A 60,948-nucleotide genomic window follows, 5' to 3' on the forward strand; every position below is an offset into this window, starting at 1 on the left:
GTTGGCACGGCAGAAACCTATAATGGTGGGTTCGAACCCCGGTTCGCCCGGAATCATACCCGTGGGTTTCACCGAAGTGGTAAACGTCTGAGACCTGCATCACTTCGGGCTTTCCTCCCACATTTAGCTGTCACGCCGTGATATACCTGGAATTATGTCTCTACACTCAACATACCATATGATTGGGTGTCGTGTGGTGTGTGGGGGTGTCAAAGGGCGTTGGTGGCCAAATGGTTTATGACGCCAGAACTAACAACTTAAGGCAATCGGGATATCTGTCTTCTCCTCTCACGTCACAACTGACCGTCACGTACACACGTATCCGGGAGGCACGGGTGGCCCAGTCGTCTAAGGCGCCGCGATTCGCTGTGGAGAGTTGCGTCCCTTGGGCACGCCAGAAACCTATGATTGTGGGTTCGAATCCCGGTTCGCCCCAATTATGTTTCTAGGTTTGTCAGCACCATACCCGTGCTCGTGGGTTTCACCGAAGTGGTAAACGTCTTAGACCTGAGTCACTTCGGGCTTTCCTCCCACATTAAGCTGACACGCCGTGATATGACTGGAATAACGCGGCGTTAAACCAAACTCACTCACTCACTACACACGTATCTTTGTGGTGTGTGTTATTCTGATGCACATACATGTTAGTACTGACTTTGAACGACCATGGACCAGTTGACCCCGACCAAGCCCCCTTTTACCATGTTTCATATATGTAAGAAACACTACAATTTGGATAAAGATTGAGTGAGTGTGTTTGGTTTAACGCCGCCTTGAACAGTGAATCAAATAAACATTTGCCTTTTGTATTTCTGGTTGATCGTCACACTAACACGAGCGCAACATAAAAACACAGCAATAAATAGTTGCCTCAACAGTTGCCATTGTTTAATACATTCATTGTTTACTTTATGCGAATCATGCGAATAGAAAACTGCCTAGCATTATTTGCTAAACACAATAATCCAGTTTAATTAAATGTGCATGATCTATCGATTATCGCTGTTAAATTAACAGTTTCTGACCAGGTGCGCTAAAAAGAAGTGATGTTTCAAGCGTAATGTTCCATTATCATACAAGCATAAAAGCCTCATCATTTTCAGGTTTTTATTGCTGTGTGGTCCTGCGCCATCAGTGTTTGTAGGTTGTTGGAAGACACGACATTAAGCAAGGTACGTATATAGAGGATTATTTTTTATCTGATTAATTAAAAATAATCACTTAGTAATAATGAAGGCTTACCTGTTGTCAGCGATTCCATCATACAATTGTATGTATGGAGATAGGTACGATGTATGTAAACGTGCTATGAAAAGGAGGATGGTATTGATTCTGAACTACATGATGCAAAATTTCAGACTAACCATGCAGAATTATTGCAATTCCCAAGAGAAAAAATACCTCAAGTCACATCATTTTCCAGTGAAGTTGTAATCAGTCAAGTATTTTTCTGCAAACCCATATCCATGATATCTATGTATATGCTGCCATATAACCATATATTTAATGTTATTGTTATTGCAACCATATAACTATTTATCCATACATAGAATGATGTGTGGATATCCCTGCAGATAACAATCAGGAGAGCAGTTCAGTGATTATTTTACATATGTGTGCGACAGAACACTAGTGAATTTCACCTCTTTATTCATATATGCTGATGTGCGTCGGCTATGACTACGATGAAGTTGAGTGTGTGAGTTGGGTTTAACGCCGCTTTTAACAGTATTCCAGTTATATCACGGCGTGTCAGCTTAATGTGGGAGGAAAGCCCGAAGTGATGCAGGTCTCCGACGTTTACCACTTCTGTGAAACCCACGAGCAGAGTATGGTGCTGACAAACTTAGAAACATATTCGGGGCGAACCGAGATTGGAACCCACAATCGGATATTTACAGAACGTCGTCATATAGCTGGAATATTGCTGAGTGCGGCGTTAAACAACAAACCAAACCAAACCAACAATTATGTGCCGATGTGTGCTTACTTACTCATGACATATTCCTCAAAAACACTAAAATGTACGAAGTGTGAAACCACCAAAACACCTTTTACAAATATGCAATTCAAAATAGTTTGGAACACTATTCTAAAAGCATTGTGTGAAATTGCTATTGTAAAACAAACGCCAGAAAGCTCAGCCTGCAAACAACGAGGCGTTTCAAGTCCCCAAACTAACAAGGCTTTTTTTCCGTTAAAGATAAGCATCATTTATGTCAATCAACTGATCATCCTTAAAGTCTTTACATCGTAACAAGATATTACGAATGCTCTTAAAAACAAACATCCGGCTAGTTATCAAAAATGGCTTGTAGCCACTGTTCGCGATGCGTCCTCAAATGTTTTATTATGGGTGTTGTTCCTGCCACAGTCCGCACCATTACAGCGGAATGTCATGTCCAACTGACCCGTGAACATCCGGGTTAGAACAGGTCTTCAGCAAACAATGCTTGCCGTAACAGGCGACTATGATTGCCACAAAAGGCGGCTATGGTAGCTGAAACAGGCGATTATGCTTGTTGTACGAGGCGACTAACGGGATCGGGTGGTCAGGCTCGCTGACCTGGTTGATGCATGTCATTGTATCGCAAGTGCGTAGATCGATGGTCGTGATATCAATCACTTGATTGTCTGGTCCATACTCAATTATTTACAGACCACTGTCATATAAACAACAAACAAACAAACAAATCATGCCCAAGTATACTAGTAGCTGAATAAGAGCAGACTTTATCTTTGATTTATGTTGTCACACCAGCAGAAAGGTCACTGACCTCTAGACCACCTGTGATTTTGTGTGAACATTACAATCGCACCGTTTGAATTCCAAGGCAGAATTGAACAACAGTGATTCTGTATAACTTCATCTTGTTAATAATCCATGAAGATTTATGAATTTGTTTCTAGGCGCAGTGTACGATATTAAGCAAACAATCGCTGCTCAACCATTCGAACACTGGTTTAACTTTCCTAAACTCGTACATGACCTAGTCGAGATAATGTTGACAGCGTCGTAAAACAGCATTCTCTTCTCTTCATTCCGCAAACTTTTGGTGTTGTATCAGTTTTATATAAGACAGTCCACGCAGGAAGATGGACGTTGAACAACAGGCTGTTGAAGGAAATGGTCTTCTTGGTATGAACACGGTGCGGGAGAGTACAGGGGATTCTACAAAGAAGGTGCCAACTAGCACGGAGACGGAAATTGGCAAGATGAAAACACGGCACGCCAAAAGGATGATCTTCAGTGTCAGTGACGTTCCGCCCATCCCTGCTACGCTGACACTGGCCTTCCAGGTACGCTATTACCTATTAATAATATAATTATAAATAATCAAGTCTGGACCAGACATCATGAGCATCGATCTACGCCATTGGGAACGAAGGCGTGCATCAGCGATGTCAGCAAGCCTGATCATGGCTACCCGACTATGCTCGTCGCCTCTTACGACAAGCATAGTCGCCTGCTATGGCAAGCGCGGGTTGCTGAAGACCTATTCTAACCCGGATCTTCACGGGTATAATGTGTTATTGAATAATGGGGAAAGACACCCTTCGGCGGTATCTAAAGGGCGAAAAAAACCAGTTGAGATAAGATGGTATGTCCAATTCAATGGAAGGTTCTCCTCGATTCACATGCCGATTCAGGAAATATCAAAGACACTAAGATATTGGCGTCTACTCCCAATTGAGAAGCCCGAGGGTATTCCAGGTAAATATAGAACCCCAAAAGGTTTCTCTGGTCGTAAGAGGCGACAGGTGGTCGGGCTCGGTGACTCGGTTGATTGTGTGTCATCGTGTCATCGGATTGTCTTGTCCAGACTCGATTTTTACAGATCGCTGCCATACAGCTTGAATAGTGATGATCGCGGCGTTAAAGAAAAAACCCAAACAAATCAACAAGTATTTCAGAAAGTAGGTTCTCTCATCTGTTCCCAACATCGTTAAACCTCTCACGCTCAAATCAAGACCCGTGAAGGTCCGGCGTAGAAGAGGTCTTCAGCAACCCATACTTGCCGTAAAAGGCGACTATGCTTGTCGTAAGAGGCGACTAACGGGATCGGGTGGTCTGGCTCGCTGACTTGGCTCATGCATGTCATAGATCCCAATCTCTGGTCCAGATTCGATTATTTACTGACCGCCATATTGCTGAGTGCAGCGTTAAACAACAAACAAACAAATCAATCTCGACTGACCTTCGTTGTCCAATAGAATTCTCCAATTACACTAGTTTCACTAGTTCACATCACATCGGGCACCACAATCAGTCGACAGTCGCCTTTATATCAATGTTCCTCCATAACAAATTGAATACGTAATTTCTTTTGATCATAATCACTTTTGTTGCACGGACTATATACCGAGAGATCGGTTGATATAAGGTTTTCATTGACATCATGCCCTTTCACTCTTTCACTGATATTTAGCTAACGTAATATGATGAATGGATCCGAAAGCAAAATGTACACACAGATTATTCCCATACTTAATTGATAACCCGGAGACTCGAGGTCTCGTGGTAGAGCGTCCGCCCCGAGAGCAAAAGGTCCGGGATTCGATCCCCGGTCGCGTCATACCAAAAGACGTTTCGGCTTGCAGTCAATATGCTGTCGGAGTCGGGTATTCATATTCAACTGTGGCATGTGCATGAACGTCGCTATATAAGTGCAATAATCTTGAACGTGACGTTAAATCCCATTTCACCTCACCTAATTACCCGGACAGCCATGGAGAAGTGATGTTCACAAAAGTTTGCGCAACAGAAATCACGTACAGTTTGAATTAAAGACGCAAAGCAAACGGAAGCCAATTGAACGATTCGCAAGGTTGTGTTTTATCATGTGATAGTCATGTGCACGATAGTGAATCAAATACGGACCTCATACATACTGGCCAGGTTCTATTGGACTGAAATGATCCTCCTTGCGTACTGTTGTCCACCATGTCTCTCTCAACAGCATGTCCTCCCTGCGTACTGTTGTCCACCATGCCTCTCTCAACAGCATGTCCTCCCTGCGTGCTGTTGTCCACCATGCCTCTCTCTACAGCATGTCCTCCCTGCGTACTGTTGTCCACCATGTCTTTCTCTACAGCATGCCCTCCTTGCGTACTGTTGTCAACCATGTCTCTCTCAACAGCATGTCCTCCCTGCGTACTGTTGTCCACCATGCCTCTCTCTACAGCATGTCCTCCCTGCGTACTGTTGTCCACCCTGTCTCTCTCTACAGCATGCCCTCCTTGCGTACTGTTGTCCACCATGCCTCTCTCTACAGCATGCCCTCCTTGCGTACTGTTGTCCACCATGCCTCTCTCTACAGCATGTCCTCCCTGCGTACTGTTGTCCACCATGCCTCTCTCTACAGCATGTCCTCCCTGCATACTGTTGTCCACCATGTCTCTCTCTACAGCATGTCCTCCCTGCGTACTGTTGTCCACCATGCCTCTCTCTACAGCATGTCCTCCCTGCATACTGTTGTCCACCATGTCTCTCTCTACAGCATGTCCTCCCTGCGTACTGTTGTCCACCATGTCATTCTCTACAGCATGTCCTCCCTGTGTACTGCTGTCCACCAAGTCTCTCTCTATAGAATGTCCTCCCTGCGTACTGCTGTCCACCAAGTCTCTCTCTACAGCATGTCCATCCTGCGTACTGTTGTCCACCATGTCTCTCTCCACAGCATGTCCTTCAGTCCATGGCAAAACTGTTATCGGGAGCCATTATATTCTCGGACCTCGTATGTGCCTCAGATCAAGAGGACATCAAGACGAAGATTCTGTCCTCAACCATGTTATCGACAGGGCTGGCTACATTCTTCGTGACGACAGTTGGTTGCAGGTGCTGCTAATTCTTAGACGGGGTAGCGTGAGTTTGGGCTGACGCCACTTTGAACAATGTTCCAGTTATATCACGGTGTTACAAAGTTGTGTCTGTTAAATTTAATATTTCGCTGTTGTAAGCATTTGGAGAATAATGTGATGAAACGTCATTCGAAAAGGGTTAGAGTGAGTTGGGCCTAACACCGCTTTTAACAGTATTCCAGTTATATCACGGTTTGTCAGCTTAAAGTGGGAGGAAAGCCCCAAGTGATGCAGGTCTGGCGTTTACCACTTTGGTGAAACCCACGAGCACGGGTATGCTGCTGACAGACATAGAAACATAATCGGGGCGAATATGGATTCGAGCCAACGATCATAGGTTTCTGGCGTACCCAAGGGGCGCAACCCTGCACAGCGATGTGCGGCGCATTAAACGACTGGGCCACCCGTGCGCCCGAGTAGCAAGAGACCCGGCCTTTAATCATTACAAGTCTACGAGTAACTCATCTTTTACAGCATAGGTGTCGAAACAGGTTTAACTTAACGACCTCTGGAATCATTTAAGAGTATTTTCTTCGGTTTGAACATATAGAATCTCATCCGAGTCTTTTGATATCAAATAGATAAATCAGCACGAGTCGATTAAGTAACAAAGCTCCGAGGAAGAAATGATTTATTTATATTTTCATACGTTGACATCGTTAGTTTGCTCCAAGATGAAGGTGGTGGCGTACATCTAAATGCGGCGTCAAACAACTATTTCACAATAATGGTCGAACTCTATACAATAGATATATGTTTTAGTGGTGTAGTTGCAAGCGACTAACTTTTTTTTCTTTTGTTTATACAAAAAAGGTTACCAATATTTCAAGGTCCATCCTTTACGTATATCATACCTTTGGTCACCATGGCAACTATGTCTGAGTGGAAGTGCCCAAGTCAAGAAGACCTTAGTGAGTATATAATGCTTTACGTGTATTCCGCGTTTAGCCTGATGACATTCTATGAAAAATAATAATCTCATTCCAGATGTACATGTATGTGATAGTTATTTAAGGATGTGCGTTGCTTTGTCTTTCTTTGCAACTTGTAGCTAAGACATATGTACGGCAAAACCATGCAGTGTCCATTCATACGATACTGAGCAAGTGTTTATTAATAAACATACGTCTTTGAAAAGTAAACTAACAACAATTATACAACAAGGTGAATGCATTGTGTATCTTAAATGCCTACACTCCTGAGTTAATGGCCCTTACCAGCTAGGTCACCTTACCTGCCGGGCAAAAGAAAGTATACGTGTGAAAGTTAGATTTGAACAAACAAATGCACTAGGCTGAAAACAATCGCCGAAAGCCATTCGCCCCTCAGTGTGGATCAATATTATGAGCAGAAACTGCTTCTTAACGATCAGGTATGTCTGTATTCAAGGAGGGAGCATCAACGCCAATACGTACCTGCTTCTAAACGATCAGGTATGTCTTTGTTCAAGGGAGCATCTACGCTAATACATTACTATTTCTTAATACAGAAGTGCTTCTTAACGATCAGGTACTCGTATGTCTGTATTCAAAGGAGCATCTACGCCAATACATAAGTGCTTCTTAACGATCAGGTATGTCTGTATTCAAGGAGGCATCTACGCCAATACATAACTGCTTCTTAACGATCAGGTATGTCTGTATTCAAGGGGGCATCTACGCCAATACATAACTGCTTCTTAACTATCAGGTATGTCTGTATTCAAGGGGGCATCTACGCCATTACATTACTGCTTCTTAACGATCAGGTATGTCTGTATTCAAGGGAGCATCTACGGCAATACATAAGTGCTTCTTAACGATCAGGTATGTATATATACAAGGGGGCATCTACGCCATTACATAAGTGCTTCTTAACGATCAGGTATGTCTGTATTTAAGGGAGCATCTACGCCAATACATAAGTGCTTCTTAACCAGCAGGTATGTCTGTATTCAAGGGAGCATCTACGCCAATACATAACTGCTTCTTAACGATCAGGTATGTCTGTATTCAAGGGGGCATCTACGCGAATACATAACTGCTTCTTAACGATCAGGTATGTCTGTATTCAAGGGGGCATCTACGCCATTACATAAGTGCTTCTTAACGATCAGGTATGTCTGTATTCAAGGGAGCATCTACGCCAATACATAACTGCTCCTTAACGATCAGGTATGTCTGTATTCAAGGGGGCATCTACGCGAATACATAACTGCTTCTCGATCTGGTATGTCTATTCAAGGGAGCATCTACGCCAATGCATAACTGCTTCTTAACGATCAGGTATGTCTGTATTCAAGGGGGCATCTACGCAAATACATAACTGCTTCTTAATCTGGTATGTCTATTCAAGGGGGCATCTACGCCAATACATAAGTGCTTCTTAACGATCAGGTAGTCTGAATTCAAGGGAGCATCTACGCCAATACATAACTGCTTCTTAACGATCAGGTATGTCTGTATTCAAGGGGGCATCTACGCCAATACATAACTGCTTCTTAACGATCAGGTATGCCTGTATTCAAGGGGGGCATCTACGCCAATACATAACTGCTTCTTAACGATCAGGTATGTCTGTATACAAGTAGGCATTTACGCCAATACTTAACTGCTTCTTTACGATCAGGTTTGTCTGTATTCAAGGGGGCATCCACGCCAATACATAAGTGCTTCTTTACGATCAGGTATGTCTGTATTCAAGGGGGCATCCACGCCAATACATAAGTGCTGCTTAACGATCAGGTATGTCTGTATTCAAGGAGGGAGCATCAACGCCAATACGTACCTGCTTCTAAACGATCAGGTATGTCTGTATTCAAGGGAGCATCTTTGCCAATACATAACTGCTTCTTAACGATCAGGTATGTCTGTATTCAAGGGAGCATCTACGCCAATACATAACTGCTTCTTAACGATCAGGTATGTCTGTATTCAAGGGAGCATCTACGCCAATACATAACTGCTTCTTAACGATCAGGTATGTATATTAGAAAGGGGGCATCTACGCCAATACGCACCTGCTTCTTAACGATAAGGTATATATGTCTGTATTCAAGGGAGCATCTACGCCAATGCATAACTGCTTCTTAACGATCAGGTATGTATATTTTCAAGAGGGCATCTACGGCAATACATAAGTGCTTCTTAACGATCAGGTATGTATATATTCAAGGGGTCATCTACGCCAATACATAAGTGCTTCTTAACTATCAGGTATGTATATATTCAAGGGGGCATCTACGCCAATACATCACTGCTTCTTAACGATCAGGTATGTCTGTATTCAAGGGAGCATCTACGCCAATACATAACTGCTCCTTAACGATCAGGTATGTATATATTCAAGGGGTCATCTACGCCAATACATAACTGCTTCTTAACGATCAGGTATGTCTGTATTCAAGGGGGCATCTACGCCAATACATCACTGCTTCTTAACGATCAGGTATGTCTGTATTCAAGGGGGCATCTACGCCAATACATCACTGCTTCTTAACGATCAGGTATGTCTGTATTCAAGGGGGCATCTATGCCAATACATCAACGAACTACACTCTCAACCATCGCGGGATGATCCCTGTTCCTGATGACGTCATCCTGTCCCGAATACACACGGTAATTTGAATGAAACTTGTGTGGGTGGTGGGTGTTACCTGTAAATATAAACATCAGAGTCAGAGAATAACTAGTCTTAATTATACTCTGATTTCTTTGGCGTAAAAGGCAAAATAGAGGTGAATATTACATATTTGGATCACTGAAAATCCGCAAAGCAGGACAGGCTTAATTAGCTTTTCCGTGAACACCGTGTGTCCTCAATCATTTTCGGTGATTTATTTACAGAATTGTTATTATTGTTTGGCCTTTTACGCCATTGAAAACTATATCAGCAGGCATTCGAGATTTTATTATTTCTCGCGTTGATGTTTTGAATTGATGGAAAAAAAACATTAAGGATAAAGCACCAGGTATATCAGGTTAATTCCTACAAATATACCAATCCGCGGGTCTGATCAAGGTAGTTAAAAGCAATACTTCCCCAAACCGGAAGTGACATGAATAAACCGGAAATACATATTGATCACTGCTGCAACTGGTTAATGGCATTGGTGAGTCGTTGAGCGAGAGTGAGTTCAACGCCGCTTTGAACTGTATTTCAGTTATACCATGACATAAAGTGATGCAGGTGTTAGACCATTTACCACTTTGCAGACACCCACAAGCACGGTATGATACTTACAAACCCAGAAACATAATCAGGGGAATCTGGGATTCGAACCCACGAACATAGTTCTGGCACGCCTGAGTCTGAGGCGCACACGGCGAATTGTGGCGCATTAGACGATGTTTGACGTTAATATATTGGTGCTGGAAAAATCAGTAATTGGGGTTGCTATTGTGTTTCGAATTTACTACTTTTCTGGTTGCAATATGTTTCAGGTAATGGGCAGTCTGATGCTAGCTGAAGTTATTCACGCACTAATTGGAGCTACGGGATGTGCTGGTTTTCTGTTACGTTTCATAGGACCCGTGACAATCGTTCCCGCTATCTCATTGGCAGCGTTGTTTTTGTTTAAAGTGTCTCTGAAGTATTCACAAATGCATTGGGGAGTTGCATTTTTGTAAGTTATTTTGGTGATTTCCAAAAAATTGCTAGTTATCATTAGTGGTGTAACGATACGGGAGGGTCGCGATACGATACGTATCGCGATACAGGGGTCGCGATACGATACGTATCACGATACAGTGTTTACTGGTACAAGCTAAGCCAAGTTGATGTCTTTCTGCTCTCTAAAAGATGTGACAAGTACAGTTGAAGAAGATTTAATGTGTTTATTTACTGTTATAGCAAATTGTCAGCAAAACAGTATCTTTTACTGAAACAACAAACTGGCTTTGAAACTGTTAAACGTATTTCATGTATTTTCTTGAGTATAGTGCGCACCAATGTATAATGCACACACCCCTACAAGCGGGTTCAATATTTTGGAAAAAAAAAAATGAATATTATGCGCAGAAGAAAATTACACTGTACTCCTTCAGCGAAGTCCGGCAAACGAACGGGTGATGAGAAACTTCGTCAGTACAAATTCGAAATTTGAGATAAAAAATCATCAGACACGTTGATTTACCGTTTAAATTGTATTTTTTGTTCAGCTAGGCATTGTTTTATATCCAGGGATTAAGATTACCTTGTGTATTTTCTCGCAAACTAAGCCGGACACAGCAATCAGCTGTACACACGTTTTCTTTGAATCTACCGGTGATTCGGTCAAGACACACCCAATGATATCACTTTACAGGATTTTTATGCAAGGATCGGCAAAAGTTGTATCTGAAACTATTTTTTTTATCAGGAATAATATATTCCAATATCTTGTTAACTTAGATGAAGCTTTTACTGAACATATTTAAAATAATAATAACCCTAAGCGAAGCAGCTAATCGCTATTGCCGGGTATTATTTTTTACATGCAACTAGTCTGACCAGTCACCGTCAAGGCTCCCGTGCACGTGATCGCTTCATCGCGAGAATTAAGTGTTGACATAGAATCGTCCAACAAAAACAAATATGACTTTTAACGAATCAAAGTATGGCATTTAGGATATATGTATCCATATCTGTCAACTAAAGTTCGTTTCAAGGCGTCAATGGCGGTAATCTGACTGTGGTTATTGTTAATAACGGTGAGTTGTGCGATCTTCCGATCGCTTCACACACGATTTCGCCGAAATTAATTAAAACAATATTAAAAGGAATTTTGAATAAAATTAATGAAATAAGTTACAAACAAAAGTCCAGATATACAAAGAACACTTTTTATAGCCAGACAGTGTAATTACGTGAATAATTTGCGAACTTCAGTATGGATTTGTTGACATGGTATTTCCGGTGTTACGTGCTCACGGTAATGTCTTTCCATGGGGGAAAAAACATCAAAACTCATTAATTCGTGTATAATGCGCACCCCCTTCTACACAGCTGTGTTTTTGGGAAAAAAGTGCGAACTATACTCAAGAAAATACGGTAAGTAAAACTGTGTTATGAAAATATCGTATGTATCGCGATACATGCTTTCCAAATCGATGCATCGTATCGTGGGCTGTGCATCGGGATACAATACTGTATCGCCGTATCGTTACACCACTAGTTATCATGTTATGATGTCCTTTGCCCGTGCCATTACACCCCTACAATTTATATATACAGGACAATGTTGTCTTATATACATATTGCTTATGTTGTTGATATCTGTTGTGATAAACATTGTTGACGATTAAGATGTGTGGTTATCCTATAAAGTAACTATGTTATAAGCTATCTATTTATTGTTCCAGTGTTAATTTTCCATTTACGAATACCTGTTTTACTATAACCCGGTGGAGCAGGATACGCACATCTTCCCGAGAACACCTGGTATCATCGCTATCTGATAGTGATTTATGAACAGGTGGTCATGATATAGTCGGAATCGTACTCTGCTTTTAGCAGTAATTGTTTTTTCTGCTTTTTTTCACAGAACTATGGCGATTGGCGTTACACTGTCTCTCTACCTCAGACATGTGACGATCCCATGTCCGTTTTGGACTCCAAACCGAGGCTTCCATATTATTAGGTCCAAGTTCCACACTGTCTATGCTGTGAGTAAAAACGAACATTGAATTTAAAAAGCATGCGAGTCCATATTGTCTGAGGCACATTTTTTCCATGTGAACAACATTATTATATATTTTTTTAATTTATATGGCTTTTCAATTGGACGAGAGGTCGGTCACCTGGCAGCGAAATTAACGTTCATAAGTGCATGAACGACACCATTTGACGTTCGTACGTTTTTCACGAGCCTGTGTTCTTGAAATGACGTAAACACTGACGGACTACTTCCACATTCCCGGGAATTCCCTAGCACGAATACATACAGAAGCGTTCTTGTTGATCATTTGGATCCTTTAATCTTGAACTCAGCGTTTCAGTATACAGAGTGTTTGACTGCACGATCGTTCACGAATATCCTCGCTACGACCCATCTTAGTGAAAAAAACCCCGAAGAAATGCACATCCAAACTATCGTAGTATCGACTTGTCTTGGCTGACAGTGACTGTCTACAGCAATCTATGAGTTCACCTTAGTGTCTACTTGACATATCTTTAATCACCTTTCAATGATCGTCCAAGTCATCAATGATGACTAAAACATTCAAGCTCCGATGTTCATACAGTTTGACCCTCACTCTTTGAAGGTTCATTCTCAAATGAACCCACACAAAGTGAAAGTCAATTCTTAATTGTACTCTACGCGAGAAAATGGCGTTGTAAATAGGTCTATATTGGTTTAAGTAGAATTCAACTAGGCCTCACACCTGGACAATTTAACATCTCTTAATAGTTATGAACGACGTAGTTCATGTTCGCAAACACCTGGTGTTATCCCTATTTGACAGAGATTCATAAACACATGCTAATTATATAGTCGGAATTGTACAACGGCCTCTGCTTTAATCAGAGGTTTCTTATGAATATGGAAAGAATTTGTCTCTTTTATTTATTTGAGATTTTATTGGACAGTACAGGTATCTCCTTTCGTAGGTCCTAATATCCATCTTAATTGGATGGGGTACATCAGCCATCTTGACCTTGAGTGGTGCTTTGTCATCGGAACCTGAAAGTCCCCAGTACTACGCTCGCACAGACTCACGGACATACGTCATCAGAGACAGTGGATGGTTTTATGTTCCTTATCCTGGTGAGTTCAGAACGATTCATTTCGATTATGAAATAAGGATCCTTGGTTTGTCAGCGCCATAAGTCAGTCCTCGTGGGTTTGAAGTGGTAGCAATACAACAAGCCCCATGTTAGTCCTCGTTGGTTTCTAGTGGTAGCAAAACGATCTGCGAAATGTTAGTCCTCGTTGGTTTCTAGTGGTAGCAAAACGATCAGCGCCATGCCATTCCTCGTTGGTTTCAAGAAGTAACAAAACGACCAGCGCCATGTCATTCCTCGTTGGTTTCTAGTGGTAACAAAAACGACCAGCGCCATGTCATTCCTCGTTGGTTACAAGAAGTAACAAAACGACCAGCGCCATGTTAGTCCTCGTTGGTTTCAAGACGTAACAAAACGACCAGCGCCATGTCATTCCTCGTTGGTTTCAAGACGTAACAAAACGACCAGCGCCATGTTAGTCCTCGTTAGTTTCAAGACGTAACAAAACGACCAGCGCCATGTCATTCCTCGTTGGTTTCAAGACGTAACAAAACGACCAGCGCCATGTCATTCCTCGTTGGTTTCAAGACGTAACAAAACGACCAGCGCCATGTTAGTCCTCGTTGGTTTCAAGACGTAACAAAACGACCAGCGCCATGTCATTCCTCGTTGGTTTCAAGAAGTAACAAAACGACCAGCGCAATGTTAGTGCTCGTTGGTTTCAAGACGTAACAAAACGACCAGCGCCATGTCATTCCTCGTTAGTTTCTAGTGGTAACAAAAACGACCAGCGCCATTTCATTCCTCGTTGGTTACAAGAAGTAACAAAACGACCAGCGCCATGTCATTATTGTTGGTTTCTAGTGGTAACAAAAACGACCAGCGCCATTTCATTCCTCGTTGGTTACAAGAAGTAACAAAACGACCAGCGCCATTTCATTCCTCGTTGGTTACAAGAAGTAACAAAACGACCAGCGCCATGTTAGTCCTCGTTGGTTTCAAGACGTAACAAAACGACCAGCGCCATGTCATTCCTCGTTGGTTTCAAGACGTAACAAAACGACCAGCGCCATGTTAGTCCTCGTTGGTTTCAAGACGTAACAAAACGACCAGCGCCATGTCATTCCTCGTTGGTTTCAAGACGTAACAAAACGACCAACGCCATGTCATTCCTCGTTGGTTTCTAGTGGTAACAAAAACGACCAGCGCCATTTCATTCCTCGTTGGTTACAAGAAGTAACAAAACGACCAGCGCCATGTCATTATTGTTGGTTTCTAGTGGTAACAAAAACGACCAGCGCCATTTCATTCCTCGTTGGTTACAAGAAGTAACAAAACGACCAGCGCCATGTCATTCCTCGTTGGTTACAAGAAGTAACAAAACGACCAGCGCCATGTTAGTCCTCGTTGGTTTCAAGACATAACAAAACGACCAGCGCCATGTCATTCCTCGTTGGTTTCAAGACGTAACAAAACGACCAGCGCCATGTTAGTCCTCGTTGGTTTCAAGACGTAACAAAACGACCAGCGCCATGTCATTCCTCGTTGGTTTCAAGACGTAACAAAACGACCAGCGCCATGTCATTCCTCGTTGGTTTCAAGACGTAACAAAACGACCAGCGCCATGTTAGTCCTCGTTGGTTTCAAGACGTAACAAAACGACCAGCGCCATGTTAGTCCTCGTTGGTTACAAGAAGTAACAAAACGACCAGCGCCATGTCATTCCTTGTTGGTTTCAAGACGTAACAAAACGACCAGCGCCATGTTAGTCCTCGTTAGTTTCAAGACGTAACAAAACGACCAGCGCCATTTCATTCCTCGTTGGTTTCAAGACGTAACAAAACGACCAGCGCCATGTCATTCCTCGTTGGTTTCAAGACGTAACAAAACGACCAGCGCCATGTTAGTCCTCGTTGGTTTCAAGACGTAACAAAACGACCAGCGCCATGTTAGTCCTCGTTGGTTACAAGAAGTAACAAAACGACCAGCGCCACGTCATTCCTCGTTGGTTTCAAGACGTAACAAAACGACCAGCGCCATGTTAGTCCTCGTTGGTTTCAAGACGTAACAAAACGACCAGCGCCATGTCATTCCTCGTTGGTTTCAAGACGTAACAAAACGACCAGCGCAATGTTAGTGCTCGTTGGTTTCAAGACGTAACAAAACGACCAGCGCCATGTCATTCCTCGTTAGTTTCTAGTGGTAACAAAAACGACCAGCGCCATTTCATTCCTCGTTGGTTACAAGAAGTAACAAAACGACCAGCGCCATGTCATTATTGTTGGTTTCTAGTGGTAACAAAAACGACCAGCGCCATTTCATTCCTCGTTGGTTACAAGAAGTAACAAAACGACCAGCGCCATGTTAGTCCTCGTTGGTTTCAAGACGTAACAAAACGACCAGCGCCATGTCATTCCTCGTTGGTTTCAAGACGTAACAAAACGACCAGCGCCATGTTAGTCCTCGTTGGTTTCAAGACGTAACAAAACGACCAGCGCCATGTCATTCCTCGTTGGTTTCAAGACGTAACAAAACGACCAACGCCATGTCATTCCTCGTTGGTTTCTAGTGGTAACAAAAACGACCAGCGCCATTTCATTCCTCGTTGGTTACAAGAAGTAACAAAACGACCAGCGCCATGTCATTATTGTTGGTTTCTAGTGGTAACAAAAACGACCAGCGCCATTTCATTCCTCGTTGGTTACAAGAAGTAACAAAACGACCAGCGCCATGTCATTCCTCGTTGGTTACAAGAAGTAACAAAACGACCAGCGCCATGTTAGTCCTCGTTGGTTTCAAGACATAACAAAACGACCAGCGCCATGTCATTCCTCGTTGGTTTCAAGACGTAACAAAACGACCAGCGCCATGTTAGTCCTCGTTGGTTTCAAGACGTAACAAAACGACCAGCGCCATGTCATTCCTCGTTGGTTTCAAGACGTAACAAAACGACCAGCGCCATGTCATTCCTCGTTGGTTTCAAGACGTAACAAAACGACCAGCGCCATGTTAGTCCTCGTTGGTTTCAAGACGTAACAAAACGACCAGCGCCATGTTAGTCCTCGTTGGTTACAAGAAGTAACAAAACGACCAGCGCCATGTCATTCCTTGTTGGTTTCAAGACGTAACAAAACGACCAGCGCCATGTTAGTCCTCGTTAGTTTCAAGACGTAACAAAACGACCAGCGCCATGTCATTCCTCGTTGGTTTCAAGACGTAACAAAACGACCAGCGCCATGTCATTCCTCGTTGGTTTCAAGACGTAACAAAACGACCAGCGCCATGTTAGTCCTCGTTGGTTTCAAGACGTAACAAAACGACCAGCGCCATGTTAGTCCTCGTTGGTTACAAGAAGTAACAAAACGACCAGCGCCACGTCATTCCTCGTTGGTTTCAAGACGTAACAAAACGACCAGCGCCATGTTAGTCCTCGTTGGTTTCAAGACGTAACAAAACGACCAGCGCCATGTCATTCCTCGTTGGTTTCAAGACGTAACAAAACGACCAGCGCAATGTTAGTGCTCGTTGGTTTCAAGACGTAACAAAACGACCAGCGCCATGTCATTCCTCGTTAGTTTCTAGTGGTAACAAAAACGACCAGCGCCATTTCATTCCTCGTTGGTTACAAGAAGTAACAAAACGACCAGCGCCATGTCATTATTGTTGGTTTCTAGTGGTAACAAAAACGACCAGCGCCATTTCATTCCTCGTTGGTTACAAGAAGTAACAAAACGACCAGCGCCATTTCATTCCTCGTTGGTTACAAGAAGTAACAAAACGACCAGCGCCATGTTAGTCCTCGTTGGTTTCAAGACGTAACAAAACGACCAGCGCCATGTCATTCCTCGTTGGTTTCAAGACGTAACAAAACGACCAGCGCCATGTTAGTCCTCGTTGGTTTCAAGACGTAACAAAACGACCAGCGCCATGTCATTCCTCGTTGGTTTCAAGACGTAACAAAACGACCAACGCCATGTCATTCCTCGTTAGTTTCTAGTGGTAACAAAAACGACCAGCGCCATTTCATTCCTCGTTGGTTACAAGAAGTAACAAAACGACCAGCGCCATGTCATTATTGTTGGTTTCTAGTGGTAACAAAAACGTTCAGCGCCATTTCATTCCTCGTTGGTTACAAGAAGTAACAAAACGACCAGCGCCATGTCATTCCTCGTTGGTTACAAGAAGTAACAAAACGACCAGCGCCATGTTAGTCCTCGTTGGTTTCAAGACGTAACAAAACGACCAGCGCCATGTCATTCCTCGTTGGTTTCAAGACGTAACAAAACGACCAACGCCATGTCATTCCTCGTTAGTTTCTAGTGGTAACAAAAACGACCAGCGCCATTTCATTCCTCGTTGGTTACAAGAAGTAACAAAACGACCAGCGCCATGTCATTATTGTTGGTTTCTAGTGGTAACAAAAACGTTCAGCGCCATTTCATTCCTCGTTGGTTACAAGAAGTAACAAAACGACCAGCGCCATGTTAGTCCTCGTTAGTTTCAAGACGTAACAAAACGACCAGCGCCATGTCATTCCTCGTTGGTTTCAAGACGTAACAAAACGACCAGCGCCATGTCATTCCTCGTTGGTTTCAAGACGTAACAAAACGACCAGCGCCATGTTAGTCCTCGTTGGTTTCAAGACGTAACAAAACGACCAGCGCCATGTTAGTCCTCGTTGGTTACAAGAAGTAACAAAACGACCAGCGCCACGTCATTCCTCGTTGGTTTCAAGACGTAACAAAACGACCAGCGCCATGTTAGTCCTCGTTGGTTTCAAGACGTAACAAAACGACCAGCGCCATGTCATTCCTCGTTGGTTTCAAGACGTAACAAAACGACCAGCGCAATGTTAGTGCTCGTTGGTTTCAAGACGTAACAAAACGACCAGCGCCATGTCATTCCTCGTTAGTTTCTAGTGGTAACAAAAACGACCAGCGCCATTTCATTCCTCGTTGGTTACAAGAAGTAACAAAACGACCAGCGCCATGTCATTATTGTTGGTTTCTAGTGGTAACAAAAACGACCAGCGCCATTTCATTCCTCGTTGGTTACAAGAAGTAACAAAACGACCAGCGCCATTTCATTCCTCGTTGGTTACAAGAAGTAACAAAACGACCAGCGCCATGTTAGTCCTCGTTGGTTTCAAGACGTAACAAAACGACCAGCGCCATGTCATTCCTCGTTGGTTTCAAGACGTAACAAAACGACCAGCGCCATGTTAGTCCTCGTTGGTTTCAAGACGTAACAAAACGACCAGCGCCATGTCATTCCTCGTTGGTTTCAAGACGTAACAAAACGACCAACGCCATGTCATTCCTCGTTAGTTTCTAGTGGTAACAAAAACGACCAGCGCCATTTCATTCCTCGTTGGTTACAAGAAGTAACAAAACGACCAGCGCCATGTCATTATTGTTGGTTTCTAGTGGTAACAAAAACGTTCAGCGCCATTTCATTCCTCGTTGGTTACAAGAAGTAACAAAACGACCAGCGCCATGTCATTCCTCGTTGGTTACAAGAAGTAACAAAACGACCAGCGCCATGTTAGTCCTCGTTGGTTTCAAGACATAACAAAACGACCAGCGCCATGTCATTCCTCGTTGGTTTCAAGAAGTAACAAAACGACCAGCGCCATGTAAGTCCTCGTTGGTTTCAAGACGTAACAAAACGACCAGCGCCATGTCATTCCTCGTTGGTTTCAAGACGTAACAAAACGACCAGCGCCATGTCATTCCTCGTTGGTTTCAAGACGTAACAAAACGACCAGCGCCATGTTAGTCCTCGTTGGTTTCAAGACGTAACAAAACGACCAGCGCCATGTTAGTCCTCGTTGGTTACAAGAAGTAACAAAACGACCAGCGCCATGTCATTCCTCGTTGGTTTCAAGACGTAACAAAACGACCAGCGCCATGTTAGTCCTCGTTGATTTCAAGACGTAACAAAACGACCAGCGCAATGTCATTCCTCGTTAGTTTCTAGTGGTAACAAAAACGACCAGCGCCATTTCATTCCTCGTTGGTTACAAGAAGTAACAAAACGACCAGCGCCATGTCATTATTGTTGGTTTCTAGTGGTAACAAAAACGACCAGCGCCATTTCATTCCTCGTTGGTTACAAGAAGTAACAAAACGACCAGCGCCATGTCATTCCTCGTTGGTTACAAGAAGTAACAAAACGACCAGCGCCATGTTAGTCCTCGTTGGTTTCAAGACGTAACAAAACGACCAGCGCCATGTCATTCCTCGTTGGTTTCAAGACGTAACAAAACGACCAGCGCCATGTTAGTCCTCGTTGGTTTCAAGACGTAACAAAACGACCAGCGCCATGTTAGTCCTCGTTGGTTTCAAGACGTAACAAAACGACCAGCGCCATGTCATTCCTCGTTGGTTTCAAGACGTAACAAAACGACCAGCGCCATGTCAGTCCAAGTGGGTTTCTAGTGGTAGCAAAACGACCAGCGCCATGTTAGTCCTCGTTTGTTTCAAGTAGTAGCAATACCACCAGCAGCATGTTTAGCTCTCATTCGATTTTTTTAGTTGTATAATTAATATGTTCAAAGCTTTGTGTAACCAACATTATGCAGTACTGAAAGTTAAAAATGAAAAAGTATCATAGGTGGCACTGTTCATTCTTTTGATGTTGTATTGCGAAATAGCCATATTGTGTTTCTTAACAGATATTCACAATTACTGAACGTTTTCGACTTTTGATAAATCTACAAAAAATCAACTCTGAAACAATGTGATAGGACTAATATGCATAATTATTACTTGGCACACTAACTCACTGAAGCTAGTGAAACTCCGTCACCATTGTCCCCTAGTGGCCAAAAAGTCCAAGATGACCGCCAAGAGATTGCTGAATAGACATGAAATATCAATACACTTTTGGTCTCTGATGACATATTTCTACATTGGGGTAAACAGACCCGAGGATGCATGAAGAATACACAATCATTTGAATAAATCCAAAATAACCACCAGATATAAATATGTATCTCGTAAATGATATATGTTTTGGTTTTATTGATTGTTATTGTCTGTATCTACTTATTTACCAACCATGACAATAAACACTGTAACAAGTTTTGTTTTCATTCATGTTGGAAACAAGTATGTCCACATGAGGAGGACCCAGAATTTACCGAAAACCCCGTTGTTTCTTAAGTAGTTGGTGAGTTATTTCCTTGTAGTTCATTTGTAGAAGTCAAATATAGCCACTAAATACCAATATTTGAATATAAATATGAAAATGTTTGATCCACTGGTCATTCAGTTACACGATTGTGTGATTTATGAACATTATTACCTTAAGAATAGTAGCAAAGTTGCAACTGTGAATGCTGTAGCTAGATGTTGCAGGGTCACTATACCTCGAAAGTCTCGACAGGTTTGTCATCACCAGCTTGTACCATGGCATTCGCTGCACACAACACTTAAATGAGACCATATTTCTGGCAAGTGCTACTTCTTGTTTTACAGTCTCATTTGTAATTACAACAGATGATGTTCGAGAGTGCTGAAGGTACTGCAGGGTGATCCGTCTGTATTGGTGCCATCCTTAATCCAATGGATTCATACTGAACCTTTTCCACTCCAGTATCTGGTAGTAGACACGGGGGCTGTGGTACCTTGTGGCTACAGAGTTTTGGCTCTGCATGTGGCAGGTTCTTCCTGACCTAACAAAATCACGTGTACCTGTCCAGTCCTTCCTCCTTACATCCGCCACATAAATAATGTTCGCCTGTTTTGCATGTACAGAACTGCACCCAGGTCTATCCAGTTTGTCACCCAGATGGGCAATTAAGTGATGTTTGTTTTATGCGTTGTTCAAGAATGCTTCCTTCTTCGATCGAATGACCATTTCCCCAATGAACTAAACTGTCACACCTGCATAGTACAAGATCGATTGTTCATGTAGCTCTGTAGTCACCCACCAGCATTGTTTGAATCCTCCTCCCTAGCACTGCAGGTCAGTAAGGCAACCCTTGCTGATGTTATCTGGAACACCATCCAAGTGAAAGAACGAGAACCTTGAAATGTCCACAACATTCTTGATGGTAGTACTCTACTTCACCGGCTACCCTCACCAAGATGTTCTACGCTATATCACCTATGTTAACTAAATACCATCTATATGTTGTACATAGATATGCTAACATTGTCTTGAATGGCCACAATGATGATCCATCAACGAAAGATGCAACACTGGGGCCTGTTCTGGCGAGAAAGATTATTTCAAGGGGGAAATGGTTATTCAATCGTAGAAGAAAGATCTCTGGAACAAAGAAAAACACAAACAGAGCTTTATTGCCTGTCTGGGTGACAAACTGGAGAGAGCCTGGTGCAACACAGTAAATGCAAAACAAGACGCTGTCACACTGTCCTGGTGGTAGATGACACAGACTTGCTCACCCTCCTTCATCGTGTTGAAATGGAAGCACTTGACTTGTTCCTGGCACCAGAACCCAAGCCAGCTTCAAGATGGAACACGTTTTGGTGCATGAAGCAATCAACGTTGCTGCTGGGCAGTGATGTATGTGAGCATGTGCTCTTTTTACATACAATTCTTAGCTGTGACACCACTCCTCGACTGTTTGCCTTGGGAAAGGGTCAACGATTGAAGAATAATGCCTTGTTCTGTGATCAGGCTAAAAGTTTCAGCCAAACAGAAGAAACTGGGGATGAAAAAGTCACCAAAGGACTGGACAGCTTATGAAACAAGCGATTTTGGGGGAAGGTGCTGAAGATCCTATCACACGTAGAGCTATCATCCTCTGCAGCCGCAAGATACCACAGACCCCGTGTCTACTACCAGATAATGGAGTGGAACGGGTTCAGTGTGGATCCATTGGAGTGGGGATGGCGCATGATAGATGGATGTTGCGTACCAATACATTCAGATCAGCCTGCAGCACTCCAGGACATCATCTGCTGTAATTTCAAAAACGACTGTGACACACGAAGATCCACTTGCCGGAAATATGGTCTCACTTGCAGTGCTGTGTGCGGGGAATGTCATGGTACAAGCTGTACCAATAAACAGTTACCAGACTCCTCAGAGGATGACAAACCTGTTGAGGCTTTCGTGATACATCTACATAATGAGCCTGCTACCTCAAGCCACAACATTGACAATTTTTCCGCTGTTCATCACGTACTCATAATGATCATGAATCACATCATCATGTAATTGAATGAGCTTTTTCAGATTTATTTTTAAATGCCCGTGAAGATCTCGGGTATAGAAATTATTCACAAACCCGTGGTTGTCGTTAACGGCGACTTACGGGATCGGGTGGCCAAGCTCGCCAAATTGGTTGGTGCATGTCATTGTATGCCAGTTGCGTGGATCGATGTTCATGATGTCAGTCACTAGATTTTCTGGTTCAGACTCTATTACTTACAGAGCGCCGTCATATAGCTGGAATAGTGCGGCTTTAAACAACAAATAAACGAACAATCAAATTTGGTATTTGATCGGTATATTGGATTTCCGCAAATGAATACAAGGGAGGCAGCTCATCGACAACTTGTGAAACAGCTGGTTTGGATTAATTCTGAAAGGACCTCATTTTGACATAGATTTTTCCAACTGGTATTTATATGAATGAAAACAAGTGTTTTATTAGTGTTTATTCGTGTATATTGTCATGGTATTGAGTAAATACAGGCAATAACAATCAACATTAATATTCAAACTCGCCAAAACATGCAATTTACGATATAAATATTAATATTTGGTGGTTATTTTGGATTTATGCAAATGATTGAGTATTCTACATGCATCCTGGGGTCTGTTTACCCCAATGCAGAAGTTCAAATTACTCAAATATGTCATCAGAGACCAACAGTGTATTGATATTTCATGTCTATCCAGCAATCTCTTGGCGGTCATCTTGGAACTTTTGGCCACTAGGGGGCAATAGTGAAGGAGTTTCTTATCTAAAAGTGTAAACTATACTTCAGTGAGTTAGTGTGCCAAGTAATAATTATGCATATAATTCCTATCACACTGTTTTAGAGTTAAAAGATTCCACAGTCTGAACTCATATTTAGGAAACTTGTCGGCCATCTTCATTTTTTTTATAGATTGATCAAAAGTCGAAAACGTTCAGTGATGACCGCCTCCGTAGTCTAGTGGTAGAGCGTCCGCCCGGAGAGCGGAAGGTCCGGGGTTCGATCCCTGGCCGCGTCATACCAAAATAGGTTAAAAGATGGTACTTGTTGTTATCCTGTCTGGCGCTCGGCATTAAGGGGCTAAAACAAGGACTGGTCGGCTCGGAGTCAGTTTACTGTGTCTGAGAGGGGTATTCTTTTTAAACTGCGGCATGGTATCTCAGTGAGCTAGCACTATAAATCGGCATCAGTCCGGACTAGTACAAGCAGCCACACAAACACACACACGTACATGCACGTCGCTATGTAAGTGCAATAATCTTGGACGCGACGTTAAACCCCATTTCACCTCACCTCAACTCACCTTAGAATCTATGAAGGATATATAATGAACAAAAATGTTAGGGATCACGAATATTCTTTTGGATATTTTTATGAAAATGTGTCTTCACTATAAAAAAATATCACCAAATATATTCAGGCTCCCTAACATTTTTTGTTCAGTATATAAAATTAATTTGCGATATCTCTACAATTTACTTAATTACTTAATTTAACGCCGTACGCATTATTGCAACTATTGGGCGGTCAGTAAATATTCGAGTCTGGACCAGACAATCCAGTGATTGGAATGCAATGACATATATCAACCAGTGAGCTGCCCATAACGACAAGCATTGGTTGCTGAAGACCAGTCTTAACTCGGATCCTGTATACACTGGTCAAGCATCAACCTAAACTACCTTCTGTCGATAAAGTCCTCTCCAATGCCATCTTTATGACAAATAAACGTCACTGCAACGTCCAAGTGTCCCTGATAGAGCATCCATCAATAACAAACACCAACGATGTCCAGTGGTTGTTTATGCATGATTTGTTTGCCGCCTGTAAAAAGACGAGAGTCATTTGTCAAGAAATAGTCACTAAAAAGGTCAAATGTTTAATAAGTTAGAAAACATATGTAAATATTTATTTATTAAATACATTGTTCTGTTAACATGTGTCATACCATATAACATGATGTCACAGAAGGTATTCATTATTGTTACTTTACAAATCTCATGACAGGTCAGTTCGGCATGTTCACATTCAACGCTGGTGTGTTTAGCAGCTTCTTAGTGTCTTCTCTCTTGTCAATCATTGACTCGATTGCTGACTACAGCGCATGCGCACGTATTTGTCACGTGCCTCCGCCTCCAGCGCACGCAGTCAACAGGGGCGTGGCTGTAGAGGGTGTCATGAGCATCATCACGGGTGCACTGGGCATCGGTCATGCTACTTCATCATTTGGAGGCAATATTGGTACTATTGGCTTGACCAAAGTAAGTTCTTATTGTTACTGGGAATGTATAATTTATGTTTAATCATAAACACGTCTTCATTTTCTTTGCAAAAACTAGTGACATTGATTGACACTACCAGACATGTGTAACATGGCATGAAGGACCAAGCAATACTACATTCACATCGTAAAAAACAGGCGTGAAAAAAACATTATTCTACACGATTTTTAAAATGAAAGCTATCAATTTACACCTTTTTTGTCTCAAAATCAGATCTCAGTCTTCCCTACCGCTTCACAAAAAGCCCCGATTATGTTGTTAGGTTTGTCAGCACCATATCCGTGCTCGTGGGTTTCACCGAAGTGGTAAACTTCGGGCTTTCCTACCAAGCTGACACGCCGTGATATAACTGAAATGCTGGTAAAAGCGGCGTTAAACCCAACTCACTCACTCACTCACTCCCTACCGCTTCACAAAAAGCTGGGGAAACCCCATTTCAGGAAACCTCAGAACGACATCTCCGGCACCAGTTTCCAAATGGCGACTTCCATTCCAGATTACGTTTTGAAACAAAGACCGAGATTGTATGGCAGTACTTCCAAGGGGCTATGGAAAGTCTCTTCCATTTCAAATATTTATACATTTGAAGCCGTTCGGAATACTTTTGCATAATTCCGACTGACACTTTCCCGATCTGATCAGCGATCTGATTGGTCGGATGAAAGGTCGTTCTGTCGTAACCCGTAGTGGGATGTCCTCAGATCTTTGTTTGTCGGTAGCGAAAGTAAGATCTGACTGAAATGCGATGGAGAAGAACCTGGGATCAAACAATGTACCCAATATTTCCGTTTATTTAATAAATGTGAAAGACGATATCCAATCCAAACTGAGTTTAACTTTTTTGTTACAGAAGTAATTAATTTCAATGAGGAGTTACCAAGGGTGAAGAATGTATTTTTAGATATAAAATCAATTAAATAAAACTGTGTTTTGACCTAACTGAATCACATTCTATTCTTTCCAGGTTGCTAGTCGTCGTGTTATGCAGGTTGCTGGCGTTCTGTTCATCGTATTTTCCGTTCTCCCCAAGATCGGAGCAGTTTTTGTGACCGTTCCGTACCCAGTAGTGGGTGGGATAATGGTCGTGCTGGATGGTCTATTGGTGGGCGTGGCACTGTCAAATCTACAACCGGTGGACTTGTCCTCTACCAGGAACCTTGCTATTATTGGAATGTCTCTATTTGTTGGGTTGATGATGCCGTACTGGGCTGAGACAACCACGACTGGACTCAATACAGGTACTTCCCATACTGATCTACATTAAAATTATCTTCTTTAAGAGAATTAATTAACAGAAGCAAAACGGAGAGAAATCATAAAATTTTGATTTACATACAGGTATGTGAAAGATCCCTTAACCAATCACATGCAAACGATTTAATTCATATTATCAGAAAATCAACAGTGTTATCTATAAATCTAATATATACTCGGTATCTCACTCCAAATGTTAAATTTTCGTTGCATTCTGATTAGCTGAATTGGTCATTTGTTATTGCATTCATTTCCCATATGAATTAAATAATTTAAGCCACAACCACCGAAAAAGACCCAAATAATTACTGCAGAATGTCGGGAATTCCAATATTGCAGTCGAGAGAATTACCTTTCTGCTCACGTGTATCGTAATGAACAGGACATTTAGTGAAATTCATGCATATTCATTGTCCAAACTACCCTTTGAGGGCAGGGGGCCGATAAGGAATGAAACAGCTAACGTACAAGCTTGCTTGCCTGGTTTGTTTTTGCTGGCCTGGGTTCCACAAATTCCATGTCTTTGGGTTTCATTTCTCACCCGCATTTTTACAACTGTGTCTTCCCGTCCCCAGGGAACTAATTTTTGATTCTGTCGGTAACTGACCATATCATTTGAAACAGCCGCCTTCTCCTGGACAAATTTGTTCCAGTTCGTTACAGTCTGACTGTTGCAGTTCTTCTCGCCTCTTGCCTTGATTGACAGGTTCTGGGAAATTTGATCCTATCCTCCGTTGATTGGCTACTGACTTTGTGAAGTTATGTGCATAAATTAAACAATCATCTGGTTCATGTCACGCCTCTCTGTGTGACTACTTATGAAAGCAAACCTAAATACACATCCATTGGCACTATATATCAGCGGGCGGTTCACTCAAACATTGTATTCTTACGAGGTTTCTAAAGTTATTTTAGTGAAGGGACATATGTCTTAAGCTTAGACATTTTATCCCCATGTGTTTTCGTATCCCAACTACAATATGAAAACACACGGTGTGAATAATCTCTATTACTGAAGTCTTTGATAAGAAGTTGGGAGAAATGACTGTTAACTTTGTACATTAATCCTATGTCTATGTCATTGCCTTTGTCATTATGTTGTTATCTTTGTACTTTCATCCCGCCGTGTGTTGTGTAACATCATGATATGGATATAGTACTCTATTCACTTACTAAGCATTCTCCTGATGAAGGAGCAGGAATTAGCTCTGAATCGTACAAAGAATAAAACAAAGCATGAAGAAAGTTTGTTTGTTGTTTAACGCCGTTCTCAGCAATATTCCAGCTATATGACGGCGGTCTGTAAATAATCGAGTCTGTAACAGACAATCCAGTGATTGACATCATGAGCATCGATCAACGCAACCATAAAGAAAGTGTAATGTATTCAATCTCTTACTGCCTGGTCTTTATCTCTTAGGCAATACAAAAGCTGATTCACTGCTGAAGGTCCTTGTGTCAAATCCAATGTTCATTGGCGGGGGTCTGGCATGCATTCTGGACAATACAGTTCGTGGTATGTCTCACCTTTTCCATATCAATAATCCAGGCAACGCCGCACTCAGCAATATTCCAGCTATATGTCTGTAAATAATCGAGTCTGGACCAGACAATCCAGTAATTGACAACATGAGCATCGATCCATGGAATTGGGATCGATGACATGTATCAACCAAGTCAGTATAGTATAGTATAGTCGCCTTTTACGGCAAGCATTGGTTACTGAAGACCTATTCTAACCCGGATCGTAACAGGTCGCCTGTCTCAATTCACCTGATGAAGGAGTAAGTACATACTCCGAATCGTTGTGTTCCTCATAATAAAGATTGACATCCATAAATTCTCTTCCTATCTGATCATGTTTAGCTGATGAATTATGCTGTGTAAAACTGACAATCGTCACATGTGGATAGAATGTCGTCAATCAATAATCTTATCCAAACAACGTGAAATATGTGAATGGACATAAAGGAAATTATTTGTCCATTTTTGAAATTTGTGTTGATATTTTCATTAGTCGCGCATGGTCCTGGTCCACAAATGGTGTTCATGTTTGTTAGATTGTAAATTATTTGTAGCTTATACAATTGTCACAACAGGCACACGAAAGGAACGAGGTTTGGATTGGTGGGAGGAAGACACGGCCCACCATCCGGGTCACGAGACGTCAACAGAGTACCCGTATGAGGAAGGAAGTGATGTGTACGAGCCATTGTTCATCCCAGAAAGCTGGAAGCGATCAAAGTGGACCCGTTTTTTCCCTGTCATACCAAATTACCATTAACAAGGTGTAACCGAAATCTTCATTTCATTTCCAACATGAAATCTGTTGATGATGGAATTCGGAAGCGCTATCTCATATTTAGAAACCAATATATTAAACAGTGTGTGAGTAGAGATTGGAATATGTTTACTAAAGAACATCAATAAAACGTTATTTTAGTCAGTAGTTATAGTTTTATTTTTCATTTATTTATTTTTCATACGACAATGAAACGGCACATTCAAGATTTTTTTGGTTTGGTTAGTTTGTTGTTTTACGCCACGCTCAGCAATATTCCAGCTATATGACGGCGGTCTGTAAATAATCGAGTCTGGACCAGACAATCCATTGATTAATATCATGAGCATCGATCCACGCAATTGGGATCGATGACATGCATCAACCAAGTCAGCGAGCCTGACCACCCGATCCCGTGTTTATATGCAGATGGGAAAACCAAAATCATGGGACAAGCACCTTCCCCATGTCAAGGCAGATCTGCTAGGCATGAGTCTACTGGTTTTACGCCAAATGAACTTACACTGGGTAGGGGAGTGCGGTCACTGATCCAACTAATTACCGGAAACAAAGAAGAGACAATTCATAGATACCAACTTCTTTATTTACTGTGAAGGTGACGTTTTGGTAAAGATCCTTGTACCGTTGTCAAGCAAGGCTGCATAAGTATTATTATAGATTTTACGACCGCTTCAGCCGTTGGCTATTTCGCAGTCGGGGCCAGACGGGTTAAACAATAATAAACAATAGTGGGTAATACATAAGTAATCGGCTGGCCCAAAAAAATGTAAATTAGAGGGATTAAAGAAGCCTGCATAATGAAAATGGTACAGAACATATACAGTAGGTGGAGGATTAACAGTAACAACAATTGCATACATCAAAGTGAGAAGGTTAAACAATGACAACAGAAGGATAATACTGTTACAACATGATGTACAGACAATACAAGATGACGAAGCCAATAGGACGAATCTAATTAAACAGGATTCAGTGTACATTGGTGGGGTGATTATTGCTTAATGAGTTCATAGTAGGCAGATGGAATGAAACAGCTTTCATCTCTGTTGATTGATGGCTTGTGGCGGAGAATGTGGACTGCTTCTGCTGGTGAAGCCATGGTGGTTGTTTGAGAGGGTCTGGACGTTTTCCCAGTTGATGTTGTGATTGGTGCAGTTGCTGATTTACTTCTGATTTGATTGTTGACGTTTTGATTCTGGTGTTGATGGGGCGGGATGTTTCACCTTCGTAGGATTGCCAACAGTTGCAGTCAATTTTTTTATAAACTACTCCTTTAGGTAAATGAAGAAGTTGTTTTCTATAAATTGTCTCTACTTTGTCATCCGTCAACTTCTAAGTAATGCCTATCAAACAATTGATTCCCAGAAACCCAAATGAAAATGCTCAGAAACATGAAGAATATTTAAAGAAACTCATATGGTTGGAATATGCCTTCTGAATCTGCATGCTTTAGCCTTAAACATTCTTAAGAAATACAGACGAAAATGTATGATGTGGGAACTGAGGACTTTGGACCTAAGTTTGGACAACCAGTATGGGAAGAGCCTCCCGTTCAGCAGGAAGTTTATTACTTGCAGGAAAGAGGGGTGGGTGGTCATCTAACAGATTGATGACGAGACTTACCTTTTTCAGGATGGTTCCAATAGCTGTTTTGTATCAAGATTAGATATTTTTCAGTTACAACTAAAAAATCAATTTTTTTTTGTATTTACAACTATGATATTGAATTTGATTAAAGAAAAGGAACTTGCTACAATAAAGGTTTTTAGGTAGGCAATTTCATATTTTAAGCATTTTTATCTTTTTCAATAATTTTCTGGGACAATTTCTTTTTTTACGATAACACCCCAGCACATGGCATTATCTCCATGTATGATCAGTATGCTTAATTCAAATGCACGACCAACTCCACGAGGACATCCAACCCAGTCAGAGAAGAGGCTCAATACTATTGTTTGACACGGTCTCAATAATGTCAGATGAAAAATAAGGAGGACAGTAGCTTTCAGATGAACTCTGTGGAACTGCAAAATATGTTGTTAGTTGTTGACTTTCAAAACTACAAGGTCCAGATGCATGATATGTTTTCAAGACTTATACATAATATTAACTCAGTAGACAATAGAATTCATACTGTAATATAGTGATTTAGCCAAGCAATCATATCTTCATACAACATACACACCCACAGATGTTAAGCTTCACTCCCCATACCCAGTACATTCATCCTTTTTTAATCATTTAATTTCAAGTTCCTCCTTTTGAAGTATCCCCTTCTACTTAACATAATAACTTTTTAATTGATATTTGCCTGTACACCTTGATAGCTTGAAGTCAGCGACGCGTTACAGCTGACCCATGTGGCAGATCATGTTGATCTGTTTAGCAACAGCCATGACTGTTACAATGCAGTTAACGACGCTATAGACTCTTGTATGTGTCGTTGCATTGTCGTATGAAAAATAAATAAATGAAAAATAAAACATCAGGCTTAAGGGAGTCATGCCTTTGAGGCAACTATAACTACTGACTAAAATAACGTTTTGGTGATGTTCTATAGTAAACATATTCCAATCTATACTCACACACTGATTAATATATTGGTCTCTTAATATGAGATAGCGCTTCCGAATTGCATCATCAACACATTTCATGTTGGAAATGAAATGTAGATTTCGGTTACACCTTGTTAATGGTAATTTGGTATGACAGGGAAAAAACGGGTCCACTTTGATCGCTTCCAGCTTTCTGGGATGAACAATGGCTCGTACACATCACTTCCTTCCTCATACGGGTACTCTGTTGACGTCTCGTGACCCGGATGGTGGGCCGTGTCTTCCTCCCACCAATCCAAACCTCGTTCCTTTCGTGTGCCTGTTGTGACAATTGTATAAGCTACAAATAATTTACAATCTTACAAACGTGAACACCATTTCTGGACCAAGACCATGCGCGACTAATGAAAATATTCAAATTATCAAAAATGGACAAATTATTTCCTTTATGTCCATTCACATATTTCACGTTGTTTGGATAATATTATTGATTGACGACATTCTATCCACATGTGACGATTGTCAGTTTTACACAGCATAATTCATCAGCTAAACATGATCAGATAGGAAGAGAATTTGCTTGCCGTTAAAGGCGACCATACTTGTCGTAAGAGGCGACTAACGGGATCGGGTGGTCAGACTCGCTGACTTGGATCGAAAAAAAGGAGAGAAAAAATTGTGACAGGCAGATTGCCTAAATTATTGATATGGAAAAGGTGAGACATACCACGAACTGTATTGTCCAGAATGCATGCCAGACCCCCGCCAATGAACATTGGATTTGACACAAGGACCTTCAGTAGTGAATCAGCTTTTGTATTGCCTAAGAGATAAAGACCAGGCAGTAATAGAGATTGAATACATTAAACTTTCTTTATGGTTGCAGGAATCGATGCTCATGATGTCAATCACTGGATTGTCTGTTACAGACTCGATTATTCTAAGACCGCCGTCATATATCTGGAATATTGCTGAGTGCGGCGTTAAACAACAAACAAACAAACTTTCTTCATGCATAGCAACTTGTTTTTTTCTTTGTACGATTCAGAGCTAATTCCTGCTCCTTCATCAGGAGAATGCTTAATAAGTGAATAGAGTACTATATCTATATCATGATGTTTACACAACACACGGCGGGATGAAAGTACAAAGATAATAACATAATGACAAAGGCAATGACATAGACATAGGATTAATGTACAAAGTTAACAGTCATTTCTCCCAAATTCTTATCAAAGACTTCAGTAATAGCGATTATTCACTGTGTGTGTTTTATTATCTTAGTTGGGGATACAAAAACACATGGGGGGGGGGGGGGGGGGGGGGGGTGGGGGGGGGGGGGGGGTGGGGGGGTAAAATGTCTTTATCTTAAAATAATGGAAGTTTAAGACATATGTCCCTCATCTTCCCGAGGCAAGAGAGTTAACTGACTATAAAAGTCTAGTGACCACCCTTGCCGAACTAGGCTGGTATTATGGAGTTACATTTTGGCTGGACTAACGAGTCTATGAATAGTCCAATCAAAATCGCGCACCGAAAAGGAAATCCGGTTCGTAAACTGTCGTGCAGATTTCGGTCGATTGCAGGATTTGCAAAGCATGTGCACCACCAACTCGTTGTCAGCAGATCTTTTCCAAATCTTCTCATGTTTTTAATCAAGGTGCTCACGTGATTTGATGCATTTCGCGATGTAAAATCCGTTTTATCACAATATAGATATTGATTATCGATCAGATCGTCGTGACCGGGCGCAACCATTTTGTGTGAAGCAAACGCGAGTGGGGTCCGTTTCGTTGGGCGTGGCTTAATTTTTTTAATTCATTAGGAAATGAATGCAATAACAAATGACCAATTCAGCTAATCAGAATGCAGGAATGCAGTGAACACAACGAAACTTTAAAGTTTGGAGTGATATACCGAGTATATATTAGATTTATAGATAACACTGATGATTTTATGAAAACGTGAATTAAGTCGTTTGCATGTTATTGGTAAAGGGATCTTTCACATACCTGTATGTAAATAAAAAAAATGTGATTTCTCTCCGTTTTCATTCTGTTAATAAATTCTCTTAATGAAGATAATTTTAATGTAGATCAGTATGGGAAGTACCTGTATTGAGTCCAGTCGTGGTTGTCTCAGCCCAGTACGGCATCATCAACCCAACAAATAGAGACATACCAATAATAGCAAGGTTCCTGGTAGAGGACAAGTCCACCGGTTGTAGATTTGACAGTGCCACGCCCACCAATAGACCATCCAGCACGACCATTGTCCCACCCACTACTGGGTACGGAACGGTCACGAAAACTGCTCCGATCTTGGGGAGAACGGAAAATACGATGAACAGAACGCCAGCAACCTGCATAACACGACGACTAGCAACCTGAAAAGAATGGAATTTGATTTAGTTAAGTCAAAACACAGCTTTATTAAATTGATTTTATATCTTAAAATACATTCTTCACCCTTGGTAACTCTTCATTGAAATTAATTACTTCTGTAACAAAAAAGTTAAACTCTGTTTTGATTGGATATCGTCTTTCACATTTATTAAATAAACGGAACTATTGGGTACATTGTTTGATCCCAGGTTCTTCTCCATCGCATTTCAGTCAGATGTTACTTTCGCTACCGACAAACAAAGATCTGAGGACATCCCACTACGGGTTACGACAGGACGACCTTTCATCCGACCAATCAGAACGTCGGTGATCAGATCGGGAAATTGGCAGTCGGAATTATGCAAAAGTGACTTCAAATGTATAAATTTTGAAATGGAAGAGACTATCATAGCCCCTTGGAATTACTGCCATACAATCTCGGCCTATTTTTCAAAAACGTAATCTGGGATGGAAGTCGCCAGTCGTTCTGAAGTTTCCTGAAATAGGGTCGCCTCAGCTTTTTGTGAAGCAGTAGATCTGATTTTGAGACAAAAAAGGTGTAAATTGATAGCTTTCATTTTGAAAATCGTGTAGAATCATGGTTATTTCACGCCTATGTTTTTTACTATGTGAATGTAGTATTGCTTGGTCCTTCATGCCATGTTACACATGTCTGGCAGTGTCCCTAAATGTCACTAGTTTTTGCAAAGAAAATGAAGACGTGTTTATGATCTAACTAAATTATACATTCCTAGTCACAATAAGAACTTACTTTGGTCAAGCCAATAGTACCAATATTGTTTCCAAATGATGAAGTAGCATGACCGATGCCCAGTCCACCCGTGATGATGCTCATGACGCCCTCTACAGCCACGCCCCTGTTGACTGCGTGTGCTGGAGGCGGAGGCACGTGACAAATACGTGCGCATGCGCTGTAGTCAGCAATCGAGTCAATGATTGACAAGAGAGAAGACACTAAGAAGCTGCTAAACACACCAGCGTTGAATGTGAACATGCCAAACTGACCTGTCATGAGATTTGAAAAGTCACAATAATAAATAACTTATGTGACATCATGTTATATGGTATGACACATGTTAACAGAACAATGTATTTAATAAATAAATATTTACATATGTTTCATGTTTATTTTTTGAATACCTCTAACTTATTAAACATTTGACCTTTTTAGTGACTTTCTTGACAAATAACTCTCGTTTTTTTACAGGCGGCAAACAAATCATGCATAAACAACCACTGGACATCGTTGGTGTTTGTTATTGATGGATGCTCTACCAGGGACACTTGGGCGTTGCAGTGACGTTTATTTGTTATAAAGATGGAATTGGTTGATTGGTTGATTTGTTGTTTTACGCCGCACTCAGCAATATTCCAGCTATATGACGGCGGTCTGTAAATAATCGAGTCTGGACCAGACAATCCAGTGATTAATATCATGAGCATCGATCTACCCAAATGGGATCGATGACATGCATCAACCAAGTCAGCGAGCCTGACCACCCGATCCCGTTAGTCGCCTTTTACGACAAGCATAGTCGCCTTTTACGGCAAGCGTGGGTTGCTGAAGACCTATTCTTCCCCGGATGGAATTGGAGAGGACTTTATCGACAGAAGGTAGTTTAGGTTGATGCTTGACCAGTGTAGACAGGATCCGAGAAGATCCGAGTTAAGACTGGTCTTCAGCAACCCACACTTGTCATTATACTAGTAGGCAGCTAACTGGTTGATATATGTCATTGCATTCCAATTGCGTAGATCGATCCTCAAGACGTCAATCACTGGATTGTCTAGTCCAAACTCGAATATATATTTATTTATTTATTTTATTTTTTGTTGTTGTTTAACGCCGCACTCAGCAATATTCCAGACAATCCAGTGATTGACAACATGAGTATCGATCCACGCAATTGGGATCGATGACATGTATCAACCAAGTCAGCGAGCCTGACCACCCGATCCCGTTAGTCGCCTTTTACGACAAGCATAGTCGCCTTTTACGGCAAGTATGGGTTGCTGTCGAATATTTACAAACCGCCAGATAGCTGTAATAACGCGTACGGCGTTAAACAACATATAAACAAAGAAAGTAAATTATACAATATGCTAGGGAGCCTGAATATATTTGGTGATATTTGTTTTATAGTGAAGACACATTTTCATAATAATATCCCTAAAAATATTCGTGATCCCTAAGATTTTTGTTCATTATATATATCCTCAAAAGATTATAAACCCTGAATAGGTGTCATATTGCATTACAGTCCAGGCAATCTAGGCCACTTTTTCACTCAATTTTGAACAAATTGCAATAAAATTTATTTCACCACAATGCATTTTTACGTGTCAATCACTGGATTGTCTGGTCCAGACTCGATTATTTACAGAACACCGTGATATAACTGGGATATTGCTGCGTGCGGCGCCTTAAACAACAAACAAATCAACAAGGTCCCAAGAACAACATTCCAAAAGTCCCAAGCAATCCTATTAGGTAATATGTCTAATTTGCATAATCCAATATGGTAGCTTATTATCAGTATATCTTCCATGTTTCAGATTAGGTTCATCTTTTGATGAAAAAAGGCATTTGTTGTGTTGTGAAATAGCCATATTGTGTTTCTAAAAAGATATTCACAATCACTGAACGTTTTCGACTTTTGATAAATCTAAAATAAGATCAAGGTAGCCGCAAATTTCAAGATGGCGACACGTTTCCTTAATATGAGTTTAGACTGTGGAATCTTTTAACTCTAAAACATTGTGATAGGACTTTTATGCATATATATTACTAACACTAACTGAAGTATAGTTTACACGTTTAGATAAGAAACTCCGTCACTATTGCCCCTAGTGGCCAAAAATTCCATGATGACCGCCAAGAGATTGCTGGTTAGACATGAAATATCAATACACTGTTGGTCTCTGATGACATATTTCTACATTGGGGTAAAGAGACCCGAGGATGCATGAAGAATATACAATCATTTGAATAAATCCAGTATTACCACAATATATCAATATTTATCTCGTAAATGATATGTTTTGGCGAGTTTAACTATCAATATTGATTGTTATTGTCTGTATCTACTTATTACCAACCATGACAATAAACACTGTAACAAGTTTTGTTTTCATTCAAGAGATTGCTGGATAGACATGAAATATCAATACACTGTTGGTCTCTGATAACATATTTGAGTAATTTGAACTTCTACATTGGTAAACAGACCCCAGGATGTATGTAGAATACTCACTCATTTGCATAAATCCAATATAACCACCAAATATTAATATTTATCTCGTAAAAGACATGTTTTGGCGAACTTTAATATCTATGTTGATTGTTATTGTCTGTATTTACTTAATACCATGACAATATACACGAATAAACACTAATAAAATACTTGTTTTCATTCATATAAATACCAGTTGGAAAAATCTATGTCAAAATGAGGTCCTTTCAGAATTAATCCAAACCAGCTGTTTCACAAGTTGTCGATGAGCTGCCTCCCTTGTATTCATTTGCGGAAATCCAATATACCGATCAAATACCATTATTTGATTGTTCGTTTATTTGTTGTTTAAAGCCGCACTATTTCAGCTATATGTCGGCGGTCTGTAAATAATCGAGTCTGAACCAGACAATCTAGTGATTGACATCATGAACATCGATCCATGCAATTGGCATACAATGACATGCACCAACCAATTCGGCGAGCTTGGCCACCCGATCCCGTAAGTCGCCGTTAACGGCAAGCACGGGTTAATGAAGAACTATTCTACCCGAGATCTTCACGGGCAAATTGTCAAAGTGAATGTTGTTGCAGGCTCATTATGTTGATTATATTGGTACAGCTTGTACAATGACATTCCCCGCACACAGCACTACAAGTGAGACCATATTTCCGGCAAGCGCATCTTCATGTGTTACCCGTGAAGATTCCGAGGTAAAATAGGTCTTCAGCAACCCATTCTTGCCGTAAAAGGTGACTATGCTTGTCGTAAAAAGGCGACTAACGGGATCGGGTGGTCAGGCTCGCTGACTGGGTTGATGCATGTCATCGATCCAAATTGTGTGGATCGATTCTCATGATATTAATCACTGGATTGTCTGGTCCAGACTCGATTATTTACAGACCGCCGTCATATAGCTGGGATATTGCTGATTGCGGCGTTAAACAACAAACCAACCAAACCAACCAATCGTGTGTTACAGTCGATTTTGAAATTACAGCAGATGATGTCCTGGAGTGCTAAAGGTGCTGCAGGCTGACCTGAATGTATTGGTACGCACCACCCATCTATCATACGCCATCCCCGCTCAAGTGGTTCCATACTGAACCCTTTCCACTCCATTATCTGGTAGTAGACACGTGGTCGGTGGTATCTTGCGGCTGCAGAGGATGATGGCTCTACGTGTGATAGGATCTTCGTCACCTTCCCCAAAAATTGCTTGTATCATAAGCTATCCAGTCCTTTGGTGACTTTTTTTTATCTCCATTTTCTTCCGTTTGGCTGAAACTTTTAGCCTGATCACAGAACAAGGCAATATTCTTCAATCGTAGACCCTTTCCCAAGCCAAACAGTCGAGGAGTGCTGTCACAGCCAAGAATTGTATGTAAAAAGAGCACATGCTCACATACATCACTGCCCAGCAGCAACGTTGATTGCTTAGACTGATTTTTTTTGTAGATTTATCAAAAGTCGAAAACATTCAGTAATTGTGAATATCTGTTTAGAAACACAATATTGCGATTTCGCAACACATCATTAAAAAATTGAACCTCATCTGAAACATGGAAGATACATGTATACTGATAATTGGTGGCCATATTGGATTATGGAAATTATTTCTTAAACTTGGATTGCTTGGGACGTTTTGGTATGTTGTTCTTGGGACTTTGTACAAATGCATTGTGGGAAATAAATTCTGTTGCAATTTGTTCCTCGTGAAACCTTATTTTGCCTGAACTATTATTCACTCACTCATTCCAGCCATGAACTACATACTATTAAAATTCCTTCACTACTGGTTTGTGCAGGATGGTGATATTTTTCCGATGTGCCACATATGATACTTTTTCATTTTTAACTTTCAGTACTGAATGAAGTTGGTTACACAAAGCTTTGAACATATTAATTATATGACTAAAAATTTCGGATGAGAGCTTAACATGCTGGTGGTGGTATTGCTACCACCTGAAACCAACGAGGCGTGACATGGCGCTAGTCGTTTTGTTACTAGTTGAAACCAACGAGGCGTGACATGGCGCTGGTCGTTTTGTTACTAGTTGAAACCAACGAGGCGTGACATGGCGCTGGTCGTTTTGTTACTAGTTGAAACCAACGAGGCGTGACATGGCGCTGGTCGTTTTGTTACTAGTTGAAACCAACGAGGCGTGACATGGCGCTAGTCGTTTTGTTACTAGTTGAAACCAACGAGGCGTGACATTGCGCTAGTCGTTTTGTTACTAGTTGAAACCAACGAGGCGTGACATGGCGCTAGTCGTTTTGTTACTAGTTGAAACCAACGAGGCGTGACATGGCGCTGGTCGTTTTGTTACTAGTTGAAACCAACGAGGCGTGACATGGCGCTGGTCGTTTTGTTACTAGTTGAAACCAACGAGGCGTGACATGGCGCTGGTCGTTTTGTTACTAGTTGAAACCAACGAGGCGTGAAATGGCGCTAGTCGTTTTCTACTAGTTGAAACCCACGAGGACTGCCATGGCGCTTGTTGTATTGCTACCACTTCAAACCCACGAGGACTGACATGGCGCTTACAGACCAATGATCATTTTTTCATAATCGGAATGAATCGTTCTGAACTCACCAGGATAAGGAACATAAAACCATCCACTGTCTCTGATGACGTATGTCCGTGAGTCTGTGCGGGCGTAGTACTGGGGACTTTCAGGTTCCGAGGACAAAGCACCACTCAAGGTCAAGATGGCTGATGTACCCCATCCAATTAAGATGGATATAAGGACCTACGAAAGGAGATACCTGTACTGTCCAATAAAATCTCAAATAAATAAAAGAGACAAATTCTTTCCATATTCATAAGAAACCTCTGATAAAAACAGAGGCCGTTGTACAATTCCGACTATATAATTAGCATGTGTTTATGAATCTCTGTCAAATAGGGATAACACCAGGTGTTTGCGAACATGGACTACGTCGTTCATAACTATTAAGAGATGTTAAATTGTCTAGGTGTGAGGCCTAGTTGAATTCTACTTAAACCAGGATACACCTATTTACATAGAGACAACGCCTTTTTTTCGTGTAGTGTACAAATAAGAATTGACTTTCACTTTGTTTGGGTTCATTGTAGTATGAACCTTCATAGAATGAGGGCCAAACTGAATGAACGTCGGAGATTGAATGTTTTAGTCATCATTGATGAACTGGACGATCATTGAACGGTGATATTGAAGATGTGTCAAATAGACACTAAGGTGAAGTCATAGATTGCTGTAGACTGTTACTGTCAGCCCAGACACGGATCGAGTAGATACTACGATAGTTTGGATGTGCATTTCTTCGGGGTTTTTTTTCACTAAGATGTGTCGTAGCGAGGATATTCGTGAACGGCCGTGCAGTCAAACACTCTGACGTTTCTCAATGTATACTGAAACGCTGAGTTCAAGATTAAAGGATCCAAATGATCAGCAAGAACGCTTCTGTATGTATTCGTGCTAGGGAATTCCCAGGGGTTTCCCAAGGAATGTGGAAGTAGTCCGTCAGTGTTTACGTCATTTCAAGAACACGGGCTCGTGAAAAACGTACGAACGTCAAATTGTGTCGTTCATACACTTATGAACGTTAATTTCGCTGTCAGGTGACCAACCTCTCGTCCAATTGAAAAGCCATATATCGTGTCAACTCCAAAGTAAAAAATTATATAATAATGTTGTTCACACGGACAAAATGTGCCTCACACAATATGGACTCGCATGCTTTTTAAATTCAACATTTGTTTTACTCACAGCATAGACAGTATGGAACTTGGACCTAATAATATGGAAGCCTCGGTTTGGAGTCCAAAACGGACATGGGATCGTCACATGTCTGAGGTAGAGAGACAGTGTAACGCCAATCGCCATAGTTCTGTGAAACAAAAAGCGAAAAAACAATGTCTGCTGAAAGCAGAGTACGATTCCGACTATATCATGACCATGTGTTCATAAATCACTATCACATAGCGATGATACCAGGTGATCTCGGGAAGATATGCGTATCCTGCTCCACCGGGTTATAGTAAAACAGGTATTCGTAAATGGAAAATTAACACTGGAACAATAAATAGATAGCATATAACATAGTTACTTTATAGGATAACCACACATCATAATCGTCAACAATGTTTATCACAACAGGTATCAACAACACAAGCAATATGTATATAAGACAACATTGTCCTGAATATATATATATTGTAAGGGTGCAATGGCACGAGTAAAGGACACCATAACATAATAACTGGCAATTTATTTGAAATCACCAAAATAACTTACAAAAATGCCACTCCCCAATGCATTTGTGAATACTTCAGAGCCACTTTAAACAAAAACAACGCTGCCAGTGAGATAGCGGGAACGATTGTCACGGGTCCTATGAAACGTAACAGAAAACCAGCACATCCCGTAGCTCCAATTAGTGCGTGAATAACTTCAGCTAGCATCAGACTGCCCATTACCTGAAACATATTGCAACTAGAAAAGTAGTAAATTCGAACCACAATAGCAACCCAATTACTGATTTTCCCAGCACCAATACATTACGACAATTCGCCGTGTGTCCCTCAGGCTCGGGCTTGCCAGAACTGGGTTCGTGGGTTCGAATCCCAGATTCCCCTGATTATGTTACTGGGTTTGTAAGTATTTTACCGTACTTGTGGGTTTCTGCAAAGTGGTAAATGGTCTAACACCTGCATCACTTCATGTAATGGTATAACTGAAATACAGTTCAAAGCGGCGTTGAACTCACTCTCGCTCAACTACTCACCAATGCCATTAACCAGTTGCAGCAGTGATCAATATGCACTTCCGGTTTATTCATGTCACTTCCGGTTTGGGGAAGTATTGCTTTTAACTACCTTGATCAGACCCGCGGATTGGTATATTTGTAGGAATTAACCTGATATACCTGGTGCTTTATCCTGAATGATTTCTTTCCATCAATTCAAAACATCAACGCAAGAAATAATAAAATCTCGAATGCTTGCTAATATAGTTTTCACTGGCGTAAAAGGCAAAATAATGATACAAATTCTATTAATAAATCACCTAAAATGATTGAGGACACCCGGTGTTCGCGGAAAAGCTAATTAAGCCTGTCCTGCTTTGCGGATTTTCAGTGATCCAAATATGTAATTTTGCCTTTTACGCTAAAGAAATCAGAGTATTATTAAGACTAGTTATTCTCTGACTCTGATGTTTATATTTACAGGTAACACCCGTCTACCACACAAGTTTCATTGAAATTACCGTGTGTATTCGGGACAGGATGACGTCATCAGGAACAGGGATCATCCCGCGATGGTTGAGAGTGTAGTTCGTTGATGTATTGGCGTAGATGCCCCCTTGAATACAGACATACCTGATCGTTAAGAAGCAGTGATGTATTGGCGTAGATGCCCCCTTGAATACAGACATACCTGATCGTTAAGAAGCAGTGATGTATTGGCGTAGATGCCCCCTTGAATATATACATACCTGATCGTTAAGAAGCAGTGATGTATTGACGTAGATGACCCCTTGAATATATACATACCTGATCGTTAAGAAGCAGTGATGTATTGGCGTAGATGACCTCTTGAATATATACATACCTGATCGTTAAGAAGCAGTTATGTATTGGCGTAGATGCCTCCTTGAATACAGACATACCTGATCGTTAAGAAGCAGTGATGTATTGGCGTAGATGCCTCCTTGAATACAGACATACCTGATCGTTAAGAAGCAGTAATGTATTGGCGTAGATGCCCCCTTGAATATATACATACCTGATCGTTAAGAAGCAGTGATGTATTGGCGTAGATGACCTCTTGAATATATACATACCTGATAGTTAAGAAGCAGTTATGTATTGGCGTAGATGCCCCCTTGTATATATACTTACCTGATCGTTAAGAAGCAGTTATGTATTGGCGTAGATGCCCCCTTGTATATATACATACCTGATCGTTAAGAAGCACTTATGTATTGGCGTAGAGGCTCCCTTGAATACAGACATACCTGATCGTTAAGAAGCACTTATGTATTGGCGTAGATGCCCACTTGTTTACAGACATACCTGATCGTTAAGAAGCACGTATGTCTTGGCGTAGATGATCCCTTATATACAGACATACCTGATCGTTAAGAAGCAGTTATGTATTGGCGTAGATGCCCCCTTGAATATATACATACCTGATCGTTAAGAAGCAGTTATGTATTGGCGTAGATGCCTCCTTAAATACAGACATACCTGATCGTTAAGAAGCAGTTATGTATTGGCGTAGATGCTCCCTTGAATACAGACATACTTGATCGTTAAGAAGCAGTTATGTCTTGGCGTAGATGCTCCCTTGAATACAGACATACCTGATCGTTAAGAAGCAGTTATGTATTGGCGTTGATGCTACCTCCTTGAATACAGACATACCTGATCGTTAAGAAGCAGTTATGTATTGGCGTAGATGCTCCCTTGAATACAGACATACCTGATCGTTAAGAAGCAGTTATGTATTGGCGTTGATGCTCCCTCCTTGAATACAGACATACTTGATCGTTAAGAAGCAGTTATGTATTGGCGTAGATGCTCCCTTGAATACAGACATACCTGATCGTTAAGAAGCAGTTATGTATTGGCGTAGATGCCCCCTTGAATATATACATACCTGATCGTTAAGAAGCAGTTATGTATTGGCGTAGATGCCTCCTTGAATACAGACATACCTGATCGTTAAGAAGCAGTTATGTATTGGCGTAGATGCTCCCTTGAATACAGACATACTTGATCGTTAAGAAGCAGTTATGTATTGGCGTTGATGCTCCCTCCTTGAATACAGACATACCTGATCGTTAAGAAGCAGTTATGTATTGGCGTTGATGCCTCCTTGAATACAGACATACCTGATCGTTAAGAAGCAGTTATGTATTGGCGTAGATGCTCCCTTGAATACAGACATACTTGATCGTTAAGAAGCAGTTATGTATTGGCGTTGATGCTCCCTCCTTGAATACAGACATACCTGATCGTTAAGAAGCAGTTATGTATTGGCGTTGATGCTCCCTCCTTGAATACAGACATACCTGATCGTTAAGAAGCAGTTATGTATTGGCGTAGATGCCCCCTTGAATACAGACATACCTGATCGTTAAGAAGCAGTTATGTATTGGCGTTGATGCTCCCTCCTTGAATACAGACATACCTGATCGTTAAGAAGCAGTTATGTATTGGCGTAGATGCTCCCTTGAATACAGACATACCTGATCGTTAAGAAGCAGTTATGTATTGGCGTTGATGCTCCCTCCTTGAATACAGACATACCTGATCGTTAAGAAGCAGTTATGTATTGGCGTAGATGCTCCCTTGAATACAGACATACCTGATCGTTAAGAAGCAGTTTCTGCTCATAATATTGATACACACTGAGGGGCGAATGGCTTGCGGCGAATTTTGTTTGTTCAAATCTATCTTTCACGTGTATACTTTCTTTTGCCCTGCAGATTAGGTGACCTAACTAAGGAAGGCTATTAACTCAGGAGTGTAGGCATTTAAGATACACAATGCATTCACCTTGTTGTCGTATAATTGTAGTTTGCTTTTCAAAGACGTATGGTTATTAATAAACACTTGCTCAGTATCGTATGAATGGACACTGCATGGTTTTGCCGCTTTATTTTAAGGTTTAGAATTTCTCGCACACAGTCTCACAGATTAGAGACTGGTCGATATATCCCGCACATATGTGTTAGCTACAAGTTGCAAAGAAAGACAAAGCAACGCACATCCTTAAATAACTATCACATACATGTACATCTGGAATGAGATTATTATTTTTTCATAGAATGTCATCAGGCTAAACGCGGAATACACGTAAAGCATTATATACTCACTAAGATCTTCTTGACTTGGGCACTTCCACTCAGACATAGTTGCCATGGTGACCAAAGGTATGATATACGTAAAGGATGGGCCTTGAAATATTGGTAACCTTTTTTGTATACACAAAAGAAAAATAGGTTAGTCGTCTGAACTACACCACTAAAACATATATCTATTGTATAGAGTTCGACCATTATTGTGAAATAGTTGTTTGACGCCGCACTTAGATGTACGCCACCACCTTCATCTTGGAGCAAACTAACGATGTCAACGTATGAAAATATAAATAAATCATTTCTTCCTCGGAGCTTTGTTACTTAATCGACTCGTGCCGATTTATCTATTTGATATCAAAAGACTCGGATGAGATTCTATATGTTCAAACCAAAGAAAATACACTCATATGATTCCAGAGGTCGTTAAGTTAAACCTGTTTCGACACCTATGCTGTAAAAGATGAGTTACTCATAGACTTGTAATGATTAAAGGCAGGGTCTGTCGCTACTCGGGTGCACGGGTGGCCCAGCCGTTTCATGCGCCGCACTTTGCTGTGAAGGGTTGCGTCCCTTGGGCACGCCAGAAACCTACGATCGTGGGTTCGAATCCATATTCGCCCCGATTATGTTTCTATGTTTGTCAGCACCAAACCCGTGCTCGTGGGTTTCACCAAAGTGGTAAACGCCAGACCTGCATCACTTGGGGCATTCCTCCCACATTAAGCTGACACGCCGTGATATAACTGGAATACTGTTTAAAGAAGCGGTGTTAGGCCCAACTCACTCAAACCCTTTGCAAATGACGTTTCATCACATTATTCCCTTAATGCTTGCAACAGCGAAATATTAAATTTAACAGACACAACTCTGACACACCGTGATATAACTGGAGTATTGTTCAAAGTGGCGTCAGCCCAAACTCACTCACTCACTCACTCACTCACTCACACTCACACCCACGCTACTCCGTCTACGAATTAGCAGCACCTGCAACCAACTGTCGTCACGAAGAATGTAGCCAGCCCTGTCGATAACATGGTCGTGGAGAGAATCTTCGTTTTGATGTCCTCGTGATCTGAGGCACAGACGAGGTCCGAGAATATAATGGCTCCCGATAAGAGGCTTGCCATGGACTGGAGGACATGCTGTAGAGAGAGGCATGGTGGTCAACAGTACGCAGGGAGGACATATTGTAGAGAGAGACATGGTGGACAACTACACAGGGAGGACATGCTGTACAGAGAGGCATGGTGGACAACAGTACGCAGGGAGGACATGCTGTAGAGAGAGGCATGATGGAGAACAGTACGCAGGGAGGACATGATGTAGAGAGAGACATATTGGATAACAGTACGCAGGGAGGACATGCTGTAGAGAGAGACATGGTGGACAACAGTACGCAGGGAGGACATGCTGTAGAGAGAGGCATGGTGGACAACAGTACGCAGGGAGGACATGCTGTAGAGAGAGACATGGTGGACAGCAGTACGCAGGGAGAACATGCTGTAGAGAGAGACATGGTGGACAACAGTACGCAGGGAGGACATGCTGTAGAGAGAGACATGGTGGACAACAGTACGCAGGGAGGACATGCTGTAGAGAGAGACATGGTGGACAACAGTACGCAGGGAGGACATGCTGTAGAGAGAGGCATGGTTGACAACAGTACGCAGGGAGGACATGCTGTAGAGAAAGACATGGTGGACAACAGTACGCAGGGAGAACATGCTGTAGAGAGAGGCATGATGGAGAACAGTACGCAGGGAGGACATGCTGTAGAGAGAGACATGGTGGACAGCAGTACGCAGGGAGGACATGCTGTAGAGAGAGACATGGTGGACAACAGTACGCAGGGAGGACATGCTGTAGAGAGAGACATGGTGGACAACAGTACGCAGGGAGGACATGCTGTAGAGAGAGACATGGTGGACAACAGTACGCAGGGAGGACATGCTGTAGAGAGAGACATGGTGGACAACAATACGCAGGGAGGACATGCTGTAGAGAGAGACATGGTGGACAGCAGTACGCAGGGAGAACATGCTGTAGAGAGAGACATGGTGGACAACAGTACGCAGGGAGGACATGCTGTAGAGAAAGACATGGTGTACAACAGTACGCAGGGAGAACATGCTGTAGAGAGAGGCATGGTGGACAACAGTACGCAGGGAGGACATGCGTGTGTATGTGTGTCTACTTGTACTAGTCCAGACTAATGCCGATTTTATAGTGCTACCCCACTAAGATACCATGCCACAATTTAACATGGATACCCCACTCAGACACAGCATCCTGACTCCGAGCCGACCATTTATTGTTTTAATGTCGGGCGCCAGGCAGAGTAGCAACAAGTACCATCTTTTAACGTCTGTAGGTATAACGCGACCGGGGATCGAACCCACGATCTTTCGTTCTCCGGGCGGACGATCTACCACGAGACCATGGGTCTCCGGGTTATTAAGTAAATATGGGAATAATCCGAGTGTACTCTAATGGATGTGTCCCTGTGTACATTTGGCTTTCAGGTCCATTCGTCATATTACGTTAAATGTTACCTTGGACATCAGTTGAATAGTCAAACAGCATGCAACAGTTTAATATGAATACCCGACTCCGACAGCATATTGACTGCGAGCCGAAACGTCTTTTGGTATGACGCGACCGGGGATCGAATCCCGGACATTTCGCTCTCGGGGCGGACGCTCTACCACGAGACCTCGAATCTCCGGGTTATCAATTAAGTATGGGAATAATCTGTGTGTACATTTGGCTTTCGGGTCCATTCATCATATTACGTTAGCTAAATATCAGTGAAAGAGTGAAAGGGCATGATGTCAATGAAAACCTTATATCAACCGATCTCTCGGTATATAGTCCGTGCAACATATAAAAAATTGATTATGATTAACAGAAATTACGTATTCAATTTGTCATGAAGGAACATTGATATAAAGGCCACGACTGTCGACTGATTGTGGTGACAAATGTGATGTGAACTAGTGAAACTAGTACAAGTAGTGAATTCTATCGTACTACGATGGTTGAGATCCCAGCCAAGGCCCAAGTCAGTCGAGATTGATTTGAGCTGGGATCGAGTTGGGTCTGCAACATCGCTGGAGCAGGCTCAAATTCCCTTCGACATTCTAGAGTCATCTCTGCCTTGGCTCAGGACACTCCCCTCGACGAGGCCCACAACAGATGACCAACGGATTCATGCGACACAAATTGGAAATGATTGTTATGTACTTAGAAATAAATGACACCAAGAAGCGTGAGAGATTTTGGGCGATGTTGGGAACAGAGCCTACCCTGTGAAATGTTGATTTGTTGTTGTTTTTTCTTTAACGCCGCACTCATCACTGTTCCAGCTGTATGACAGCGGTCTGTAAAAATCGAGTCTGCACAAGACAATCCAGTGATCGATATTGTCAGCAACGATCAACGCCGTTGAGGTACGATGACACACAATCAATCGAGTCACCGAGCCTGACCACCTGTCGCCTCTTTACGCCCAGAGACCGCCTCCGTGGTCTAATGGTAGAGCGTCCGCCCGGAGAGCGGAAGGTCCGGGGTTCGATCCCCGGCCGCGTCATACCAAAAGACGTTAAAAGATGGTACTTGTTGTTACCCTGTCTGGCGCTCGGCATTAAGGGGCTTAAACAAGGACTGGCATGGTCGGCTCGGAGTCAGTATACTGTGTCTGAGTGGGGTATTCATGTTAAACTGCGGCATAGTATCTCAGTGAGCTAGCACTATAAATCGGCATCAGTCCGGACTAGTTCAAGCAGCCACACAAAATACACACACATACATGCACGTCGCTATATAAGTGAAATAATCTTGGACGCGACGTTAAACCCCATTTCACCTCACCTCACCTTTACGCCCAGGGAAACTTGTTGGGGATCTATTTTTACCCGGAACATCCACGGGCTCAATTGGGAGCAATAGATGGTAACTCTTTATGTCTTTAGTATTTCCTAAATCGGCATGTGAAAATAGGAAAATCGAGAAGAATTACACCTTCCATTAAATTGGATATACCATCCTATCTCAACTGTTTTTGGCACTTTAGAATCCGTTGAAAATCTGTTTTTTTCATTATTCAATAACACATTATATCCGTGAAGTCCGGGGTGGAATAAATCTTCAGCAACCCATGCTTGCCGTAACAGGCGACTATGCTTGTCGTTAGAGGCGACTAGCGGGATCGGTTGTCAGGCTCACTGACTTCGTTGATGCACGGCATCGTATCCCAATTGTATAGATGGATGCTCATGATGGCAATCACTGGATTGACTGGTCCAGGCTCGATAATTTATAGACCGCCGTCATATAGCTGGAATGTTGCTGAGTGCGGCGTTAAACAACAAACAAACAAACAAACAATAACTTATTAATAGCGTACCTGGAAGGCCAGTGTCAGAGTAGCAGGGATGGGCGGAACGTCACTGACACTGAAGATCATCCTTTTGGCGTGCCGTGTTGTCATCTTGCCAATTTCCGTCTCCGTGCTAGTTGGCACCTTCTTTGTAGAATCCCCTGTACTCTCCCGCACCGTGTTCATACCAAAAAGACCATTACCTTCAACAGCCTGTTGTTCAATGTCCATCTTCCTGCGTCGACTGTCTTATATAAACTGATACAACACCAAAAGTTTGAGGTATGAAGTGAAGTTAATGCTGCTTTACGACGCTGTCAACATTATCTCGACTAGGTCATGTACGAGTTAAGGAAAGTTAAACCAGTGTTCGAATGGTTGAGCAGCGATTGTTTGCTTAATATCGTACACTGCGCCAAGAAACAAAAATTCATAAATCTTCATGGATTATTAACAAGATGAAGTTATACAGAATCACTGGGGTTCAATACTGCCTTGGACTTCAAACGGTGCGATTGTGATGTGATGATTGCTGGTGTGACAACATAAATCAAAGATAAAGTCGCCTCTCGTTCAGCTACTAGTATACTTGGTCATGATTTGTTTGTTTGGTTGTTGTTTAACGCCGCACTCAGAAATATTCCAGCTATATGACGGTGGTCTGTAAATGATTGATTCTGGACCAGAAAATCCAGTGATTGATATCATGAGCATCGATCCGCACTATTGGGATACGATGACATTCATCAACCAAGTCAGCGAGCCTGACCACCCGATCCCGTTAGTCGCCTCTTACGACAGGCATAGTCGCCTTTTACGGCAAGCATGGGTTGCTGAAGACCTGGTCTAACCCGGATGTTCGCAGGTCAGTTGGAACAACACCCATAATAAAACATTTGAGGACTCATCGCGAACAGTTGTTAAAATTCATTTGTATTCATCAGCCGAATGATTGTTTTAAAGAGAATTCGTAGTATTTTGTTACGATGTACAGACTTTAAGGAGGATCAGTTGATTGGCATAAATGATGCTTATCTTTCACGGAAAGAAGCCTTGTTAGTTTGGGGACATGGAACGTCTAGTTGTTTGCAGGCTGAGCTCTTTGGCGTTTGTTTTACCATAGCAATTTCACACAATGCTTTTAGAATAATGTTTCAAACTATTTTGAAATGCATATTTGTAAAAGGTTTACATTTTAGTGTGTTTTTTTTTATTTGCCTTCAGTAAATAAGCACACATCGGCACACCAAAGTCATTAACGTCAAATACCAACTTATCGACTCTTATGTCGTCTTTTTCTCCGTTGCGATGACTTTAAAGAACGTTTTCGCAAATATCAAAGTCAATCAAAGTTTCGCCATCAAAGGTCAGGTTAAGTCATTTCAGAGATTTCATGGTTGCCATTCAAAGGAATGTACTATACATGACACGTCGCTTGTCAATATAAGTGAGCATTGTTTTACGCCGCTCTTAGCAATATTCACACCATAAATGAGCTTCACACATTGTACTCAAGTTGGGAATTGAACCCGGTATAGGAGGAGAGGAGCAGGCCACTCCCATTAGGATTATAACCATCCCCCTTTGCAGGTTGAAAACACTCCCTTAAAATCACTCCACGTAACACTCTCTGAATACTGTATTGGCGATAAGCAGCGCCCCACACAACCTGTAATTAATTACTTTACCAGCCCCCACCTCCACCCTCTCTCTCTCTCTCTTTCTCTCTCTCTCTCTCTCTCTCTCTCTCTCTCTCTCTCTCTCTCTCTCTCTCTCTCTCTCCTTATCAAATTTACCTACATGTATGAAACGGAATAATGAATACAAACACACACACAAACATATATATGTGTGTGTGTGTGTGTGTGTGTGTGTGTGTGTGTGTGTGTGTGTGTGTGTGTGTGTGTGTGCGTGTGTGTGTGTCAGCAATATAACATTTTAATGAAGGGCTAATTAATATATATATATATGTATATCAAAACTGAGAGGAGAGATGCTACATGTCTTGACGAGCGGACGCTTTAGACACCAGGCTGTCCCAGTGCACCCTTCAACAGGCCTAAACAGACAGATTGGAACAAAATAACTCTCATACATGTATGTCTACAATTCACAGGGAATCGGGAACAGGAAACAATGGGAACGTAACCAAAACCTAAGAAACAGCATCATAAATCTGAGAGCAGGCTGCCAAAAACATGGAAGCGTGAACACCAAAACACACAGACCGCCACCTTCCAAACTGGGCGTGAGCAGACCAAGAGGGAAGTTGCCGCCATGCCACGAGGATCAACAAAGTAAATTTACATATTACAGCGTTAATATAGAATATTCTTGATCTCGAGAGGGTAGTGATTTGATCCTGAAATAATTTCACTCTAGATTGTGCCAGTTCGTGGATCAGGTCACCTATAGTGATTCTATATCCTTGGACAAACTCGCTCTATACTACGCTATATACGTTACTTGCTCAACGTGGCACTCGTGAAGAGAAACCTCCTCGTGGTGAGTGCTGGGTAACGCACCCACCCAACGCACAGCACCCAATTGCTGGTCGTAAAAGGTGACAGAATTGGGCAACCTGTTTGCCGTGGGTTGCGCCCCTGTGTCGGCGGAGGACGGGTGAGTGAGTGAGTGAGTATGGTTTTACGCCGCTTTAGCAATATTCCAGGAATATCACGGCGGGGGACACCTGAAATGGGCTTCACACATTGTACCCATGTCGGGAATCGAACCCGGGTCTTCGGCGTGACGAACGAACGCTTAAACCACTAGGCTACCCGACCGCCCCGGCGGAGGACGGGAGACTGGTGGTTGAGGGCACTGGTTCCAGGTATAGCGTTCCTTTGCCCAATACACCACTTCGACCCTTACTTCGCCTAGACGGGTGATAGAATGGACCCGGTTCTATCAATCGGCTGGTCACGCCAAGCCCTGAACACCTTACTTTTTGCTCAATGCTCTCGCTATTCGGCTTCGATATGTATATGTGTAATTGAATTACTGTTTGAATCTGTTTGAATTTATGACAGAAATGTTTGAATATACATGAATATTGATTTTTGCACTACTTGATAAATTCAAAATTTGCCTAGAAGCCAGAGCTAGAAGGCGGTGGCTCATGGGCCAATCGGGTGGATTTATTGATCTTTGATTAGTACTTCTGCTTGAATATACCCTCCTGGTATCTCTGGTGCCGTCTGTTGGAAATCCACAGACGTCTGGCATCGTCCACGTTGACACTCCATGGTGGGTGGGGAGCTAGGAGGGTGAATCACATTTAATACTACTATGGCACCCCCACTCAAAAAACGCTCACACGGATCTGATGATTCGTTATCTTCTTGGGATGAGGATACTCATAAACGTCTCACAAATCCTGAGTATTGGTCTCGATTGTTTGTAATGTCTGCTCCAGATGGTGGTCCAATAAAACTCAATCCGTTTGCCATAGCAAAGGGCATAGAAGGTTTGGCTGGCGATGTGAAGGAAGTAAAAACTACGATCTGGTTCTCTTCTAATTGAATGCAGAAAACCCATTCAATCTCAAATCCTCTTATCGATCAAATCACTAGCTAATGTTCCTGTTCAGGTTTCTCCTCACAGAACATTAAATAGCAGTAAAGGCATCAGAATATATGTATATATATGAATATATGTCAGACACTGAGATTGTGACAGAGTTGCACTCCCAAGGAATTACTGCTATCAAACGTTTCACAGCAAAGAAAAATAATGGAGTCACCCAAACCAATACGTATCTATTTACATTCTGTCTTTCAATGCGTCCAGACTCACTCAAAGCTGGTTACTGCAACTTAAGGGTTGATACATTTATTCCAAATCCCTCGAGATGCTACTCTTGTCAAAAGTAAGGCCATGGTTCGAAGTCATGCCATGTTCCAGCTGCATGCCATCGATGTGCTGGAACATGTGAAAACAGTACGTGTTGGATAAAGTACGAGGCCGAGGTCATGATTGGAAAAGTAAGGACCTCAGTGCGAAGAAAAAGAGGTCGCACTGAGGTCCTTACTTTTCCAATCATGACCGAGGACGAGAACTTTATCCATCATATGAACCGTCAAATGAAAAGATTACATTTTAATGATCAAATAAAACAGTATCCTTTATCCAAGTACTGCCGGTCCTAACGCTGCATTGTTTATACCGCGCTGGGTGGTACCCAGCTGGTATATCGAGGGACATGGTCTAATTTTAAAACAGCGCGCACGGCCGCACGTGCTGCACGGAATTTTCGTTACGCGGCATCACGTGTGCTGTTAGAACATTAATTTTACGGAGACACGATGGATGAGGCAGACAGCGACAGATAACTGTTCATAACCCAGTCCAAAACCGTTGAAAAGAGTGATGAAGCAGAGAGTGACGATGACTTTTTGTTTCGTTTCAAGGAACCTTTGAACGAGAAAGAGCTGAAAGATAAAATTGAAGAGCGAATTCCCCAAAACACGAAGTATAAGATTGACTGGGCTCTGTCAGTGTTCAAGAGATGGCAAGAAGAAAGGCGAAGTAGGAATATTGATGATAATTTGGACATACCAAGTGAGTGTTTAAAAACTGAACTGAGCGAAATGAGTGCTGCTGATCTGAACATCACTTTGAAGTATTTTCTATTTGAAGCGGCAAAGAAGATCGTACCGACTATCCATCCAACACCCTGTATGGCTTGTATGGGGCATTACAATCGTATTTGAAAGCTCAGTATTCAAAATACAATTTGTTTGAAGGCGACGAATTTAGAGAGGCCAGAGCAGCATTGGACGCTGTCATGAAGGAACGAGCAGCGGCTGGTTTGGGAGCAGCCTCCAGAAAGTCGGCAGAAATAATCACCGAGACTGATGAAAACATGCTGTGGGAAAGTGGCATATTTGGTGATGACACTCCACAGAAGCTTGTGGACACGGTTCTATACTTCACAGGTACATGTGAATATTTCTTTGTTGTCACTAAAATATTCACAGTAAATTTTCAGTTTTTACACACAAGAATGTTACAGATGTTATGATTCGTCTGCTAATGTTGAAAATCCATGGGACAATGCCGTACCATGTCTTTTGCACATACCATAGAAATATTTTATTATATTTAATTCTTTCGTCAGGGCTACACTTTTCTTTGCGCGGAGGTGAGGAACACAGACGCCTGAGACTTTAGGGATCCTCAGATGACAGGACCTCATACTGATGACAACGGGAGGCAGTATCTTCTGTTTAAGGAAGATGTATCGAAGAGTAACACTGGTGGTTTAGGACAAAGGAAAGTCGTCCCAAAGGAGGTCCGAGCTTATGATTGTCCAAACTCGGAGAGATGTTACGTCCGCCTTTATAAAAAAATACAGGCTTCTTTGGTAAGATTTTTTTTGACTTATGGTAAACAATGAATCGTTTGTAAAAGGGTTTATATATATGTACTAATCAGCGTAGATCGAAAAAAGGAATGAATGCAGCCATATGTTACCCTAGTACTTATGTTGTATATCAAGTCATGTTGTAACTGTCGATGGAAATTCGAAAATATTCCAAGATGTTTATTTCTTTTACTGCAGTAAGGCAGCAGGCGAGGAAACTAATGCATTCTACTTCACACCACTGAAGAAACCGAAACCAGGAGAATGGTTTTCCAGGGTTCCCATTGGCCACAACACGCTGAAAACTACTGTCCAGAGGTTGTGTGCAGCGGCAGGCATACAGGGACGGAAAACAAACCACTCACTAAGAGCTACGTCAGCAACTCGCCTCTACCGTTCAGGTGTTTCGGAACAACTTATTAGTGAACAAACTGGTAATTTTCTCATCTCTTGATTTGCACATTACGATGTTGTAACACTGAGTAAAAGTAACAAGTATTCTAAACTTTCAACGATAAGTATTGCAAGTTTATTAATTAACTATTAAAATTGCCTGTCTATATTACCACTCTAAATACTGAACTGTACAGTTTGGAGAATGTATTTATGCAGCATGTATGTATAACAACTATTTAAATGCATTCTCATTTTAGAGGATTGGAATCTGTTGTAATAGATTGAATTTGGTTCGTCAATTTAATACTTTATTTAATTGAATTTCAGGTCACCGCAGTGAGGCCGTTCGGGTGTACAAGAGGTCTTCAGATGACCAAAAGGCATCAGTTTCCGACCTGTTATGCGTTGTCCCCGACAGAAAGAGAAAAGTTGATTCTGAACCAACTCCTCAAACTTCCTAACCAGAATCAAAAGTTTCTGTTAACTGTGGAAAATGCAAAGACAAGCAGTATTCGTTAACTATTAATTTCAACTGAAATAAAGAATTGTTGAAAAATTGGTTTGTTATTAATTATTTTTGAAGGACTAAGAAAATCAGGTATCTGAAATGGGCTCCGATTTCTCGAAACAAACTTGAAAATTCTTACTCAAAAAGATTTCTGACTAAATTTCTCTACATGTTTCCGACACTAAAGTCTGATTTCAACCTATACTGTAACTTTGTACAAAATATCACACTGAAGTGTTCATGTGGGCTAAATTTTCTAATGTCGTAAATCCGGTTTTGACTGAAAACTTGGTTTGTTTCGAAATCAGGGCAAGGTTTTACTTTAAACAGTAAGACCCGATAAGAGGTCTTACTTTCAAAAGTAAGACCTGCTACTGGGTCTTACTTTTAAAAAGTAAAACCTCCAACTCAGCAAGATGTCATTACATAACATTACCTCCAGTATAATGGGACATATCAGTGATAGGTTTATATCATCTGTGATAAACCTCCACTCTGTGTGAACTGCTCTGGAAACCACCCCTCTTCATCCAAGGAATGTCCAACTTGGAAACTCCAGTCTAACATTTCACGAGTCAAGCACGAACGCAACATTTCTTTTTTTCGATGACAAAAAGATTGTTCTTGATCAGGAACATCCAGGTCCAACCTATTCTACTGCTCTTTCCGCTTCTGTACAGGTCTCTAAGCCTAAACGTGTAACATGTCACTCCACAGGTAGCCAGACCGACTACATGTGGACTAAAACATCTTGTCTAACGTTATTGTCTGCAGCAGTTCAGGTGAGACCTTCACAGGAGAATTCTAGTTCTCAAACAATCAACACGTCACAGGAAATCATTCAGTCCAAGGCATCTTGTGATAAGGAATCAACATTAACTCAGGAACAGTAATCAGCAAAATTAGCTCAACCATCTAACTCAGACAAAAGTATCAAACAAATTAAGTCCAAACCAAAAGCAGAATCTTCCAAAAGGTATCAGAGTGGTAGAGCCTCAAAAGGGGCAGAAAATAAGATCCAACTTTTTAATAGGTATGGATCACTTGAGGACATGGATGTGTCCGAAATCAGCCATCAAAGGGCACATAGCTTGTCGCCCTCAAGGAAGATGAGGGGTTGATCTCCTGTCAATCCCCCGAAAAGTTTTTTCAACTAATATTGTACAGTGGAATTGTAGAGGGATAAAGACTAATATTAATGAACTACATCTATTAGTCCTAGATTTTAATCCATCAGCATTCTGCTTACAAGCGACATATGTAAAGCAGACAGACAATTTTAATTTACGTCAATTCAGTGCATATCATTCGTTTTCTGATCCAGGTGATATGGCCAATGGAGGATCTTCAATCATTGTGCGACCGAATGTTATCCACAGTGCTGTTGTACTTAATACTAATCTGCAACCATTGCAGTGCGACTTACTTTGCAGGTTGCATTTACATTGTGTTCTCTTTATGTTCCACCGTCATCAGCTCTCCAGCAGTCTGGTCTTCAAAATCTTTACGATCAACTCCCTAAACCATGTATAATCATGGGTGATTCGAATGGCCACAATCCACTCTGGGGTGGTACAAGCACAAATACTAAAGGTAAAGTACTTGAAGATTTTATATCAAATAATGATCTGTGTATCTTTAATGATGACACCCACACTTATCTGCATCCTGCAACTAGCACTTACTCTTATTTGGATTTGTCACTTACTGACTCTAATCTGCTCAATGATTTTGATTGGTCAGTCCACAATGATCTTTGTTGAAGTGACCATTTCCCAACTATTCTATCAACTGTCAATCTGACTGATGTTCCACCTTCTACAAGATGGCATTTTACAAAGGCAAACTGGTCTTTATTTCAAACAATGTGCTTAAATATATTTAAACCCGAATGTTTCACTGTTTTTACCGATCCAATTCAGGATTTTTCTGACATTTTAAATGGAATTGCTGACGAATGCATTCCTAAATCCTCTACAATTCCACATATACGTAAACCATGGTTTAACACCGAATGTAAACAAGCGAGAAAAGCGAGGAAAAAGGCAGAGAAATATTTTCGCCGCCAGTCAACTGTCCACAATTTAAATAGATTTAAAATGTGAAATGCAAAAGCTCGTCGAGCATTTAAACAAAATAAACGCCTATCATGGCAAAGCTATGTCTCTAAAATAAATACCCGTACACCAATATCTATGGTTTGGAATATGGTGCAACGGATAAAGGGTAAAGGATCAAATCTTGTGTTCACCATCTTAAGGAAGGTGTAAACTATTAACCGATAAATGTGATATAGCAAACAAATTAGGAGAAACTTTAGCTAAACATTCCTCCTCATCCAATTATACACCAAAATTTCAAAAATTTAAAGACCAACAAGAAAAAAAGAAAATTAATTTTAATTCTGATAATGATGAAGATTATACGATTTTTTTTCCATCCATGAGCTGCATACCGCCCTAGGGCAAGCTCATGATACAGCCACGGGTGCTGAAAATATTCATTATTAGTTACTCAAACATTTACCCGAGTCATGTTCAGAAACATTATTAAATATTTTTGACCATATCTGGACAACGGGGAATTTCCCTTCATCATGGCGAAATGCTGTTCTGATACCAATACCAAAACCTGGCCGGGATCATACTGATCCTTCTAATTATAGGCCGATATCGCTTACTAGCTGTGTATGCAAGACCATGGAAAGAATTGTAAATAACCGACGTATATGGTATTTAGAAACAAATAATCTTTTAACTAATGTTCAATGTGGTTTTAGAAAAAATAGAAGTACAGTTGACCATTTGGTTAGACTGGAACATTTGTGAAAAATGCTTTAATTAATAAACAACATGCGGTATCAATATATTTTTATTTAGAAAAAGCATATGATACCACCTGGGGACATGGAATTTTAAAAGATCTTTATGACATGGGATTGAGAGGGCGTTTGCCTTATTTTGTAGATCGGTTTTTAACAGATAGAAATTTCAAGGTTCGTGTGGGATCAACCATGTCTGATTTTTACGATCTAGATCAAGGTGTCCCACAAGGTAGCATATTATCAGTAACGTTCTTTACCATAAAAATAAATAGTTTATCCAAGGTTTTAAATGACTCTGTTGACGGGTCTTTGTTCGTTGATGATTTTAATGTATCATATCGAGGTAAAAAATATGCACACGATTGAGAGACAGTTGCAACTTTGTCTTAATAAAATCAATGTTTGGGCAGAGCAGAACGGATTCAAGTTTTCTACGTCTAAAACAAATTGCATTCATTTCTGTCGAAAATATAAACCACATAAGGACCCAGATTTACATCTATCTGGAACTCCAATTAAAGTTGTAAAAGAAGCTAACTTTTAAGGAATAATTTTTGATCATCACCTTACGTTTTTACCACATATTAAATATTTGAAAGCTAAATGTCTGAAGGCACTAGATCTATTAAAGGTTGTTTCTAATTCCAAGTGGGGAGGAGATCAAACGACCCTCCTTCACTTATATAGATCACTTGTCCGTTCTAAGTTCGATTATGGCTCCATCATCTATGGTGGAGCTTGTAAAAGTAACCTTAACTTACTCGATCCCATACATCACCAGGGTCTAAGACTTTGTCTTGGATCTTTCAGAACTTCTCCCATTGACAGCCTATACGTTGAGGCCGATGAGCCGCCACTTAAACTACGCCGTATTTAACTATCTTTGCAGTATATCACAAAGTTAAATTCTAATCCATCTAACCCTGCATACAATTGTGTATTTAATTCTCTTTGTGAGGATCTGTACAGTAAGAAGTCATCTCTTATTCCGCCTCTCGGAATAAGAATTAAACCTTTTATTACTGCTGCAAATATTGATCTCGAAAATATAGCTCCTTTTCGCCTGCTTTCTTCTACTCCTTGGCAGTTGGTAAAGCCACAGGTGGATCTTACCTTATCTAAACTAAAGAAATCTGACACTAATCAACTACAATATCAACAAGAATATAATCAGTTAAGAAGTGAATATGATACTTACAAATCTATATTTACTGATGGATCCAAGGATGGTGATGCCGTTGGCAGCGCCACTATCATTGGATCCAGAACCTTATCAACTCGATGACCTGATAATTCATCCATTTTCACAGCTGAATCAAAGACTATTTTAACTGCTTTAGAATATATTAATAAACAGACTAAACATAAGGAATTTCAGACTCTCTCCTGTCTTCAGGCTGTTAAAAATTCTTCGTGTCAGCCTCCAATTTTACAAAATAAACTTGCTACTGGCCAATACGACATCATCTTTTGTTGGTTACCCAGCCATGTTGGAATTGTTGGTAATGCAATGGCTGATGCTGCAAAAGCAGCACTCAACAAATCTGTGACGCCACTTCTTGTACCATACAGTGATTATAAACCTGTCATTAGATGTTTCGTCAGATATCTAATGCAGAAAAAGTGGGACAACCAAGTGGGTATACATAAATTACATGCAATAAAAGCAAATATCGGTCATACCTACTTGGGCTGTCAGTCCAGATTTGACGAGGTAATTTTAAGACGATGTCGCATTGGCCATTCTCGTTATACTCATGAATATATATTAAAAGGTGAGGATCCTCCATTCTGCATGCCTTGTGATGAAAGAATCACGGTCAAGCATGTGCTGCTTGACTGCATTGATTTTTCCATCACAAGGGATAAATATTTCAAAGTTTCAGCTATGAAGGACCTTTTAACACAGGTAAGTTCTCATTTAATTCTTGTTAAAGGAAATTGAATTTATTCATAAATGTTGATAGATAAATTTTGTACATAAATACATAACTTTTATAATTGGAAGTATGAATCAATAACTGAGATTGTTAGTGGCTATATCCTCGAAGGGTGTTAAAGTAGTGTAAAATGATTGCCCCCCTGAGAGGGTATGTAAGACCACGTCTTTCAAAGAATGTTTATTTCTGCCACGTTTTTAATCGCAGCATATATGTTCCTTTAAATTTTGGCTGAATTTGTCAATAATCGCCAACAGCTGAGGGGATGATGTAAATCCGGCTGGGGTCCATGCAGGTAGCAAAAGAACTGTAAGTCCCCATTGACCCTAGCATGGTGATCTACCTTCAGATGCTGGCGATGACTATTTAGTGACATCTTTTTATTGTTGTATGCTAGTTTTAAACATTAAATCTGTGATATCCTAGTATGTTTACTGTCTATCACTGACAGGTTCTTATTTGGTTTAAATATATGTATAAATACTGTATAACTTCTCGTCACGATATGGCTGAAATATTGCCGATGTGACGTAGATGATAAACTCACTCACTCACTCACCTTGCTTAACGTCGTGTCTTCCAACAACCTACAAGCACTGAAGACACAAGACCACAAAACAATATAAACCTGTTAATGATGGGGCTTATATACCTGTATAATAATTGAACACTACGCTTGAATCATCGCTTCTTAGCGCACCTGGTCAGAAACTGTTAATTAAACAATGTCATCGATAGATCATGCACATTTAAGACGTGATTACAGTAAACTGATCTATTGTGTTTAGCAAATAATACTAGGCAGTTTTCTATTCGCAAGATTCGCATAAGTAAACAATGAATGTAAACAATGGAAACTGTTGAGTGAATGAGCAAGTGAGTATGGTTTTACGCCGCTTTTAGCAATATTTCAGCAAT

At 41.3% G+C, this 60,948-nt stretch overlaps 2 protein-coding genes across 3 annotated transcripts; one reads left to right on the forward strand and one right to left on the reverse strand.

The window, feature by feature from the left end:
* The first annotated feature begins 1,122 nt into the window (after positions 1 to 1,122).
* On the forward strand, positions 1,123 to 28,719 carry LOC124150951 (solute carrier family 23 member 1-like). 2 transcript variants are annotated; one of them, XM_048393621.1, is made up of 12 exons: positions 1,123 to 1,172; positions 3,093 to 3,300; positions 5,682 to 5,839; positions 6,676 to 6,773; positions 9,364 to 9,458; positions 10,284 to 10,465; positions 12,365 to 12,485; positions 13,432 to 13,588; positions 24,732 to 24,985; positions 25,971 to 26,244; positions 27,681 to 27,776; positions 28,360 to 28,719. In XM_048393621.1, the coding sequence occupies exons 2-12, from the start codon at positions 3,097 to 3,099 to the stop codon at positions 28,542 to 28,544; spliced, it is 1,824 nt and encodes a 607-aa protein (XP_048249578.1). In that variant the 5' UTR covers positions 1,123 to 1,172; positions 3,093 to 3,096; the 3' UTR covers positions 28,545 to 28,719. The 2 variants fall into 2 exon arrangements, with proteins under 2 accessions (XP_048249578.1, XP_048249577.1); XM_048393620.1 differs by having other exon boundaries at positions 1,124 to 1,172; positions 3,069 to 3,300.
* Positions 28,720 to 29,127: 408 nt separating this feature from the next.
* Positions 29,128 to 60,633, reverse strand: LOC124150950 (solute carrier family 23 member 1-like). Its single transcript, XM_046523163.2, has 12 exons — positions 60,590 to 60,633; positions 49,022 to 49,252; positions 45,601 to 45,758; positions 44,629 to 44,726; positions 42,013 to 42,107; positions 41,041 to 41,222; positions 40,513 to 40,633; positions 39,354 to 39,510; positions 34,274 to 34,527; positions 33,230 to 33,503; positions 31,845 to 31,940; positions 29,128 to 31,436 (listed from the first exon to the last, which is right to left on the reverse strand). Exons 2-12 carry the CDS (start codon positions 49,223 to 49,225, stop codon positions 31,252 to 31,254), a joined length of 1,824 nt encoding a protein of 607 aa, XP_046379119.1. The 5' UTR covers positions 49,226 to 49,252; positions 60,590 to 60,633; the 3' UTR covers positions 29,128 to 31,251.
* Positions 60,634 to 60,948: the final 315 nt, after the last annotated feature.

The sequence above is a fragment of the Haliotis rufescens genome, unplaced genomic scaffold, assembly GCF_023055435.1.
Source record: "Haliotis rufescens isolate VD_foot unplaced genomic scaffold, xgHalRufe1.0.p SCAF_12, whole genome shotgun sequence".
Lineage (NCBI taxonomy): Eukaryota > Metazoa > Mollusca > Gastropoda > Lepetellida > Haliotidae > Haliotis > Haliotis rufescens.

What these genes read in the sequence shown, in the direction of transcription:
- LOC124150951 (XM_048393621.1), top strand. Translation starts at nt 3,097, where the DNA reads ATGGACGTTGAACAACAGGCTGTTGAAGGAAATGGTCTTCTTGGTATG. An exon ending in CGCTGACACTGGCCTTCCAG is followed by an intron (nt 3,301 to 5,681) that starts GTACGCTATTAC and finishes CTCTCTCCACAG; the next exon opens with CATGTCCTTCAGTCCATGGC. An exon ending in CATTGGGGAGTTGCATTTTT is followed by an intron (nt 10,466 to 12,364) that starts GTAAGTTATTTT and finishes TTTTTTTCACAG; the next exon opens with AACTATGGCGATTGGCGTTA.
- LOC124150950 (XM_046523163.2), bottom strand. Translation starts at nt 49,225, where the DNA reads ATGGACATTGAACAACAGGCTGTTGAAGGTAATGGTCTTTTTGGTATG. An exon ending in CCCAAGTCAAGAAGATCTTA is followed by an intron (nt 42,108 to 44,628) that starts GTGAGTATATAA and finishes TCTGTATTCAAG; the next exon opens with GGGGCATCTACGCCAATACA. An exon ending in AGTTCCATACTGTCTATGCT is followed by an intron (nt 39,511 to 40,512) that starts GTGAGTAAAACA and finishes CTCCTTTCGTAG; the next exon opens with GTCCTTATATCCATCTTAAT.